The sequence below is a fragment of the Mobula birostris genome, chromosome 20, assembly GCF_030028105.1.
Source record: "Mobula birostris isolate sMobBir1 chromosome 20, sMobBir1.hap1, whole genome shotgun sequence".
Taxonomy (NCBI): Eukaryota; Metazoa; Chordata; class Chondrichthyes; order Myliobatiformes; family Myliobatidae; genus Mobula; species Mobula birostris.
The window spans coordinates 29,443,131-29,505,666 of record NC_092389.1 but is presented as its reverse complement, the minus strand read 5'-3'; the positions used below and the strand labels follow the sequence as shown (position 1 = coordinate 29,505,666).

Here is a 62,536-nt window from a genome sequence, read left to right as displayed (position 1 = left end):
GTATATATATATATCAATTTGTTGAAGTCTTGTATCATTTTATAGTTGTAGAAGATTATGTATCAATAAAATCTTAAAAATGAAATGAAAGTTAATCCTTTCATTCCCAGGATCATTCTTATAAACCTTTTCTGGACCCCCTTCAATATCAGCACATCATTTCTTCGATATGGAGCTCAAAATTGCTTATAAGAAAGACCTGTTCCTTTAACCCCACACTCAGTGTCAGCAAAAGAATTCTTGTTCAAGTTCAAATTCAATTTCAAGTTCAACCATACACATGTATACAGCTAAATGAAACAATGTTCCTCTGGGACCAAGGTGCAAAACACAGTACGTATATTGCATACAGCACATAAAATAACAGTAACACAATAATATTAACAGATCAAAAAAGTATTCTGTAGGTGTACAAGCTAAATGTCAGAAGAGTCTTGCAATCATAAGAGAGATGCACAAGACAAATAATTGTACCATTTATTGGACCAGAGTGGCTGCTGCAACTGGGTGTATCACCATCTTGTGCATCACCATATGAGAGAGAGAGAAAGAGAGAGAGATGCTGTTCCCATTAGCAGAGTGAAGGTCACAAATTTAAAACATCGAAAATGAACCAGGAGACCAGGAAGACAGAGGGAGATGGAAAGAAAAGAAAATGGGTGAATGAGAGAGAGAGAGAAAGAAAGAGGGAGCAAGAAAGAGAGGGAGAGAGAAAGAGTGCAATGGTGTGAAATACAGAAAGAAAGAAGAGAGAGATAAAGTGGGGAAGAGAGAAGAGAGAAAGAAAGTGTGTGAGAGAGAGGGGGGCAAGGGAAGTAGGGTGGGAGAAAGACAGACAAAATATGAATCAGAAAGAGATGTTTGCCATGAGATGATTGATTGACTCTGCCTGGAGAACCATTTTAGTTGCATTAGGGGGATGGGGCCATAATAGACTATAGACAATAGACAATAGGTGCAGGAGTAGGCCATTTGGCCCTTCGAGCCAGCACCGCCATTCACTGTGATCATGGCTGATCATCCACAATCAGTATCTAGTTCCTGCCTTATCCCCATAACCTTTGATTTGGCTATCTTTAAGAGCTCTATCCATCTCTTTCTTGAAAGCATCCAGAGACTTGGCCTCCACAGCCTTCTGGGGCAGAGCATTCCACATATCCACCACTCTCTGGATGAAAAGGTTTTTCCTCAACTCCGTTCTAAATAGCCTACCCCTAATTCTTAAACTGTGGCCTCTGGTTCTGGACTCACTCATCAGCGGGAACATGCTTCCTGCCTCCAGCGTGTCCAATCCCTTAATAATCTTATATGTTTCAATAAGATCCCCTCGCAGCCTTCTAAATTCCAGAGTATACAAGCCCAGTTGCTCCAATCTTTCGACATATGATAGTCCTACCATCCCGGGAATTAACCTTGTGAACCTATGCTGCACTCCCTCAATAGCAAGAATGTCCTTCCTCAAATTTGGAGACCAAAACTGCACACAGTACTCCAGGTGTGGTCTCACCAGGGCCCTGTACAGCTGCAGAAGGACCTCTTTGCTCTTATACTCAATTCCCCTTGTTATGAAGGCCAGCTTGCCATTAGCTTTCTTCACTGCCTGCTGTTCTTGCATGCTTGCTTTCAGTATTGGCGTGATCCTGGCTAGGTTTGCTTTGAAGAACAAGCCCATGTAAGTAGACAATAATGTGAACAAGTCTTTCTTCCCAATCACTTTTAGAGTAGTAGACACCTGCTGGTGTAATTATGCACTCTTCAGCAGATGCTGCTCTCTGAGTAAGACTGACCCTGTGTTCAGTAAATAGACATACTGTTAACTTGCACACAGCTTGCAATTATTTGTGCTTGTCTGGTTTGCTGGCAGCAAATGGAACAGCACTCTGATGTTTTAGAGCTGTGGCTATGGGCCCATTTCTTTTTTGTGGTAGTCTTTGTGGGAAATTAGTTCAATGTGATAGGTATCTCTGAATGGGCTGGAAACTGGCAGATTGTACACATTGATATAACTAGTGCTCTGTTAGTCAATCCCTGACAGTGCCTCGAATAGAGTCTCCTTTCTCTGCACTCTCAGCTGCTGCTGGCATGTGCATTGGGTGCAGTTGATAGTGACCTCCCCCCTTCTCCCCTTCCTCCCTTCCTATCACTCCCGCTCTCAGCTAGAACCTCAGGCAAGGGATCTGTTTGTTTTTCTTACAAAGTTCTACGTAAAAAAAAAGCAGCAGCAGATGGCAAACTAGGAGATTCTGTCTGTGAGTGATTGAGAGAGCCTCTAGTCTGAGAGGCAGAAAGCTCCTTGGGTTTTCATGACACTGGTACTGCACTGCAGTGGCTGGACGGCCTACAAAGTGAAAAGCCAGGTAAGTGGGAAAAAGATTGCATTCCTCAATATCTATTGCAATGAAGGGTCACATGAGCTCAAAAGATACTAGGCAGCCGCTGTAAGGAAGTCCCTCTGATGGTCAACCACTACTTGAATGCTGAGGGAGCAGGAGTTCTTGAGATTCAAAGTTCAAAGTAAATTTATTCTCAAAGCACATGCATGTCACCATATACAACCCTGAGCTTCATTTTCTTGCAGGCATACTCAATAAATCCATAACAGAATAATGACCACAATAGAATCAATGAAAGTCTGCTCCAACTTGGGTGTTCAACCAGTATGCAAATGACAACAAACTGCAAATACAAAAAGAAGGAAATAACAATAATAATAAGTAAGCAAGAGATATCGAGAACATGAGATGAAGAGTTCTTGAAAGTGAGTCAATAGGTTGTGGGAAGATTTCAATGATGGGGCAAATGAAGTTAAGTGAAGTTATCCACTTTGGTTCAAGAGTCTGATGGTTGAGAGGTAGAAATTGTTCCTGAATGTGATGGCAGCAGCAAGAGGAAAGCATGACCTGGGTGGTGGGGGTCCCTGATGATGGAAGCTGCTTTCCTGTGACAACGCTCCATGCAGATGTGCTCAATGGTGGGGAGGGCTTTACCCGTCATGGACTGGTCCATATCCGCTACTTTTTGTAGGATTTTCTGTTTAAGAGCATTGGTGTTTCCATACCAGGCTGTGACTCAGCCAGTCAATATACGCTCCACAACACATCTATGGAAGATTGTCAAAGTTTTAGATGTCATGCTGAATTTTCGCAAGCTCCTGAGGAAGCAGAGGCATTGCTGTGCGTTCTTTGTAATCGCATTTACGTGCTGGGCCCAGGACAGGTCCTCTGAAATAATAACACTGAGGAATTTAAAGTTACTGACCCTCTCCACCTCTGACCCTCTGATGAGGACTGACTCATGGACCTCTCTCTCTGGTTTTCTTCTCCTGATGTCAACAATCAGCTCCTTGGTCTTGCTGACATTGAGGGAGAGATTGTTGTTGTGGCACCACTCAGCCAGATTTTCAATCTCCCTCCTACATATATGCTGATTCATCACCACCATTGATTTGGCCAACAACAGTGGTATCGTCAGCAAACTTGAAAATGGCTTTGGAGCTGTGCTTAGCTGCTCAGTCATAAATGTAAAGTGAGTAGAGCAGAGGGCTAAGCACACAGCCTTGTTGTGCACCTGTGCTGATGGAGATCATGGAGGAGATGTCTTTACCAATCTGAACTGACTGGGGTCTGCAAGTGAAGAAATTGAGGATACAGTTGCACAAGGAGATATTGAGGCCAAGATTAGCTTTGAGGAGATGATGGTATTGAATCCTGAGTTGTAGTATATGAAGAGCATCCTGATGTATGCACCTTTGCTGTCCAGATGTTCCAGGGTTGAGTGAAGAGCCAAGGGGTGTCATTTTTCTGTGGACCTGTTGCTCCGGTAGGCAAACTGGAGAGGATCCAAGTTGCTTCTCAGGCAGGAGTTGATATGTTTCATCATCAAACTCTCAAAGCAGTTCATCACTGTGGATACAAATGCTACTGGATGATAGTCACTGAGGCAGGTTACTATGTTCCTCTTAGGCACTGGTATAACTGAACCATGCAAACTGAAGCAGGTCGGAACCTCTGACAGTCAAAGCGAGAGGTTAAAGATTTCAGTAAACACTCCAACCAGTTGATCAGCACAGGTTTTAGTACCTGGCCAGGTACCCCGTTTGGGCTGGATGCTTTTCGTGGGTTCATCCTCCTGAAAGATGTTCTCACATCAGCCTTAGAGGCTGTAATCACAGGGTCATTGCGGGCTGTGGAATTCTGTGATGGTTCCTCCATGTTTTAACAGGCAAAGCGAGCATAGAGATCATTGAGTTAATCTGGAAGCGAAGCCTTCTCACTTGATTTAACTTTATAAGAGGTGATAGTATTCAAGCCCTGCCTCAACATCCTTCATTGATTCAAGCTGAGTCCGGAATTGCCACTTTGCCCCTGAGATGGCTTTCCAGAGCTTACACCTGGACTTCTTGTGACTTTCTTGAAGGCCTCTGATCTGGCCCCTAGCAGATTGTGTATCTCGTGGTTTGTAAAGAGGTTCAGGTTTAAGGTGCTTGTCAATACAAGTCCCCTGTCAGTCTTATCTACCCTTCATCGTTAGGTCCCATTGGCTTCAGCATAGAGTGTTGATGACCACAGTGAGCAAGAATCTGAAAGATGTGGCATAGAAAGTCTGAAGTGGGCCTCCAGATTCCTAAGACTGAAAGCATCCAGCCCAAGCATAGGGCTCAAATTCCAAGCAGGGTTGCCAAGTGAAGTCCCAAAGAGGCAGTGGAGCATCCAAGGACTTGGTAGTGTTTCAGGAGGAGATTGCAAGTTGTTGTCCATCAAATTCCAGAAACCCCCTGAACATGGCTGGCCCTTTAAATTGTTCTTCTCTGGAGCAAGCAACATTATGAAAGGCAGGATGTTTTGCAAGTAGCTAATGGTAGGCGAGGTTTGAGAAAAAACCTGAATTTTACCTAACCACATGCATAAAAAATGTCAAGTAAGAACTCAGTCCATTCTGTTGCAAAAGCAACTGGAAATGGGTGTTGCTTTGCTCTGTTCCAGGGAAGTAGAATTTTTATTCACGTTGCTCTCAAGTAAACAGCAAAAAATAAAATTTTAGGCTGTCTTTCCATGGCTCATAATTTCTTGCTGTATTGTTTGCAATTCACTTCCGCTACAGCTTGCAGGCAATACTTAGCAGATAGTAAAACCAACGTGCTCGTTACATGTACGGATGTTGTGAGTCTATGTTGAGGCACACACAGGAAATGGTTTAACAGCAGTGGTTAGACTGTCTAACTTGTTCAACTTCCTTCTTCCTGTTTAGAATCCAGGCTTAAAGTTAGCTAAAGTTAGAGGAAACTGCCAGTGGGTGCTGTGATGCCCAGTGTGTGTTTCTCCAAACTGAGGTAACCGACTGCGATAGGAAGCCACATGTTTTCAAGCCAGCTTAAGACGGTGGGGTAAAATATAGGTAAGTGAATTATGTTGAGTGAATTACAAAGCATCAGTGAAAGGTGGAGAGGCCTGCTTTGCTCAAGCTATCACCCAATTATTAGAAGGTAGAGAAGATCCACAAGGTTAGATTATGTAAAAAACATTATCATTACTCAAAACATAGGAAGCCTTCAACTGCTTTATTGATGAGAGAAAGACAGATGCTACTTTAATCAAACTAAACAAGACAGATAGGCTTCAATCAGCATAATTGGATGAAGGTGACCTTGTCTTTGTTCAAAGATGCAGCTTTGATAATAACCTGGATGAAATGATGGCGCAGCTGCAGTAGATAGGTGCAATGGAATATCTATGATAAAGGTCTTGTAGCAAACTGAGTGAAGGTTGGAAATTAAATGTTCTGGAATACCAAACTTTTAGAATGAGAAGGCAAAATGGAGAAAGAAGAGATCTAGGCCTGAGAATAAAGGATAGGAGCTTCACACACAAAATGCTGGAGGAACTCAGCAGGTCAGGCAGCATTTTTGGAAAGGAATATACTGTAAGGAATTTCTGACTGTGTGGGTTCCCTCTGGGTGATCTGGTTTCCTCCCACATTCCAACAATGTAATGGTTAATTGGTCACTTTGATTGTGTTTGGGCGACACAGGTTTGTTGGGCCAGAAGGGCTTGTTACCAAATAAAGAATATATTACTGGCAGGGGCAGCACTTACTGCTTCTGAGAATGTGATGGTGAGCAGCTTCCTAGAACCACTGCAACACTTTTGGCGTAAGTTCTCTCACAGTGCTGTTGAGTAGAGGGCTCCAGGATGATGATATAATTTCAAATCAGAATGGTGTGCGACTTGGAGAAGAAGCTGCGTGTGGTGGTGTTCCAACCTGCCTGCTGCCCTGGTCCATGTTGGGGTAGAGAGTGTAGGCTTGGGACAGGTTATTGGAGGAGTGTGGGGGAATAACTACAGTGACTTTTTTAAGATGGTACACATTGCAGCCTTTGTTCACTAGTGGTGTAGGAATGAACATCAGCAGTGCTGGATGATATATCAATCAAGTGGACTGACAGTGTCAGTCTCCATCAAGACAAGTGGTGACAATTCTCCCGATTCTCCCAAAGGATAATGTACTCATTAATCTATTATCTATCATGCACAGGGAGATATTACCTTGCAGTAGCTTTGGCAAAAGGGATAATGGGATCATAGAAAGGCTACAGCTGAGGAAGCCCCCATGTCCCTGTTAGCTCTCTACCAGAGCAACTGTTCAGTTCCTCTCACTGTAGTCTTGCAAATATTTCTCCACCATGTAGTTAGCCATTCTCTTCTGAAGATTACACCACTCCCACATTTTCAGGCAGTGCTTTCTAGATTCCAACCACCTTCTGCAGAAAGGTTTTGTCTCATGTCACTTTTTTCTTATCCTTTAGTTTATAGCTGTGACATCTAGTGCTTGACCCCTCCACCATGGGAACATTCTTTCATTTTTCACTCTGTTCAGACCTCTCATTATTTTACACACTCTTATCAAGTCTCCCTACAATCTTCTCCTCAAGCCAAACTTATAGGATCCATTTTCATATGAATCTGCTCTGAACATGCTGCATGTCTTTGCAATCCTTCATCTAATGTGGCAATCAGAACGGAACTCAGTACTCTAGTTGAGATCAGATGAGCATTTCATAAAGCAGGGAATTTCGTAAAGTTTCTGAAACGTTATGAATTTCCCTGCTATCGTACTCTATGCCACCTCGAATTAAGTCCAATATGACCAATTACCTGCTTTTTCAACCCATCCTGTCACTTTCAATGACTGGTACAGGCCATTCCCAGATCATGAATGACTGAATTATGGATACTTCTACTTATAAAAATCTCACATAATATTAAATTCAAATGCCTGACACAAGTACATATGTCCATTCTTATGAACAGCAGAACTATCTTCTTTTTCCAGTAGCTGTTCTGCCTTGTGAGCATTTGATGCTACTCATTCCAATAATGTGGAGGTGTGGTTATCGCATTGAGTGATTTTTTTGTGTAGTTTCCGGCATGGACAGAATTGATTTATGGACATCTATAAAAATGGAACCAATTCATTACCCATGGACAGCCTCTACATCCATTCCACCAAGTCCCTCTGCTCCTGCACCCCCTTAGAATAGAATCCTTTCTATGTACTGTATATTGCAAAAGAGCAGAGGGTTGATGGGAAGAGCAGAGGGGAGTGTCACGTACCCCGTTATGGGTTAAAGAACTAGCAGAAATGGAAAACACTTTGGAGTCCAGTATTGCTATTAACTAATGGTATTTATTAGTAACTACGCAATACAGTAATATAAATGCAGATATATCAAATAGGTTAGCAATGATTATATGCATAAGTAAGTGTGGAAATATATGAAAACCAAGCTTCTTCAAATCTAGGGGTAAATAGATAGTCTTACGATGATGAATAAAGTTCAGTTCAGTTCGTGGTATTGAGTTGAGTAGGGATAGAGAGAGAGAGGGAGAGATTTGGGTCTTCAGGTGAGCTGATGCCATCGATCTTCCCGTTGTCCTCCGAAATCCTTTAGAAGTCATCGACTGTGACTACGACATAGGGGACCGTTCTTCTGTGGTGGAATTATCAACCTATGAGAGGGTTGGACACGCAAATAACTCCCCACCGGTCACACACTTTTCACACTGCGAGAGCCACTGATCGATCCGCCTGATCGATCCTCCAAAACCCACCTTTTCTGTGGGCACAACAAAGCTCATCCAGTGTCCAAAACCATGTGTCTGTAGGTCTATTATCTTACCTTCTACTTATCTCACCGTGCTGAATACCAACTGTCTCTCAAGTAGCTCCTCCCTTCTCTCTCTGTAAAAACTTACAAGCAGGCAGCGTCCTCGTAGGAAGTATAAACAAACTGTGAGCAGTCTTCGCCTCTCACTCTCTCTTCCTTTCTCTCTCTTTTTAACAAAGTGCCTGTGTTCCACAGCTCTCTCTCTCTCTTTCAAAAGCACAGTTCATAGGGGTAATTCAGCACCCCGTCACAGGAGAGAGAGAGAGAGAGAGAGGTAGAGAGTAGCATAGAGACAGTTTGATAGCAGATCAACAGGGAGAGAGGGAAGTCAGCTGGGAAAGGAGGATTGCAGCTAAGGAGGCAGATCAGCAAATGAACAAAGGAAACAGGAGAAGATTATTTGGCCCCTTGAGCCTGCTTCTCCATTCAACAAGACCCTGGCTGAGGTTATATCTCTGCATTACTTCAATTGATTTCCAGTGTATTGAGAGGTGCAATGGCTGTCTCGAAAGGACTCGATGACTGAGCCTCCATTGGCCTTGAGTGCCAAGAATTCCAAAGATTTACACTGCTCTCCCACGAATGACTGACCCCTTCTTTTAAGGCAATGGCCCCAAGTTTGAGACAGCTGAGACTGGGGAAACATCATGCCTGTACCTATTCATTCAAGCTGTTTAATAAATTTCAGAACCAAAATCAGAATTGTGTTTATTATCACTGACATAAGACATGAAATTTGTTGCTTTCTGGCAGTAGTACAGTGCGAAGGCATAACAATTTATATAAAAACACATAAATAGTGCAAATAAAACGGAATTACAAGGTAGTGTTCATGGATTCATGGACCATTCAGAAATTTGATGGCAAAGTGGAAGAAACTGTTCCTAAGTAGCTGAGTGTGGATCTTCAGGCTCCTGTACCTCCTCGCTGATGGTAGTGATGAGAAGAGGGAATGTCCCAGATGGTGAGGGTCCTTAATGATGGATGCCACCTTCTTGAGGCACTGCATCATGAAGATGCCCTTAATGGCAGGGAGAGCTGTATTTGTGATGGAGCTGGCAGAGTTGACAACCTCCAGCAGGGGGCACTACAGCAACTTGCAATCCTATGTATTGGAGGCTCCATACCAGGCTGTGATGCAACCAGTCAGAGTCCTTTCCTCTATCCATTGATAGATATTTTAAGAATCTGTCGTGACATACCAAAGCTTCTAACAAATTACAGCCTCTGGCATACATTCTTCATGATTGCATTGATGTGACAGGTCCAGCATTGATCCTCCAAGATGTTCGTGCCCAGGAACTTGAAACTGCTCACTCTTTTCACTGATGACCTCTTAATGACCTTCCAGCTTCTCCTTCCTGAAGTCCATAATCTGCTCGTTGGTCTTACGGAGATCGAGTGCCAGGTTGCTGTTGCGACACCACTCAATAACCGATCTATCTCACTTGGTTTCAGTGAGAATACCTCTTATTCTTCCAAATTCTACAGACTGTAGGCCTCCCTGTTTGATTTCTTGCTAGAGAACAAATCCCATGAATCAATCTGATGAACCTTTGTCACATTCAATCCTCTTGCAATAAGAGCTACCATGCTGTTTGCTGATTCTGCATATGGAGTTTCACTGATTTATATACAAGGACCTCTAAACAATAACATTGTTCATTAAAGTATTTCAAGGATTTTGAGTCTTCTTCCATGAACTCAGATACAAAGTATTTGTTTAATTGCTTTGCCAACTCCTTATTCCCCAATGTAATTTCTCATGCCTCAGTCTATAAGAAACTCAGATTTAACGTCATCATTTTATATCTGAAAGAAACTTCTGCAGGCCAGAAGATGTTTTTCACTAAATTACTACCTTTTTATTTACCCTTTTCTTGTTAATACCTTGATTCTCTTTTGCAGAATTTCAAAATGTTTAGCTTATTTACAGTACTGTCTAAAAGTCTAAGTGCCTCAGACTTTTGCACAGTACCGTATTTGTCAATGTGGAGCAGAGAACGAGCTTGTAAATGTGGTGGGAGCAAAGGATGTTGGGAATGGTGAGGGTGGAGTGACATGGGAGGGGTGTGGGACAGGTGGCAGAGAAGGAGTGCCAGGGCTGGGGGGTAGTGTAGGCGCAGACACACCCAGTCCTGAAACACCAGGCAAGGTCATTTGATTCCAATCAATTGGTTTATTGATCATTACAGAAATCTCTCTGGTGCTTCCCGCTCACTCCCTTCTCCCCTCCCCTTTTCCCAACCATGATTCCCCTCTCCCTGCCCCCTTCCCACTCTCAGTCCACAACAGAGACCCATATCAGAATCTGGTTTAACATCACTCACGTATGTCATGATATTTGTTTTTTTTGAAGCAGCAGTACAGTGCAATACATAAAATTACTACAGTACTGTGCAGAAGTCTTAGGCACCCTAGCTATAAAGTATATATTTGCCTAAGACTTTCGCACAGTAATGTACAGTAGTTGCTAATATCTTTTAAACAACCATATAAGCCTTTTCATTGAATTTAATATTATCTGGTTAGTCACAGCTGGACCACTTTTCCTGTTAGAAATGTGTCCTTTAAAGGGATATATTTGGTATCTGTTATAAAGTATGTACTTATTCTTTAAGCATTACTCATTGCTTGTTTGGTTCATAGTTTTTAATATAGTTTCCCAAATTAGCAAAGCAGATTCACACTTCATAATTTGCTGCCCTTAAATATGAGACCGTGGCACTGGATTGAATTAAATGCAAGAAGTGGAGCACAAGCAGCAGATAGAAAAGGACAAGCAGCTCGGGGGGAGGTGATGAGCAGCAGAAAGAGGGAAAGCTGCTGAGAGAAAGGGTTACTAGGTGGAAATCATCTTGGCATTCTGACGTGACTAATGGCACTCCAGAATCTTGAGCTGTTACTTGGTTGACTTTGCAGAAGGTGATCCGATGGAGGGCTCAACCCCTCAACTCCAGTCTTCTTGGGACAAAAGTATCTCCAGGAAGCGCAGAGCCTGGGCTCAGAGCAGAGGGCAGCGGCAGAATATGGAAGAAAACCTCAAAGGCACAGGCTGCAGTGCAGGTAAGAACATAAGTGTCAGCTAGTCCCTTGGTTGATCCTTTGATCATTACGCAGCACAGCACACTAACAAGATATCACTTGGATGACATTTTCATTTTATTATATTATGATATTGGTCAATATTGGTCTGAGGCACACACGTGTAGTTAGGATGCCTAAGATTTTTGCACAGTACTGTATTTATCAACATTGAGCAGAGAGCAAGTTTGTAAATCTGGCAGGAAAACAAGGATGTTGGGGATGATGGGGGTGGACTGCTACGGGAGGGGTGAGGGACAGGTGGCAGAGAAGGGGTGTCAGCGGCAGGGTGGGGTCGCGTGGGCGCAGACACACCCAGCCCTGAGACACCAGACAAGGTCATTTGATTCCAAACAATTAGTTTATTGATCATTACAGAATGTCTCTCTGGTGCTTCCCGCTCACTCCCCTCTCCCTTCCCATTTTCCCAACCATGATTCCCCTTCTCCCTGCCCCCTTCCCACTCTCAGTCCACAATAGAGACACATATCAGAATCAGGATTATCATATGCCATGAAATTTATTTTATTTTTGTGGCAGCAGGACAGTGCAATACGTAAAACTACTACAGTGCTGTTCAAAAGTCTTAGGCACCCTAGCTGTATACTGTATATGTGTCTAAGATTTTTGCACAGTACTATAGGTACCTTTGAGATCACTGTTGTGAGCCTCCTTAAACCACTGTGGTCCTTCTGCTAAAGGTACTCTCACGGCACTGCATACAGAAAATTCAGCAACTTTGACCTTGGTTTGATAAAGATGTCACGTGACTTACCTGTCAGGTAACCTGTAGGTGGTGCCATTTGCAATTCCATGATGTCTTTGTCCTTTCAAGTGGAAGAGATGACAGATTTGGAGATAGAAAGAACTCCGTGAATTAATTCAGTGAACTTTGTAGATAGTAACCAACAGTGCAGCTCTATAAAATCCTGGTTAGACTACACTTGGAATATTGTGTTCAATTCTGGTCAGCTCATTAGAGGAAGGATATGGAAGCTTTAGAGAGGGTGCAGAAGAGATTTAATAGGATTCTGCCTGGATTAGAAATCATGTCTTATGAGGAAAGGTTGAGCGAGCTAGGGCTTTTCTCTTTGGAGCAAAGGAGGATGAGAGGCGACTTGAGAGAGATATATCATATTATGAGAGACATAGACAGAGTCAACATCCTGAGTATTTTTCCAGGAGGCAATGGCTAGTACCAGAGGACATCCATTTAGAGTGAGTCGAGGAAGATTTAGGGGAGATGTCAAAGATAATTTTTTTTACACAGATAGTGCTAAGTGGCTGGAATACACTGTTGGGAGTGGCAGAGGCAGGTACATTAGGGACACTTAAGACCCTGTTGGAGAAGCACATGGATGAAAGAAAAATGGAGGTTTAAGGGTTAGATAAATCATAGAGTAGGTCAAAAGGCCAGGACAACATCATGGATTGAAAGGCCCCTACTGTATTATACTGTTCTATGTTCTTTGTTCAAGTCTGCAGGACACTAGTGGTAGTGAAGATGTGCAGTCACGGACTGAGTGCCAAGCAAATGCATTCTTTCCTTTGGAGAGGCGCTAAGCCACTTGGCTATTGTTGGCAACTGTGCTCATTCATCCAAACGGAATGTGTTTTCTCACCCTCCTAACTTGTATTTTGAAGATGAGAGAAAGGATTGGGGAAGCAGAGCTGTGATTCCTCTGTTTAGAATACTCAGCCTCCACCTACTCTCTGTTGATTGAACTCGGAGGTTCAAGCAGCATCTGTTGGGGCAAAGAAGTGGTCTGTGTTTTGGGTCAGGACGCTGCAACAGGACTGAGAGTGTAGAGGGAAGATAGGCGGTGTAAAGAGGTGAGAGGGAGGGATGAGACAGGTGCTGTTTGGTAATAGGTGAATCCAGGTGAGGTGGAGGAAGATGGAGCCAGATGGGAAGGGAAGAGAGGGGCTGGAAGGTGAGGTGGAACCAGACAAAAGAGGATGTGTTGGATATTCACTTTCCAGGGTCCAAGAGGCTTATTGCTAACCTCAGCTTTCGAGCAGTGTGCCATGACCTTTCCAAAGTTGATTGTGACAAAGTTAAACTTTAAACAAATATTCTTTACTCAGCTTTTTGTTGTAAACAAGAACCGGTCTTCAGTTCTTAATGTAAATTGCAAGCAATAATTAGTATGTAGTTGGAGGCAAAGTGAAGTGACCAGGAAACTTCTTGTCTGCATTGGTCAAACAAGACAAAGGGGTTATGTCACTTATCACATCAAACATGGTAACAAGTTGGGATGTCTGTGTGCTTAGAGCGTCAGCCCTCACATTAATTGTGGATGTTTGGGTTCTCTGTTACCAGAAGCTTTTAAGACCATTTGTGTGAGTAACTTTGTCCCAGAAAAGATATTTGGAAAACATCACATGCAGATGATGTCATCCAGTAGAAAACAGTATAAATATCATAAGGAATGTCAAGGAGAATGACAGAAAGACAGGGTTACTGAAAGAAAAACTTGAATTCATTTCTCAACCATCAGTTTCTGTGATGGACAACTAGTTTGTCTGCAACTCATTCATTTGTCCTTCTAGTTCGTAAGAATTGTACCTGTGTTTGGAAATCCTTTGTAGTTTGTGAATCTCTTGTAATTTGTAAATATTTTATAAATTAGAAATCCTTTAAGTGTGTTAAGAATTATTGTCTAAATTTAAATGTGTATCATTGAAAATAAACTATGTCTAAACTACTCTGTTAGCCGGAAGTATCTCCTCCTTGATAGCAAGGGGGCCCACCACTCAAACAGTGGGTATTTATAGCTAAACTCACCACATAGACGAGACAGGTCTTGAAGAATAGGTGGATACCATTTAACCTTCCTGTAGTGAGGGTACTCATAGACATCTATATCGTATAGGGCTTAACATCTTCTTTAGAGTTTAGGGCTTTGTGGACAGAGAATCAAATACCACCACAACAGATGATGGACAGATGGATTCCTCCCATATCTATTGCTGCACAGATGGTGCTGATGTCTCTAGTGAGCATCATCTCAGTCTAATGGATTCTATCAACTCCTATACCTGTCCTCCTATTTCTATCTTCAATTAGCTGTTCAATTTAATAATTTCTTCCCCCTTTTGCTGCCGCTCTATACTCCCTCCTCTCCAACTCCCTGCTACAGTAACCTTAATCTCATTAAAGATCCTTACCCACCAAGAGATCTGAACAACGGCCATTTCCAGAAAGAGAGGGCCTAACTACCAGAAGAACGTGGAAAGGGTGTACAATGAAGTTCACTGGAGTCCGGGGAGGCCCATGAGGAGCCAGGGAGAAAGTAAGGATGAGTTTAGAGAAGAGCTGCAGGGTGCCTTGGAAAAGGTGCATAGATCCCAAGGAGTAGGAAGGAATCAGGGGCTGGGGGAAGAGGAATCTTTAAAAGTGGATTGAGCTGGTTGCCAGAGGAAGTGTTCTACCTAAAAGTTTTGATAGAGTCATGGGATTTAAACCCATAAACTGACTATTTGGCCTAATTACTCCATGCCAACATTTACACTCAATCTGAGCCATCTTTCTTCATTTAAACCTATAAGTATGATGCTCTATTCCCTTCTCCCTCATATAGTCATCAGCCTCCCCATAAAATGCCTTTATATTATTTGCCTCAACTACCCCCTACTGTTGCAAATGGTCTGTGCGTAAAAATATTTCCCGGTAGGATTCCTTGATAATTTTCTTTTTTGACTGTTACTGGTTTTGTTCTTTCTCACAAAGAGAGTCCTTCTCTCTGTTTCCACTCTGTTTCTCTTCCTACAGGTGATGGAAATATGAAGTAGAAAAAGTTCAAAGTAAATTTATTATCGAAGTCCATATACGTCACCATATACTAACCTGAGATCCATTTTCTTGTGGGCATTTACAGTAGATACATAAACACAATAGAATCAATGAAAAACTACACTAAGTGCAAACGATGACAAATTGTGCAAATACAAAATGAAAAACATAATACCTGTAATAATAATAAATAATACTGTGGGCATGAGTTGTAGAATTCATTAAAGTGAGTCTATAAGTTGGCGAATCAGTTCAGTGTTAGGGTGAGTGAAGTTATCCCCTTTGGTTCAGGAGCCTGATGGTTGAGGGGTAATAACTGTTCCTGAGCCTGGTGTGTGGGACCAGAGGCTCCAGTACATCCTTCCCGATGGCATCAGACATGCACAAACATGCACAAATACACGCATACGCAGACAGACAGACTCACATACACCCACCCACTCACCCACACACACACGCATAACACGTGATCAAAGTTCAAAAGTTCAAAGTTCAACATAACTTTATATCAAAGTTATGATTCATTTTCTTGTTGGCATACTCAATAAATCTATAGAGCAATAACCATTACAGGATCAATGAAAGACTGCCAAAGTTGGGCATTCAACCAGAGTGCAGAAGACAATAAACTGTGAAAGTACAAAAATAAAGAAATAATAGTAAAAATTAAATAAATAAACAATAATATTGTGAACATGAGATGAAGAGTCCTTGGAAGTGAGTCCATGGGTTGTGGGAACATGCCAATGATAGGGCAAGTGAAATTGAGTGAAGTTGTCCCCTTTGATTCAAGAGCCTGATGGCTGATGGGTAATAACTGTTCCTGAACCTGGTGGTGTGAGTCATGAAGCTTCTGTACCTCCTTCCTGATGACAGCAGTGAGAAGAGGATGTGCCCTGGTAATGGGTGTCCTAATGATGGACACTGTTTTCCTGTGACAGCTTTTCATGTAGATGTGCTTGATGGTGGGGAGGGCTTTACCCGTGATGGACTGGGTTGTATCCACTACATTTTGTAGGATTTTTCTTTCAAGGACATTGGTGTTTCCATACCAGGCTGTGATGCAGCCAGTCAATATACTCTCCACCACACACCTATAGAAGTTTGTCAAAGTTTTAAATACACATAAATAGAGATACATGCCACATGCACAAAACAGACACAGGGATGCACACATAGAGACATACAACACAGGAATACAACACATATAACATACAACACATATAAACATAGGGACACACATGGGCACAGTGCATGATTAAGTTTTAGAGCCATAGAGTCAGAAAGTGTGTGTCTCTGTATGTATATTGTGCATGTTTGTAGGGTGTGTGTGATGGGGTGTGTGTGTGTGTGTGTGTAGATCCAGGTGTTTGGTTGTGTGTATGGAAGTGCTTTTCATTGTTATGGCTCTCACCTCTGCATATCACATCAGTTGATTTTTTTTTCCCTACCTTCCTCTTTACCCCTTGAAACCACGCCTCGACATCTGGATACCTGCCACACTAGTCCTTGATGGACTCCCAGACCCATGGTGAACAGCGTCTTTCCCTGAGCATCTATACTGTCAACCAATAGTTCAGCGTCCCTGTCTGTAAACCCTGAGCCTTTCCTCCTTCGTCTGCAGTCTCTCTTTCATGTGTGGCACCATTGGTATCTCTGACAGTATTCTAGCCGCTAAAGAGAATATTCCTTTAAGAGCTGAACCAGAGTGTGTGCTTTTAAGTGTTGTGATTAGATTGCAGAGAATTACCAACAGCTGCTTGAAATTCAGAGGAGCTATTAGGAATCTCAGAACTTTCTAAATGTGGAAGTCCTTTCATGCTTGTGGCTCCACATAGTCATCACAATCTAAGTTTATGGAGCCAAAATTGGCAGTGGCAGCATGTGAGCATGTTTTAATATTCCAGTAATGGGGCCGATAAATTTCTAGACAAAACCATCCATAGGAAAGTGAACCCAACCACACTTAAAGAAGCATGTGGAAATCCTCCAGTGGGTGCAGAGTAGTGTAGCAGTTACCACGGCACTGTTACAGGTCGGGACGTCCCAGAGGTCGAGGTTCAATTCTGACTCTGTCTCTGAGGAGTGTGCACATTCTCCCTTTGATTATGCAGGTTTTCTCCCATAGTTCAAAGGCTATTGGTTATTATAAATTGTTCTATAGTTAGGCTAGTGTCAAGTAGCTAGGTTGCGAGGCAGTGCGGCTCGTTGGACCAGAAGGGTTTGTTCTGCATTATATTAAATTTTTAAAAAGATGTGAGATATCACCTATAAGCTTGGATTGAAATTGGGGCTTTTCTTCTTGAAACAAAGATGAGATGTTAGAGGTTTTCAAGAACACGACATGGTTTGTATGACCCTATCTGTTCTGTACCTTAACCAACTGAAGCACCTTCAATAATTGTGTGCAGTTTTGGTCCCCTAATCTGAGGAAAGACATCCTTGCCATAGAGGGAGTACAAAGAAGGTTCACCAGATTGATTCCTGGGATGGCAGGACTTTCATATGAAGAAAGACTGGATGTACTGGGCTTGTACTCGTTGGAATTTAGAAGATTGAGGGGGGTTCTGATTGAAACGTATAAGATCCTAAAGGGATTGGACAGGCTAGATGCAGGAAGATTGTTCCCGATGTTGGGGAAGTCCAGAACGAGGGGTCACAGTTTGAGGATAGAGGGGAAGCCTTTTAGGACTGAGATTAGGAAAAACTTCTTCACACAGAGAGTGGTGAATGTGTGGAATTCTCTGCCACAGGAAACAGTTGAGGCCAGTTCATTGGCTATATTTAAGAGGGAGTTAGATATGGCCCTTGTGGCTACGGGGGTCAGGGGGTATGGAGGGAAGGCTGGGGCGGGGTTCTGAGTTGGATGATCAGCCATGATCATAATAAATGGCGGTGCAGGCTCGAAGGGCCGAATGGCCTACTCCTGCACCTATTTTCTATGTTTCTATGTTTTAACTCCAAAAGACTGAAGTTGGGTAAAATACTGAAAGGCTTTTATTCGCTGTACAATATGACCTCCACGGTGAGTGTCTGCCCCCAGACTGAGGGGGAGGGGCAAGGCGAAATCACCTTTATTCAAGATTCTGTGGGAGGAGCCACAGGGGCAGTCAGCAGAGGGGCGTGTCCAGACAGTTAACCCAGTTACAACATATATATGGTTTACCACACCAACGAAGTTAAAGACAATGTAATAGAAAATAAAACTGAGTATTGGAAGAATTTCAAAAAGTAGCAAGATGACTCAGTTAATTGATGCGAAGAAAGAAAATACAATATGAACTTAGCAGTGGGTATAAAAATAATTATAATAGATTCCACATGTAAGAAGGAATAGAAAAAGTTAACTTTGATTCCTTGGAAGCTAAATCAAGGAAACTAAGAAGGAGGAATAAAGAGCCACAAAAAAAGATCATAAGACCAAAAAACCATAAGACATAGGAGCAAAATTAGGCCATTCAGTAGATTAAGTCTGCTCTGCCATTCAATCATGGCTGAATTATAATCCTGCCCAAACCCATTCTTCTGGCTTCTCCCTATAACCTTCAATGTCCTTACTAACTCAAGGCAATCCTGTAACTATTTCTCAACCTCCTGCGACCACCTTTTGGTTGTCTTGATCTCTGGGGCCTTGCTCTTTAGGCTCTGTCTGAAGGCAGGTAGTTGGAGTACAGCCAAATGATCCGACTTGCCAAAATGCGGACTCGGGAAAGAACGATAGGCATTACTTATCATGTAGTTGTGGTCTAGTGTTTTGGGACCTCTGGCGCAACAGGTTACGTGCTGATGATAATTGGGCCGGGTTTTGTTCCAACAGGCCTGGTTAAAGTCACCGACTGTATTTTGAAGTGCGTTGGTATGGGCCGTTTCTTGTTTACAGACAGCATTGTGCAATTTTATGAGTGCTTGCTTATAATCAGCCACTGGTGGTATGTAAACTGTGGTCAGTATTATGGAGGAGAACTCCCAAGGCAAGTAGAATGATCTGCATTTAATTGTTGGTTGTTCTAAGTTAGGGGAACAAGAAGTAAATGTAACACCAACGCCCGTGCACCACGAGAATTGACTAAAAAGCATACGCTGCCACCCCTTTCCTTACCAGAGTTTGAGGTTCTATTCATTCTAAAAATCATAAAAAATTCTGGTTGGATAGCTGCGTCTGATGTGTTCACTGTTAACCAAGTCTCAATGCAACAGATAATTGAGATCTGCCTCATCCCCCTCTGATTCAGCAGCCTTGACCTGAGATCATCAAACTTATTGTCAAGTGACTGAGCATTCACCAACAAGATGCTGGGCAGAGGAGGCCTCATCCTCCGCGCTTCAGCCTGGTTTGAATCCTGCCTCACCTGCCATGTTTTCAGCCTTGGTCTTGGCATTGACCCTTAAGGGCGTCACGTTTAACTCTCTGCATTTAACCGTCGAACATGTGATCTGAAGATAGAACATAGACATGGAACATAGAAATCTACAGCACATTATAGGCCCTTCGACTCACAATGCTGTACTGACCACATAACCTACTCTAGAAGCTGCCTAGAATTTTCCTACCACATCGCCCTCTATTTTTCTAAGCTCCATGTACCTATCTAAGGGTCTCTTAAAAGACCCTATTGTCTCCGCCTCTACCACCGTCGCCGGCAGTGCATTCCATGCACCCACCACTCTCTGTGTGAAAAACTTACCTCTGACATCCCCCTTGTGCCTACTTCCAAGCACCTTAAAACTATGTCCCCTCGTGTTAGTCACTTCGACCTGGGAAAAAGCCTCTGGCTATCCACACGATCAATGCCTCCCATTATCTGAGATACCTCTATCAGGTCACCTCTCATCCTCCATCACTCCAAAGAGAAAAGGCCAAGTTCACAACCTATTCTCATAAGGCATGCTCCCCAATCCAGGCAGCATCCTTGTAAATCTCCTCTGCAATCTCTCTATGGTATCCACATCCTTCCTGTAATGAGGTGACCAGAGCTGAACACAGTACTCCAAGTGGGGTCTAACCAAAGTCTTATATAGCTGTAACATTACCTCATGGCTCTTGAACTCAATCCCACGGTTGATGAAGGCCAACACACCATACACCTTCTTAACAACACTGTCAACCTGTGCTGCAGCTTTGAGTGTCCTATCGACAGGGACCCCAAGATCTCTCAGGTCCTCCACACTGCCAAGAGTCTTACCATTAATATTACATTCTGTTTTCAAATTTGATCTACCAAAATGAACCACTTCACACTTATCTGGGTTGAAGTCCATTTGCTACTTCTCAGCCCAGTTCTGCATCCTATCGATGTCCTGCTGTAACCTCAGACAGCCCTCCAGACTATCCACAACACCCCCAACCTTTGTGTCATCAGCAAACTTAGTAACCTACCCTTCTACTTCCTCATCCAGGTGATTGATAAAAATCACGAAGAGTAGGGGTCCCAGAACAGATCTCTGTGGAACACCCTGGTCACTGACCTCCATGCAGAATGCAAACTATCCACAACCACCCTTTGCCTTCTGTGGGCAAGCCAATTCTGGATCCACAAAGAAATATCTCCTTGGATCCCACACCTCATTATTTTCTGAATGAACCTCGCATGGGGAACCTTACCAAATGCCTTACCGAAATCCATATACACTACATCCTCTGCTCTACCTTCATCAATATGTTTTGTTACATCAGAGGAATTATTTTTTGTGCACCACAATCCTGAGGAGATATCGGATTGCTTGGAAGGAGAGAGTGTTTAAAAGAAGCGAACAGGGGCAGTTGGCACATTTTGCACCCCAGTCCCGAGAGACACCAGATTGCTTGGAGGGAAAAGGTTTAAAAGCAGCAAGTGGGGCAATCAGCATAGCCCCAAGGAGATATTGGATTGGACATACTAGGCACTTGGCAAATCCAATGAAAGATTAGGTTTAAGCAGAACGGCCATTGTGTGAGTCAGCCAGTGTTGGAGTGGGGAGATGAGACTTTGGTTCATCGAGGCTTTAGTGAGGAGGTGATTGATGTAATTTCATAGTCCGTTGTTAAGAGGATATTTACATGCTGCAGATTGCAACAAAAGTAATTCAAAAGGAGTATATTTAAGAGGAAAACTGGTACAATTTCCTGCAGCCCACAGAGATTTGCCAATGTACACCAGCGCCATCTTGCAGAAATTCTTTTTTTTTAAAGAGCAGTCTCATTTTGCGAAATGTTTTCAAAATTAGAACTCTTTTTAAAACACACTAAATCTAATGGAGGTCAGGGTAAGCTACCTGAACACTGCGGCAAAGTGAGAGAATTATTCTGCTTCCTTAGTCACCTGCTCTAAGCTATTAGACTTCTGTGGTGAGACAGACAAACAGCCATATCTGGTACAGGTTCCTGGAAGTTTTGGAGCAGATGGAGATTCTTGAACAGGTGGGTCCACCTCGGGTAAGTGGTCCTCGTCTTGAGGATCAGGCCACTCTATACCCTTCTCTACTTTTTGTGGACTTTGAAGGTGCACAAGCGCACGGCTTTTCTGCCTGATTTCACCTGGTGATGTTCTGATCACAAACGATTGTGGTGCATGCTGTTGGACTATTGTTCCTTTGGTAAGTTGGTTTGAAACCCAAACAGCTTCACCACTCTTGAGCAGCGACAACGATTTTGCTCTGTGTCTGAGATCATGCACGCTCTTTATTTTCCCACACGCTGTGTTGTCTCAAAATTTCTCACTTTGTCTAAGTCTGGCAAGTGAGGTTGGAGAAGGGAAGGAAGAACGGGCAGGCTTGTTCTCAGTCTCTGGCCCATTGACAGCTCTGATGGACTGTAGCTATTTGCAAGAGATGTGGAGCAGTAAGCTAGAAGTGTTTTGGCGGAGTCTTTTGCCTTCAGAGGGAGACTCTTAACAGTTTGCACTGCTCTTTCCGCTTCTCCATTTGCCTGTGGGTCCTGTGGACTGCTTGTCTGGTGTTTGAACGCATAGTTGTTAACAAGGGCTTTGAATACTGAGCAGCTGAATTGTGGACCATTGTCTGACACAAGTGCCTCTGATATTCCACGGCGAGCGAATACAGCTTTCAGGAGCTCTATAACTGCTGCTGAGGATGTAGGGGACAGCTTGGACACCTTAACATTACATGAGCAGTAATCCACAGAGAGAAGATATTTGTCTCTTTTCAGCTTAAATGTCTGTGTCTGCAATTTGCCATGGAAAGTCTGGGAATTCTGTGGGATGGAAGGGTTCAGTATAACTTTTTGCATGCTTCACATAATCTCCCAGCTGTGTGCTCAGACCAGGCTGCCACACAGATTGCCTTGCTCTTAGATGACATTCTTCCATGCCTTAAAGTCCTTGGTGGATTTGACTGATAATTTTTGCATGCATAGAAGCAGGAAAGACAAGTTTGGAGCCCTTTACCATCAAACCATCAGGAATGGTGAGTGTGTCTCTTTCAAGCCAGTAAGGTCTGAGTTTGTGAGCTCCTTTTGGAACAGCTGGCCATCCATGCTCACGGTATTGCATGACCTTGCTGCAGATTCGGTCCTTTTTCAACTCAGTGTGAGTTTCATCCAGTTTACTCTGTGATGCAGGAAAGCTTTCATGTACCTGAGCTAAGTAGCTGTCGGTATCTTCCATGAGGGTGGAGTCAGCTTCCTTGCACTCACTTTTGCATGGCAACCCCAACAGAGTGCCTGGTGTTGTGAAAGATTTGCTGGGGATACCTTCAATGTCATAACAGTATTACATAAGCCTCATTCTGAATTTTTGCAGATGTGGAGGCAAGTCATTCAAGTGTTTCGAGCTGAGGAGGCTGACAAGTAGCTTGTAGGCTGTTTCAAGTAGGAATTTAGTGCCTATCAAGTAGCAGCCGAAGCTTTCACAAGCCCACACGAGAGCTAGCGTCTCCTTTTCGATTTGGGCATAATACTGTTCAGTAAGACTCAGTGCTCTTGATGCATATGCCACCAGGTTCCATACACCACCGGGGCATTGCATGAGCATTCCCCCTAGGCCAAAAGAAGGCCAAACTTTCCCAGCTGGTTTACCATACCAAATCTCTGATACATTCGTAGGTCTTTCCTTGTTCTGAGCTCCTGCAACTTTGTTTTAATCTGGTTGCACTCCCTCTGAGACTTTGAAAATTCACATTTCTTTTTGTTCAGGGTGATTCGAGCCCATTTCAGTTTCTCCAAGGCAGCTTCCACTCTTCAGTCATGTTCCTTGCTTAAGCCTCTGAAGATGAGTATGTCATCCATGTGGCAGACTACTCCTTCCAGTCCCTCCAAAATTCATCCTCATCTGAAAGAGTTCAGGGGCTGAGGAGATACCAAAAGGGTGTCTCTTGAAGGCATAGAGTCCATATGGGTTTGATAAAGGTTGTGAGCTTCTGTGACTCAGGAGCTAAATGGATCTGCCAGAACTCTGAGTTTGCATCTGGTTTGGTGAAGAACTTTGTTCCTCCCAGCATACCCAATGTCTACTCAACAGAGGGCAAAATAAACTTCTCCCGGCTCACTGCATTATTCAATTTTGTTTGATCAACAGAGATCTTCACTGTGCCATCTGTCTTGGGAACAGGAACAAAGCCCACTCACTAGTCAGTAGGTCCATTCACTCTAGTTATGATGTCAAGCCCCTCTGTTTTCTCAGGTTCAACTTTGAAAACAAATCTTCTCCCAAGTCACAGTTCTCTTGCAGACTGCATCAGGTTTTCCTCCAGGATTTTACTGCATTCATTTTACCCTCTACCTTCACAAGCCTTCTAGGGCCTGCTGCAGTGAAGCATCCCCACAGCATGATGCAGCCATCACTATGTTTCACGATAAGGATGGTGTGTTTTTGATGATGTGTGGTGTTTGGCTTTTGCCAAACATAGCATTTAGTCTGATGGCCAGAAAGCTCAATTTTGGTTTCATCAGACCATAGAACCCTCTTCCAGCTGACTTTAGAGTCTCACACATACCTTCTGGCAAAATCTAGCCGAGATTTCGTGTATGTTTTTTCCAACAGTGGCTTTCTCTTTGCTATTCTCTCACAAAGCTATGACTGGTGAAGCACCTGTGCAACAGTTGTTATATGCACGGTATCTCCCATCTCGGCCACTGAAGCTTGTAACTCCTCCAGCACTGTTATAGGTCTCTTAGTGGCCTCCCTCACTATTCACCCTTCTTGCACAGTCACTCAGTTTTTGAGGACGGCCTACTCCAAGGGATATTCAGTGACTTTGAAATTTTCTTACATCCATCTCCTGACTTGTGTTTTTCAATAACCTTTTCACAGAGTTGCTTGGAGTGTTCTTTTGTCTTCATGGTGTTGTTTTTGCCAGGATACTGACTCACCAGCAGTTGGACCTTCTAGATACAGGTCTATTTTTAGTACAATCAATTGAAGCACCTTGTCTGCACACAGGTCTCAAAAAACAATCTCCATTTAACTAATTTTGTGACTTCTGAAATCAATTGGCTGCACCAGTGATGATTTGATGTGTCATATTAAAGGGGGTGAATACTTATGCAATCAATTATTTTGTGTTTTATATTTGTAATTAATTTAGATCACTTTGTAAAGATCTGTTTTCACTTCCACATGAAAGTCTTTTTCTGTTGATCAGTGTCAAAAAAAGCCAAATTAAATCCACTGTGATTCAATGTTGTAAAATAATAAAACATGAAAACTTCTGAGGGGTGAATATTTTTATAAGCACTATATGTCTTCTTAGTTCTTAAATAACTGCCACTTACTTACTTACTGCCTGTTACGTTGCTGCCATTTAGGGCAGCAATGAAGGTCCTCCATCTTTGTCTGTCCTTGGCTATCTTCTCTATTGTGCCCCAGGTGTGGTTCAGGGTCCTCATTTCTACCTCTACTGTATGGCGCCAAGTTGTCTTTGGTCTCCTGCATTTGCTCCGCCCTTCAGGAGTCCAATGAATGCTGTCTTGATGATGGAGTTGGCCTCTTCTCATCACGTGCCCAATCCATCTCCAACGATTGTGGCCATGTCCTTTTGATGACACTGAAGGAGTAGGGCCTGTGCCAGCTTTCTGACCCCTACAAGAGTGTGGATAAACCACTGGCAATGGACATGGTCTTGAATGACTCCAGCATCTCTTCTTTATTTCAAGGAGAACTTACCCAATTTCTCTATTCTAAACTTATGGCTGAAATCCCTCATTTTTTTCTGCACTCTTAGGGGGACCTCTGCATGTTGTGTTCTGTTCAGAGTTTATACTTTATACTTTACTGTCGCCAAACAATTGATACTAGATCGTACAATTATCACAGCGATATTTGATTCTGCGCTTCCCGCTCCCTGAATTACAAATCAATAATAAATATTAAAAATTTAAATTATAAATCACAAATAGAAAATAGAAAAATGGAAAGTAAGGTATTGCAAAAAAAAACGAGAGGCAGGTCTGGATATTTGAAGGGTACAGCCCAGATCCAGGTCAGGATCCATTCAGCAGTCTTATCACAGTTGGAAAGAAGCTGTTCCCAAATCTGGCCGTACGAGTCTTCAAGCTCCTGAGCCTTCTCCTGGAGGGAAGAGGGACAAAAAGTGTGTTGGCTGGGTGGGTCGTGTCCTTGATTATCCTGGCAGCACTGCTCCGACAGTGTGCAGTATAAAGTGAGTTCAAGGACGGAAGATTGGATTGTGTGATGTGCTGCGCCGTGTTCACAATCTTCCGCAGCTTCTTCCGGTCTTGGACAGGACAACTTCCATACCAGGTTGTGATGCACCCTAGAAGAATGCTTTCTACGGTGCATCTATAAAAATTAGTGAGGGTTTTAGGGGACAGGCCAAATTTCTTTAGTTTTCTCAGGAAGTAAAGGCGCTGGTGGGCCTTCTTGGCAGTGAGCTCTGCTTGGTTGGACCAAGTCAGGTCATTTGTGATATTGACCCTGAGGAACTTAAAGCTTTTGACCTGTTCCACTTGTGCACCACCAAGGTAAATTGGGTTGTGTGGTACGCTACTCCTTCTAAAGTCAACAACCAATTCCTTCGTCTTGCTGACGTTGAGGGATAGGTTATTGTCTTCGCACCATGCCGCCAGGTTCTTAATTTCCTCTCTGTACTCAAACACATCATTACCTGAGATACGGCCTACAATTGTTATGTCATCAGCAAACTTATATATTGAGTTTGATGGAAACTTGGCTACACAATCACGGAGTTTTATACAATTTTGACCTAAATAAGCACTAAATCAAAAATTAGAATCAGGTTCAATATTATTGGCATATATCGGGAAATTCATTGTTTTGTGAAAAGTCATCATCAGAAGACATTGCAGATGGAACACAATAAATTACAATAAGATATATAATATTGTGGTAGTGAATAGTGAAATAGTGAGGTAGAAAATGCTGGAAATACTTGATACTAGGTCAGGCAGCATCTGCAGAGCAAAAAAGAGTTAATGTTGCTGACAATTCATTCATGTTGCAGTGAAACTGGGAGTGGGACTGAGGGTGAAGCTGGTTGGTGTGGAGAAAGGGGAACAGAGATAGAACAGCAAAGGTCTGTGCTGGGATGAAGATCAGGAGAGGTTGTCAACATGATTGGATCACAGGTGGTTACTGCTGGAGAATGCATAGTATCTCTGTTGTAACCATCTCCTGTTTTTGCTGCAGATGCCAGCTCGAGTGCTGTGAACAGAGCTGAAGATAACCTGAGCACTGGAGCCAAGGGTAAGTTTCCATTTTCTGCTTTGCTGCAGCAACCATACAATAGCACCAGAGATGGGAAAATTGCTGCAGGAGTCATTTCATGCCTTTATTATTTCTTGGGAAATTCAATTCCATTTTATACACTTTCTTCTTTTTCCACAGTGCTTTATGTTCTCTCACTTCTAGTATTTATCCAATTCCTTTTGAAAAACCCAGAATTGCATGTATTTATAAAACCAATAATACATTTTATTTCTGACTGGATCAACTTACTGCATGCAAACTACTTTTGCTCATTTTTTTTTTACCAGTCACCTTAAACCTGTATTCTATGAATCTGAACTTCCTTCCACCACAAGATGTTGCTCCATAGAAATGCTTTCCAATCTGTTGAGATATGGCCCACAACAGTGGCGTCATCAGCAAACTTGAATATGGTGTTGGAACTGTATTTATTAAATGCTGAGCTGTAATTGATAAAGAGATATCTTTGCTGTCCAGATGTTCCAGGGTTGTGTAAAGAGCCAATGAGGTGGCATCTGGTGTAGACCTGTTGCTTCAGTAGGCAAACTGGAGCGGACCCAAGTCGCCACTCAGACAGAAGCTGATATGCTTCATTACCAGCCTCTCAAAACACTTCATCACTGTGGATGTAAGTGCAACTGGGCAATAGTCATCGAGGCATTCTTGAGCACTGGTATGATTGAAGCCTACATGACGCAGGTGGCTACAACACAATGCTAAAGCGAGAGGTTGAAGATATCCATGAACGCACCAGCCAATTCACCAGCACGGTCTTTAGTACCTCAGCCTGGTACCCGGTCTGGACTGGCTGCTTTCCTTGAAGGCAGCCCCCATGTCATCTTCAGGTACTGAAACCAAAGGATCATCAGGAGATGTGCAGGCTTGTGATGGTTCCTCCATATTCTGACGGTCAAAGCAAGCATAGAAGGTGTTGAGCTCATCTGGAAGCGAAGCCCTGCTGTCTCCTGTGTCGCTTGATTTCACTTTGTGCGGACACACTCATCTACAGCTGTTTTAATAAAGTCTGTTACAACCCTGGTGTAGTCGTTCAGATCTATAGATAAGTGGTTGAATACGGCCCAGTCCACTGACTCAAAGTAATCCTGTAACCGTTCCTCTGCCTCCTGCGACCACCTCTTAGTTGTCTTAATCTCTGGAGCCTTGCTTTTTAGGTTCTGTCTGTATGCAGGTAGTAGGAGGACACCCAAGTGGTCCATTTTTCCAAAATGCAGCCTAGGCAAGGAATGATAGGCATTCCTTATCGTAGTGTAGCAGTGGTCTAGTATGTTGGGACCTCTGGTGCTACAGGTTATATGCTGGTGATAATTGGCCAGTAATAATTCATATGCCTGTATAAATGCCTCTTAGACATTGCTATCATATCTGTTGTCACCACTTCCACAGGCAGTGCATTCCAGGCACCTACCATTCTCTGTGTGTAAAACTTGCCTCGTAAATATTCTTTAAATCCACCCCCCCCCCCCACCTTAAAGCTATGTCCTCTAGCATTTGACATTTTCACCCAAGGAAAATGTCTCTATCTTACCCATATATTCCTCTCATAATTAGTGGAAACTAATTTTCATCTCTCTTCCATGTGTTTTGCCAACGATTTTAAATCCTTGTCCTCTCACTATTGACACATCTAACAAGCTTCCAGACTACCAGCAACCTCTGGGTGAAAAATGTATTTTATGTTATGTTGGAATTCTTTGAGGAAAAAAATGCCAGGATAGATAAAAAAGGAGTCAGTGGGTGTTGTTTGTCTGGATTCTCAGAAGGCCTTTGACAAAATACCACACATGAATCTGATAAACAAAGTAAAAGCCCATGGTATTACGGGAAAGATACTAGTATGGGTCAAAGGTTGGCTGACTGGCAAGTGGCAAAGAGTGGGAATAAAAGGGGCTTTTTCTGCTTGGCTGCCAATGACTAGTGGTGTTCTGCAGGGGTCAGTGTTGGGACTACTTATTTTTACAATATACATCAATGATTTTGATGACAGAATTGATGGCTTTGTGGCCAAGTTTGTGGACAATACAAAGATAGGTGGAGGGCCAGTTAGTGCTGAGGAAGCAAGGAATCTGCAGCAGAACTGAGACAGATTTGGAGAATGGACAAAGAAGTGGCAGCTATATATTGTAGCAAAGTGTTTTTGTCATGCATTTTGGTAGAAGTAGTAAAGCTGCAGACTATTTTCTAAATGGGGAGAGAATTCAAAAATCCGAGGTGCAAAGGAACTTGGGAGTCCTTGTGCAGAATTCCCTAAAGGTTAAATTTCAGGTTGAGTTGGTGGTAAGGGAATGGGCCCTTTATCTAAGAAAGGATATGCTGGCATTGGAGAGGTCCAGAGGAGTTTCTTGAGAATGATTCCAAGAAGGTAAGGGTTAATGTAGGAGGAGAGTTTTATGGCTCTGAGCCTGTACTCACAGGAGTTTAGAAGAATAATGGGGATCTCATTGAAACCTATAGAATATTGAAAGGCCAAGATAAGGTGGATGTGGAGAAGATATTTCTTATGGTGGGGGAGCCTAGGACCAGAGGACACAGCCTCAGAATAGAGGGACATCCCTTTAGAATAGAGATGAGGAGGAGCTTCTTTTGCCAGAGGGTGGTGAATAAGTGGAGTCCATTGCCACATATGGCTGTTGAGGTCAACTCATTAGGTATATTTAAAGATGAGATTGATAGGTTCCTGATGAATTAGGGTGTCAAGGTTATGGGGAGAAGGCAAGAGAATGGGGTTGAGACCAAAAATAAATCAGCCATGACAGAATGCTGGAGCACACTCAATGGGCCAAAGGGCCTAATTCTTTTCCTATGTCTGATGGTCTGAAGGTCTTCCCTATAATCCTTAGATCAATTATTTTAAATCAATGGTTTTTGATTCCTCTGTCATGCCAAAAAAAAACCCTTCCTGTTTACTCTAAATAGGTCCTTAGTGATTTTATACATGCCAAATGTCTTCTGTCAGCTTTCTATATTCCAAAGAAAATGATCCATCAAAAAATAACCTATCCATTCTTTCTTCCTAACTACATTTTCCAATTCCAGCACATCTCATACATCTCCAGTCCAGAGCAATCATATCTATATGATGTAATGTGGCAGTGAGAATTCTAACTATGGTCTAACCAGTCATTGCTACCACAGGGCAGGAAGCTGTTGGAAAGGTGCCTATAGGTGCCCTCTGTGAATACTTGCACTTTGGGGAAGCTCACGGGGTTAATCCACATTCCAGGTGTGAAAGCAAAAGTCATATAGATCAAAAATCAAAACTTCCCCACTTTGCCCTTTGAGCTTCTTTATTAACTTCTGCATTGCAGTAGAGGCCAGAAGGAAGATGTGTTGGCAGCAAGGATCTCAGAATGAGAGTGACCCTGAGTCTAACTGGTGTTTGTACGATCAGACGTGGGAGATGTTGCTGAGAAGTGCATCATGAGACGGCATGCTGCACTGACATCACTTCTGTGGGAAATGTTGCTTTGAAGGTATCTTGCTGAGGAACGCAGGTGCAGAAAGTTTTGGTCCCATCAGTTTGATCTCTGGAGTTTTAATCTGACGAATGGCAAGAAGAATCAAATGGAGATTGTTGGGCAAGTGAAGGAGAGAATAAATTGCATTGGCACAATAGAATAAGCAATGGGACTAGTGGAATTACACTCCTTGGAGATAGTCTGGACCTGATGGGCCAAGTATCCTTATTCTGTGTCATTATAAGTATGAAAGATTTTTCCTGTACTGCTTTAAATGTATTAAAATTCTTCCTTTAGTAAGACCAGCCCTCTATATAATTTTCTAGATGTGGTCTCATTGGTGTACTGTATATCTGAAACACAGCCTCCTTGCTATATTGTGTTCAGTCCCCTGGCAAATAGCTGATGTTCAGTCACCTTTATGTTCAGCACTACGTGCTGTACATCCACTCTACCCTTTTGCAAATCATCCCTAGGTAACCCAGATCCCTCCACATCGCTGAAATACCCTTGTGGTTAGAATTGTGATTCTAACCTAGTTGTTTCTCTCTTTCCTAATTTAAATGAAGGGTCCTTAATCTGAAAGGTTAACTGTGTATCTTAATAATTAATGACTCTAAATTAGACAATGATCTGACTCTGAATACTGATACGGTATGGTATGGAAACACCAATACCCATGAACGGAAAAGCCTGCAAGGACCCTACAAGTTATGTTCTCAATATTATTTATTACTATTTGGTCATTATTATCAGTTTCATTGTATTTCCATAATTTGTCTTCTTTTGCACATTAGTTGTTTGTCCATCTTTGTATGTGTAGCTTTTCATTGTGTTTCTTTGTATCTGCTGTGAATGCCTGCAAGAAAATGAATCTCAGGGTAGTATATGGTGACACTTACGTACTTTGATAATAAATTTACATTGAACTTTGATACCATTCCTCAAAATATGGCTCACGCCAGAGATTTGCAGTTGAGCCTTTCTGTAAACAAGGGAAGCAAGAGGAGCAAAGGTTTCATGGAGTTGCAGATTTGAGAGGAACTGCTGTACTGCTTCAATGACGTGAAACCTCCTTAGTTCCCCAAAGGCGGGCAAACCAGGAAATGTCGAATCCAAGCAGGAATCTAATGTCAACTGAATATTTTTCTAACTTTCTCCCTCAGGCACTATGTCACAGAAACCGAGTCAGCCAACATTATCATGGTAAGTGGAGTCTGAGATCAGTCTGTAGCCTGCAGGCAACAGACATTGTGCTGTTTGTATGCTTGGAAGGGTTATTAAGTGGCACCATTTTCATTGAATTGCAGGGAACCCACAGATAAGTGGCTCACTTATTAGGACCAGTGATGAGGTTTAATGCTGACATCTAGCCCTGTCTATATAGTCTGCATGTTTTCCCTGTGAGCATGTGGGTTTCCTCCAGATACCTTGATTGCCTCCGACATCCCAAAAGATGCATGGACAGGTATGGAAATTGATCGCTGTCCCGAGTGTGTAGTAATGTATCTGGAGAACATAAATATTAACTCTCAGCAGCTTATCACTTACCTGCTTTCTAGAACTTCATTGCCTGGTTTCTTCTGTTAATTTTGATCATGTCCATTGCCCCTTAGCCCCTAGGTCTCTGGTTGCTGCTCCTTACCGTCCCACTGTTGGCCTCCTCTCAACTGTTCCCACTTAGGTCTGCTGCTGCTCTGATTTTGGGGGATTACTTCACCAGAAAATTATGGTATTTACAGAGTACAGTTCTCTAAGACGAATGTGGTGTTGTCATAAATTTCACAACAAAGTTGTTGAGACTGGTAGTTGATAGTTCCTTCGAAGGGCAGGGTGCCGGCATTCACAGAACATTGATTCTAAGATATCAGGGCCTTATATTTAGCTTAAGCATCTCCATTGAGAACAGGGGTTTGAAGTTACAGCCAATGGTCCCCTGGAGAATTGGTTATGGGCATCTCTGTTTCACAGGAAGAACAGGTTATGAGAGTCACAATGCTTCTGGATATTAAGTATAGATCTTCATCATGGTATATATCTTGGCAAGTCTGGTAGTGTTTGTAGTCCAGGGTCTGTGTCTGCTGGAGGCTGGAAGCCTGTCCTGGGGTTAAAGGACTGCGTATGTGTGTGGGTGGGAGGGAGGAATGGGTTTTGTTTTTGCTGTTATTTCATTGCTTGTTCTGTGGTTCTGTGCCAAACAATGTGGGCATGCTATATTAGTGCCGGAATGTATGGCGACTCTTGTGGGCTTCTCCCAGCACACTCTCGGGTGTGTTGATTGTTAACACAAACACTGCATTCCTCTGTATGTTTCGATGTACATATGAGAAATAAAGTTGAAATTTGAAGATCTTGAACTCTTGATATTCACGGTATGATTATTATTTTTTGTAGTATCTCTCAAATACTGGAATTTTACAAAGAGGATCCTGAAGATATACTGTATAATCTTGGCTTTGGAATGGAAGAGCCGAATATTACAGCAAAAATCCCATCCCGCTTCTTCAGTTATACCTCTCATGCCAATGGAATTAACTTCAGGGTCTTTTTAGAAGCTCAGGTGAAGAGACTGGGGGAAGAAAATCCCAGCTACACACTGGCAAGTGAGTTGCAAACTCATTTCAGAGATAAAAGTGCATCAAAACTTATCTGTCCTCTTACATAGGCTAGAGTGCTCTAACCATATTGATTCAATGATGAAGAGGCAGTCACGAATTTCACTGTAGAGCAGAGCATGAGGGCATCAAAGGTCGAGTTAAAGCACTAGGGAAGCTCCACTATTAAAGTTCTAGTGTTTAAAGTTCAAAGTACATTTATTATCAAAGTATGCATGCAGTACACAACTCTGAGATTCATCTTCTCCAAATAGCCACGAAACAAAGAAAACCATGGAAGCCGTTCAAAGAAAAATATCAGGTCCCCCCCCGACCCCACATGCAAAAAAACAATTCGCGCAAACTGCAACAAGAACATCAACCCCCACACGCGCAAAAAAACAAATTGCGCAAAAGGCAACAAGAACATCAATCCCCACATGCGCAAAAAAACAAACAGGTCGCACAAACAGTAACAAAAAAGAACTAGCAAGAGCACAAAATATAAAAACATAATATTGAAAGAGTCCAATCGAACTACAGTCCAATCCATAAACCACTGACCCAGAACTTTGGCACCATCCTACAACAGCATCGAGGGAGAGAGAGATCATCCGAACGCAGGGGCCTTACCTCGGGAGCAGTGAGCAAGAGGGAGAGAGAGAGAGAGAGAGAGAGAGACCGTCACACGCAGACACCTTCCTCTGGCAGCAGTGAGCGAGAAGCCGAGAGACAGCACTGAACATTGCTGACTGAAGTTCTTGCACTCTTAACTGCTCGAATGAAGTACTAATGCACAACCTGTACAATTAATACTCGAGTGTTTATTTCGAATGTTCTTGCCACGGTAGTCTAGTACATGCTCAAGTGCTCTGCCTCCATCACCACACCACCAGTGCATTAAATAAACCATCAGTTCTTTAATGCTCTAATTCCATCATTGACATGGTGCTTTTCCTCTGCATTTGGCTGTCTGCTGCCATAATTTATATGCTAATTTTCTGCTTGACCTTTCTAACTCCCTTCTCACACTTTCACTCTATCATTGACTCTTGGGGTGTCCAACCCCACTGCTGATGTTTTAGTGCCTTGAATCCACCTTTCACTTGCAAGTGCACAAATTTATTCATTCATGCCCTCCGGCTCCATGTTTACTTCCTCTGCAGCTCAAATGCTTCGTATCCATCTTCCCCCGACGAAGCACCTTGGCCCTAAACGTGGACTGTTTATTTCCCACTGTAGATGCTGGCTGAACTGCTGAGTTCCTCCAGCATTTTGCAACTGTTGCTCAAGGTCGCTAGCATCTGCATTTTCTCTTGTGTCAATCATCGGCCCTTTCACCGCTCTAATTTCCCAGGTGTTTCATCTCCACCATCTGGTGATCTGTCCAAGCCATTTAAACTCTAGTGCACCATCTCCATTGAAAGTCCAGTGTTTTATAGACACTTGAAGGTTCTAACACCAACAGTGACTTGTGATGCTTTCTCTCCACGATTGTTTCCTTGGCGTTCTGATATTCTAACAGAAATGGTGGTGCTCCAGCACTCCAACACTGCCATTGTTTCTCTAGTATGTTCAGTTTTCTGTCACCAACTCAATGCACCATGCTATCAATGCTCAGTGCCTTCTTCCCATCGCTTGTGATCTGAGTTGTCTATTAATGCACAGAAGCTCTGACTCCATCAACAAAGCTGCAGTAGCCTAACTCCTACTTGTTTGTGCTTGTCTTCCAGGTCGCTTCAGGCAAATTGAGGTTCTCACAACCATGGCGAATGCCTTAACCTCCCTGTACTCCCGTGTTTCCAAAACACCCGTGACGAAGATTGGACCTGTCCACGAGTTTTCCTTCAGTCCTGATAAATTCAACAGAAGTCCAGAAGGGAAGCTCCCAGGTGGCAAAGCAGTTCAGAAACTGAGGAAAACAATTACTAAGTTGTGCTTGTATGGACCACCCAAGATGTCGGAATATCCAAAACAAAAGGAAGAATCTGCAAGCAAAACGAGCTCAGGACTGGAACAGTCTCAAGAGTGCACTATGAAGGCAGACTGGGTGAGGACTGAGCCTAACGGCTCAGGAGGAGTTTGCGAGAAGGCCATCAGTTCAAGGGACAGTGAAAGGTCAGAGTCTTCTTGCCCGAAGGAGGAAGAAAATCAGCAAGCTAGCAGCGCCATGACCAAGGATGTGTGGAATGTGGACATCGGGAGGTCTAAGGTTTACACCATCAGCGCAAGGAGTACTCCACTACTGGAGTCTCCTAATGAACAGTTGGAGTGTACTGATCCTGTGCCATCACTGCTGGGAAGAGAGGTTGTTTCCAACTCTGGTGGGTCAGACGACCAGCACATTGATGCACAGGAGCAACCACAGCAGCTCAAAACATCACCTGAAAGTCCAGAATATTTTGCAAATTGATGTTTTGTAGGAACATTAAACAAGGTATGAAAGTTGATCTGTAATCTTTTGACCAGTCAGCAATGAGCTTCATGTGACAAGAAACTAACGTACTTCCCACCAACAGGGAGTCAGATACAATGCTGCATCCCATTCCTTGTCATTCTGGACAAAGAAAACTTTCCTTCCAGTACAAATGATAATGCGTTTATATAAAAAGGAGACAGAACCCTGCATGAGATTTAGGTTTAGTCCTGAAGCAGGCGAATGGCCTGAGACAATGACAATTCTTTTCCTCGCACAGATGCTGCTCGAGCTGTTGAGTTCCTCCAGCAGATTGCCTATTGCTCCATATTCCAGCGTCTGCCGTCTCTTGAATCTTGATTGTTAATAAACTAGTTTCCAGGCAGCAAAGGAGGGGGAATTGACCGGAATTGGTTTATTATTGGTTTATTTCTTGTCATATATAGTGAGGTAAGGTAAAAATCTTGTCCTCCACACTGTACATGCAGATCAATTCATTACATATTGCACAGAGACTGCAAAAGATGACAATAATAACAAAATGCAGAATAAAATGCAACAGCGACAGTGAAAATGCAATGCAGGTAAACAATAAAGTGCAAGGTCAAAATCAGGTAGATTGTGAGGTCGAGAGTCAATACTATTGTACTAAGGAACCATTCAATAGTCTTATAATAGGAGGTTGAAGCTGTCCTGGAGCCTGGTGATATATGCTTTCATGCTTTTTTTATCTTTTACCTGGTAGAGAGAATGTTTGGGGTGGGTGGGGACTTTGACTACGTAGGCTGTTCCACTGAGGCAGTGAGAAGTACAGACAGTCCATGGAGAGGGTGCTGCTGTCCGTGATGTGCTGAGCTGTGCCTACAACTCTCTCTAGTTTCTTGAGGTCACTGGCAGAACAGTGGCCATGTGTGAAAATTCAACATTTTTCATATGAGCAGCACTAAAAGATTTATAAAACCATGGGTTTTTACGCTTCAGTAAATTGTTGACAGGTTTTGGAATTTTTCTTTTGATTTGACATGATCTACAAAGTTTTTTGCAGATTAGCTCAAAAAATCCAACTTCAATATATTTTAAATTTAGAACATGAAACAGTAAGATGTGAAAATAGTTCTGGGAGCTGAATACTTTTCAAAGCACTGTATGTTTACTGCTATCTTATATGTGCCTTCTGCTGTGTATGACTGTTGGTACTGTGTTTTGCACTTTGGCTCCGGAGAAATGCTGTTTCGTTTGCCTATATTCATGTATGGTTGAATGATAATTAAACTTGAACATGATAGCAATTCTGTGCCAGATACTTCCCACATCCCTGCTCTTCCCCAATATTCTTGTGAATTTTCATTATTTTGAAGTGCTGAATCTATATCCAAAATCAGATCACATCACATATCCTAACACACTTTGCAAAAATGACTTTTTTTTATCCTCACATTTCCTCTGGTTCTCATTGTTCTAGTTCTCTGGATCAGCATGGTAAGGTAGTGGTTAACGTTACGCTTTACAGCGCCGGAAACCCTGGTTAATTTCTGCCGCTGTCTATGTGGAGTTTTCATGTTCTCCCCATGACCATGTTGGGTTTCCTCCCACACTTCATACACGTATGGGTTAGTAAGGGTAAGTAAGTTGTGGGCATGCTCTGTTGGCACTGGAGCATGGCAACACTTGTGGGCTACCCATAGGACATCCTTGGGTGATGTTGGTCATTGACGCAAACAATGCATTTGACTGTACACTCAGTGGTCACTTTATTAGATACCTCCTGTACCTAATAAAGTGGATACTAAGTGTATGTTCATGGTCTTCTGCTGCTGTAGCCCATCTACTTCAAGATTCGACATGTTGTGCATTCAGAGATGCTCTTCTGCACACCACTGTTGTAACACGTGGTTATTTGAGTTACTGTCGCCTTCCTGTCAGCTTGAACCAGTCTGGCCATTCTCCTCTGACCTCTCTCATTAACAAGGCATTTTTGCTCACAGATCTGTCACTCATTGGATGTTTTTTTTTGTTTTTTTACACCATTCTCTGTAAACCCTAGAGCCTGTTGTGTGTGAAGATCCCAGGAGATCAGCAGTTTCTGAGATACTCAAACCACCCACCAACCAACAATCATTTCACAGTCAAAGCTACTGAGATCACATTTCTTCCCTATTCTGATGCTTGGTCTGAACAACATCTGAACCTCTTGACCATGTCTGCATGCTTTTATGCATTGAGCTGCTGTCACGTGATTGGCTGATTAGATATTTACATTAATGAGCATGGTGTACCTAATAATGTACCTGCTGAGTGTATATTTTAATGCTTCGATAAAGTGTACACGTGACAAATAAAGCTAATATTTATCTTTATTAACACCTTGCCAGAGGATAAAAGTAAAGTTTCTGCTGCACTCTCTCTGGTCATCACCTCTTTCAATAATCTCTGCTGTTTTGTCATTTACAGCAGCAAACACACAGTAGTTAATTGGTGCAGCTCAGAGCTGCTGCCTCATAACTCCAGGAAGCCAACTTTAATCCTGATCTCTAGTACTGTCTATGAGGAGTTCGCACTTTCACACTTGGGTTTCATCCTAGGGCACCCCTTTCATAAAAAATAGCATGGTACAGAATCTTTGGCCCATAATGTTGTGCCAACCTTTTAAACTACTCCACGATCAATCTATTCCATCCTTCCTACACAGCCCATAGCCCTCTATTTTTCTGTCATCCACATGCCTACATATGAGTTTCTTAAATGTCCCTCAAAGTATCAGCCTCTACCACCTGCCCGGGCAGTGTATTCCAGGTACCCACCACTCTTTGTGTAAAAAGAAAAGTTTACTCTGACATTTCCCCTAAATGTTCTTCCACTCTCTTTAAATATTATGTCCTCTTGTATTAGTTATCGCCACCCTGGGAAAAGGTGCTGTCTGTCCCCTCTCTCTGCCTTACATAACCCAATGACATACGGATTGAATCAGAATCAGGTTTAATATCACTGGCATTTGTTGCGAAATCTGTTGTTTTTTGCCAGCAGTACATTGCAATACATAATAACAAAAACTACAAGTTACAATAAGTATATATCAAAAAAGAAAATTAAATTAAATAAGTAGACCATAAGAACATAAGACGTAGAAACAGAATTAGGCCATTGAGCCCATCATGGCTCACCCTGGATCCCACTCAACCCCACACACCTGCCTTCTCGCCATATCCTTTGATGCCCCAACCGATCATGAAACTATCAACTTCCGCCTTAAATATACCCACGGACTTGGCCTCCACCGCAGTCTGTGGCAGAGCATTCCACAGATTTACTACCCTCTGGCTAAAAAAAATATTCTCCTTACGTTTGTTCTAAAAGGTCTCCCCTTAATTTTGAGGCTGCACCTTCTAGCTCTGGAAAAATTTTTCCACCAAAGGAAAAATCCTCTCCACCTCCACCCTATCTAGTCCTTTCAACATTTGGTAGGTTTCAACGAGGTTCCCCCGAATTCTTCTAAGTTCCAGTGAGTACAGGCCCAAAGCTGCCAAATGCTCCTTGTTCCTGGAATCATCCTCGTAAACCTCCTCTGGACTCTCTCCAATATAACACATCCTTTCTGAGACACAGGACCCAAAACTGTTGACAATATTTCAAGTGCGCCTGACTAGTGTCTTATAAAGTTTCAGCATTATCTCCTTGCTTTTATATTCTATTCCCCTTGAAATAAATGCCAACATTGCATTTGCCTTCTTTACCATAGACTCAAACTGTAAATTAACCTTCTAGGAGTCTTGCACGTGAATTCCTAAGTCCCTCTAAGCCTCTGACATTTGAACCTTCACCCCATTTAGATAATAATTTGCGCTACTTCTCTTTTCACTAAAATGCATTATCATACATTTCCTAACACTGTATTCCATCCTCAGCACTACCTACCCCTCCACCTATCTTTGTATCATCTGTAAACTCTGCCACAAAGCCACCAATTCCATTATCCAAACTATTGACAAACAATGTGAAAAGTAGTGGTCAAATACTGATCCCTGAGGAAAACCACCAGTCACTGACAGCCAATGAGAGAAGGCCCCCTTTATTCCCACTCTCTGCCTCCTGCCTGTCAGCCATTCCTCTTTCCATGCCAGTATTTTTCCTGTAACGCCATAGGATTTTATCTTGTTAAGCCCCCTCATGTGTGGCACATTATCAAATGCCTTCTGAAAATCCAAGTAAATGACATCCACCGTCTCTCCTTTGTCTACCCTGCTTGTTACTCCCTCGAAGAACTCTAACAGATTTGTCAGGCATGATTTCCCTTTACAGAAACCATACTGACTTTGCCTTATTTTATTACTAGTCTCCAAGTACCCCGAAACCTAATCCTTAATAATAGACTCTAACATTTATTCAACCACTGAGGTTTGGCTAACTGGCCTACAATTTCCTTTCTTTTGCCTTCCTCCCTTCTTAAAGAGTGGAGTGACATTTGCAATCTTCCAGTTCTCTGGGACCATGCCAGAATCAAGTGATTCTTGAAAGATCATAACCAGTGCATCCATTATCTCTTCAGCAACCTCTCTCAGGACTCTGGGATGTAGTCCATCTGGTCCAACTGACTTATCGATCTTAAGACCTTTGAGTTTGCTGAGCACTTTTTCCTTTGTAATAGCGATGGCACTTACTCCTGCTCCCTGACACTCACGGACCTCTGGACATTGCTAGTTTCTTCCATAGTGAAGACTGATGCAAAGTACCCATTAAGTTCATCTGCCATTTCTTTGTCCCCCATTACTACCTTACCAGCATCATTTCCCAGTGGTCCAGTATCAACTCCCACCTTCCTTTTAGTCTTCATATAACAACAAAAAAACTTTTAGTATCCTGCTTTATATTATTGGCTAGTTTGCCATCATATTTCATCTTTTCCCGTCTTATAGCTTTTTTAGTTGCCTTTTGTTGGATTTTAAAAGCTTCTCAATCACCCAACTTCCCACTCACGTTTGCTACCTTAAATGCCCTTTCCTTGGCTTTTATGCAGTCCTTAACTTTCCTTGTCAGCCACAGTTGCCTACTCCTGTCATTTGAGAACAACTTCTTCTGTGGGACATATCTATCCCATGCCTTGTGAACTATTCTCACAAACTTCAGCCATCTCTGATCTGTCATCATACCCACCAGTATTCTCTTCCAATCCACCTTGGCAAGCTCCTCTGTCATGCCTCTGTAATTCCCTGTATTCCATTTCGATACTGATACGTGTGACTTATGCTTCTCCCTCTCAAACTGCAGTGTGAATTCACTGCCTCCTAACATAAGAACATAAGAAATAGGAGCAGGGGTCTGTCATCTGGCCCATCGAGCCTGCTCTGCCATTCAATAAGATCGTGGCTGACCTGGCCATGGACTCACTTCTACCAACCTGCCTTTTCTCCATAACCTTTAATTCCCCTACTATGCAAAAACTTATCCAACCTTGTCTTAAATATATTTACTGAGGTAGCCTCCACTGCTTCATTGGGCTAAGGGTGCCTTTACATTAAGCTCCCTCATAAGATCTGGGTTAGTACACAACACCCAATCTAAGATAACCTTACCCCAAGTAGGCTCAAGCACAAGCTGCTCTAAAAAGTCATTTCATAGGCATTCAACAAACCCTTGTGATCGGACACCAACCTAATTTTCCCAATCCCCTTACATATTGAAGTCCCCCATTACAATTGTGCCATTACCCTTATTACATGGCTTTTCCAGCTCCCTTTGCAATCTCAACCCCACACCTTGGCCGCTATTTGGAGGCCTGTCTGTTTTTTCCATAATGGTTTTTTTTTAATTCTTGGAGTTTCTTAACTCCACCAACAATGATTCAACATTCTTTGACCCTCTGTCACCTCTTTCTAAAGAGGTAATTCCATCTCTTACCAACAGAGCCTCACCAACACCCATGCCTTCATGCCTGTCCTTTTGATACAAAGTACATCCTTTGATGTTAAGCTCCCAACTATGGCCTTCTTTCAGCCACGACTCAGTGATGCCCACAATGTCATACCAATCAAACTGTAATTGATCTACGAGTTTGTCCGCCTTCTTTTGAATGCTACGCACATTTAAATACAGCACCTTCAGTCTTACATTCTTCACCCTGTTGAATTTTGCCTCTGCGGTACAATTTAACTCTTTGCTTTGTCTGCATTTGTACCCAATCATTGGCTTGTTCTTCCTTACATTCATGTTACACCCATCATCTACTTGTAAACCTGCTACCTCATCCTCAGCTCTATCATTCTCGTTCCCATCCCCCTGCCATATTAGTTTAAACCACTCCCAATAGCTCTAGTAAACCTGCCCACAAGAATATTTGTCCCCCTTGGATTCGAGTGAAACCCATCCCTTTTGTACAGATCACACCTGCCCCAGAACAGGTCCCAACTATCCAGAAATCCCTGCCCCCTACTCCAATTCTTCAGCCACCTCATTCTATTATTCTATTCCTATCCTCACTGTCACATGGCACAGGCAGAAATCCTGAGATTACTACCCTTGAGGTCCTGCTTTTCAGTTTTGTTCTCAACTCCCTGTATACTTTTTTCAGGACCTCGACCCTTTTTCTACCTATGTTGCTGGAACCATATGTACCATGACCTTTGGCTTGTCACCCTCCCTTTTCAGGATATTGTGGATGCATTCAGAAACATCGCAGACCCTGGCTCCTGGGAGACAAACTAGCATCTGTGTTTGCTCTTCAGGTCCACAGAATCACCTATCTGTCCTCCTGACTATACTGTCACCATCCACTTCAGTTCCCTACCCTTCTGAGCCACAGGCCCAGACTCAGTGTCAGAGGGATAGCCAATGTCGCTTCCTCAGGTGGGTCCCAATCCCCCAACAGTACTGAAAATGGAGTACTTATTGTTGAGGGGGACAGCCACAGGGGTACTCTCCACTATCTGACGTTCTCCCTTCCCTCTCCTGACAATCACACATTTACCTGTCTCCTGCAGCTTTGGGGTGACTACCTCCCTGTAACTCCTGTCTATCACTTTTTCACTTTCCCTAACAAGCTGAAGGTCATCGAGCTGCAGCTCCAGATCCCTAACACGGTCTCTCAGGAGCTGCATCTCGATGCACCTGGTGCAGATGTGGCCAGCGGGAAGGCCGGGAGTCTCCTGGAAATCCCACATCTGATACCCAGAACAGAACACTGTCTCTGCAGACATATCCCCTATTCCCTCAAGAGTTAATTCAGAAAAAAGAATTAAGAAATAAAGAATTAACTTACCTTCTTACCTTGCCTCCTCCTGTTCCCGCTGAAGCCCTGTTAATCCAAAGCCTTACTACTCTGCCTCAGGCTACTCTGATGATGGCCACTCCCATGGTGACCGCTCTGCTAGACAGTACCTCTCTTTTATAGAGACTGGGTTTTTAAGGTTCTACAGTGGACCTGCACAGTACTCCAATCAACGACTCCTGTCAAAAAACTTCCTGCTTTTTAAAGCTCTTTGCCGTACCTAAGTGGGAATGCTTCTGTTGCAGCTGTGCAGTATTCTAATCAGGTAGTGCAAAAAGAGAGGAAAAAAATACCGAGGTAACACTGATGGACAAGAAAATGAGGTGCAAAACACAACAAACTGTGCAAATGCAAAAAACAAAGAAAACAAGCTAAATAATAATAATGAATAAACATGAGAACATGAGATGAAGAGTCCATGACAGTGAGTCCATAGGTTGCGGGAACAGCTCAGTGTTGGGGTGTGTGAAGTTGAGTGAAGTTATCACTGCTGGTTCAAGAGCCTGATGGTTGACGGGTAATAACTGCTCCCGAACCTGGTGGTGTGAGTCCTGAGGCTCCTGTACCTCCTTCCTGATGGCAGCAGCGAGAAGGGAGCATAGCCTGGATGGTGGGCATCCTTCATGATGATGGATACTCTTTCCTGCAACAAAGAACCTTGTAGGTGCACAATGGTGGGGAGCACTTTTCTTGTGATGGACTGGGCTGTATCCACTGCTTATTGTAGGCTTTCCATTCAAGGGCATTGGTGTTTCCATATCAGGCCATGATGCAACCAGTCAGTATACTCTTCACCACACATCTATAGAAGTTTTAGATGACATGCTGAATCTTTGCAAACTTTAAAAAAAGTAGAAACTGTTAAAAGAATCACCTTTTGTCATAATGATCAGTGAGGCTTAGAGAATCTGTATTTATCAACTAGTATCTTTTATTGTCTCAACTAGAAAGTAAGTACCTGTGTACACCGTACCAGAATCCCCGACCCTCCATGAACAGTCAATGACGAGAAAAGATATTACCCGAGAAAGGAGTCTACACTGGCCAGGCATTCCTCGTGGTCCCGATCTCTACGTGTACGTGGGGTCCTCCTTACCCACAATGGTTGGTCTCTGGTTGCTGGAGAGTTATTGCCTCTACATATTTGGAGCTCCTGACTCTTATAGTGTCCCTTATTAGTTGTACTGGTGGATCTCCATCCCATTGGCTCAAGGTCACCTGACCTGCCTGGGTCACCTTCTTACTGGTCACTGTACAGGGCTACAACCAACATTGTTTCATGGTTCTGCCCATCCCAGCCTTGTGTATTTGTGTCTTTCAAATCTGACTGGCCCAAACCAGTTGAATGAGGCAATTCAGACAGAGTCTAATGAGATTACAGATTGCTTCTTTCGTAGGTCTGGCATTTTACATAATAAGTAGCTACTCATCTGAGAATGGTCTCAAGTTTAACAGGTCATTACCTGAAGCTCCTTGTGTCCACATTCAATTGCTCTGAGTAAATTATCCCAGAGCAAGAATCAGTTCAGAGTCCACAAAATGGTGGCGGGGGGTGGGGGGGCAAAGACAATTGGCTTGTCTGCTTCTCCTGTCTTTGATTCACCAAATTCACTCATTGTAGACTGTAGTTTCTTCTGGCAAACAAAGCGCACTTTCTTTTTAATGGCACTTATGTGCTGGATCCAGGACAGATCTTCTGAAATAAATGATAACTCTGAGGACTTTAATGTTGTTGATCCTCCTCACCTCTGATTCTCTGATGAGCACTGGTTCGTGGACCTCTGTGGTCAATAATCAGCTTTTGGGTTTTGCTGACATTGAGTGAGAGGTCGCTGTTGTGGCACCACTCAGCCAGATTTTTAATCTCCCTCCTTTATGCTAATTCATCACCACCTTTGATTCCGCCAACAACAGTGAGACATCAGCAAACTTAAATATTGCAGTGGAGTTATACTGAGCCTCATAGCATTAACTACAATACAAGTAGAGAAGAGGGCCAAGCACACAGCCTTGTGGTGCAGCTGTACTGATGCAGATTGTGGAGGAGATGTTTTTGCCAATACAAACTGACTGGGGTCTACAAGTGAGAAACTCGAGGATCCAGTTGCACAAGGAGGTATTGAAGCCTTGGTCCTGGAGCTTTTTGATTAGTTTTGAGAGATGATAGTGTTGAATGCTGAACTGTAGTCAATGAAGAGCATCCTGATGCATGCTTCTTTACTGTCCAGATGTTCCAGGATTGAATGAACAGCCAATGAAATGGCATCTGCTCTGGACCTGTTGCTCCGGTAGGCCAACTGGAGTGGATCCAAGTTGCTTCTCAGGCAGGAGTTGATATGTTTCATCACCAACCTCTCAAAGCACTTCACCGTGGATCATGGATCCAACCTGGGACCAAGCTATTTTAGTTCCAGACATCTGTAATGAGACAAGATTAATTAATTAATGATCTCATCAAAAAGACACCTTTGGGACAGCAAAGTCAACATTTCATATTTGGTTTGAAATTGAGAAATTTAGGCTCACTGTTTTGGCCTTAAACTTAAAGTTAATTACACAGGTATGAAGAGAGGGTTGACTAGCATGAGTTGAGAAATTAGATTAAAATAAATGATTTTAGATTTACAACTGACATGACATTGAGCCTATGCGCTGAAGGGTCTATACACGTCTGACTAAAGAGGTTAGTGATGATATTAGATTTAAAGAAAAAGTGTATGTTGCAAAAATAGTAGGAGAATTTTAGATTACAACAAAAGAAGCAAAAGAATTGATAAAGTAAAATGAGAATAAACTAGTAAGAAAAAGATTCAAATTATAACAGACCCACAGACTCTGTATCGGGTCAGTACGTAACGGAGTGATCGTCACAGAGCCTGGAACAGCGACAACTTGCTGCTGGAGAGTTATCGCCCCTGTGTATTTGGATCTCCTGACTCTTATACTGTTCCTCATCATTTGAACCATTGGATCTCCATCCCATTGGCTCAAGGTCACCTGACCTACCTGGGTCACCTTCTTACTGGTCATTGTACAGGGCTACAAACCAACATTCTTTTATGGCCCTGCCCACCCCAGCCTTGTGTATTTCTGCCTCTGCACTCTGACTGGTCCAAACTAGTTAAATGAGGCAACCCAGACAGAGTCTAACAAAATTACAGATTGCTTCTTTGGAAGGTCTGGCATTTTACTTAACGAGTAGCTACTCCTCTGAGACTGGTCTCAGGTTTAGCAGATAATTACCTGAAGCTTCCTGTGTCTACATTCATTTGCTTCGATTAGATTATCCAAGCGCAAGAATCAGTTCAGAGTCCACAAAATTGGGGGAAACAAAGACAAATAGTTTGTCTGCTTCCGCTGTCCTTGATTAGACTGTAGTTTCCTCTGGCCAACAGGCCTATGACAGTGGTGTCATCAACAAACTTAAATATGGCATTGGAGCTGTGCTTAGCCTCAGTCAGAAGTACAAAGCGAGTTCATCAGGGAGCTGGGCACTCAGCCTTGTGGTGCACCTGTGCTGAAGGACATCGTGGAGGAGATGTTGTTGCCATCTGGGGTCTGCAAGTGAGGACAGTGAGGATCCAATTGCACTAGCGGGTTTTGAGGCCCAAGACTTAAAGCTTATTGATTCATTTGAGGGGATGATAGTGTTGGATGCAGAGCTGTAGTCAAAGAAGAACATCCTGATATATGCATCTTCACTGTCCAGGGTTGAGTGAAGAGCCAATGAAATGGCATCTGCTTTTGACCTGTTGTGACAGTAGGCATATTGGAATGGATACGAGTCTCTTCTCAGGCAGGAGTTGATATGTTTCATCACTAACCTCTCAAAACACTTCATCACAGTGGATTTCAGTGGCACTCAACAATTATTACTGAGGCAGGTTATCACAGTCTTCTTGAGCACCGGTATAATTGTAGCCTGCTTGAAGCAGGTGAGTACCTCTGATTGTTGAAGCGAGGGATTAAAGATATCGGTGATTACACCAGCCCATGGATTAGCATAGGTCCTTAGCACTTGGCCAGGGACTCCATCTGGGCCAGATGCTTTTTGTGGGCTCACCCTCCTGGAAGGTGCTCTCACCTCAGCATCAGGGACTGAAATCACGGGGTCATCAGGGGCTGTGGGAGTTTGTGATGAATCCTCCATGTTCCATCAATCTTATGATATCATAATTTCTCATTCCCACACAGTCTCCCACAAACATATAGTACAGAGGCAACATGATACAATTTGTGTGACCTCCCAAGGTAACTATGATTCCTGATGGAGGTTTTATGTGCAGTGTGAATGCCAATGTTGATTTTAAGTTTACATATTCATAAACAGACACATTCTGTCCATTCTGTCATTCCAATGGAGCCTCTGCAAGTACAGGCCAACTGTCTGTAAAGTCTTTTAAGTGTACACTAATTCAGTGCCTGAGTGTGCGGACATTCTGAAGGCAACAACCTAACTGTCTTTCTTTACAGATACTACATAACACAGAACCACTGTAGTCCATACACTCAGTGCAACTTTGCAACAGACTCCCTGGTTCAGTAATCAAAGAGCCATACTGTGACGCCACTGCAATTTGACTGCCACTGAAGCAGGTCCACAGTGGACTCTACTTCCCTGGCCCTACACTCATCTCTGAAGCATCTGTCATGCCTCATGAGCCTGAATGAATTCTTTGAGCATGTCACAAAGCACATTGATGAAGGTAGAGCAGTAGATGTGGTGTAATAGGATTTTAGTATGATGTTTGCTAAGGTTCCCAATGGTAGGCTCATTCAGAAAGTCAGGAGACATGGGATCCAGAGAAATCTGCTGTGACCAGTGGTGATCTGCAGAGATCTGTTCTGGGACCCCTGCTTTTTGTGATTTTTACAAATGGCTTGGATGCAGAAGTGGAAAGGTGGGTTAGTAAGTTTGCAGATGATACGAAAGTTGGTGGATTGTGGATAGCATGGAGGGTTATTGTAGGCCGCAATGGACATTGACTGGATACAGAACTGGGATGAGAAGAGATAGATGGAGCTCAGTCTGGAAAAATGTGAAGTGAATTTGAAGGCAGAATACAGGGTCAATGTCAGGATTCTTAGCGGTGTGGAAGGACAAAGGGTCCTTGTCCATAGATCTTTCAAAGCTGCTGCGCAAATTGATAGAGTTGTTAAGAAGATGTATGGTGTGTTGGCCTTCATTAATCGGGGGATTGAGTTCGAGAGGTGTGAGGTAATGTTTCAACTCTATAAAACCCTGGTTAGACCACACTTGGAATATCGTGTTCAGTTCTAGTTGCATCATCATAGGAAAGAGGTGGAAGCTTTAGAGAGGGTGCAGAGGAGATTTACCATGTTACCTAGACATGAAGGCATGTTTTATGAAGATAGGTTGAAAAAACTAGGGCTGTTCTCTTTGGAGCGAAGAGGTATGAGAGGTGACTAGATAGAGGTGTACAAGATGATAAGAAGCATAGATAGAGTGGGCAGCCAAAGAATTCCCAGAGTGGAAATGACAAATACAAAGGGGCATAATCATACCATGATTGGAGAAAAGTATAGGGGGTATGTCAGAGGTAAGTTCTTCATACAGAGAGTGGTGGGTGCGTGGATCCTTCCAAAGGTGGTGGTACAGGCAGATACATTGGAAGCATGTAAGAAACTCTTAGATAAGCACATGGATGATAGAAACATGGAGACCTATGTAGGAGGGAAGGGTTAGATTGATATTAGAGGTTTAAAGGTCGGCACAAAATTGTGAGCTGAAGGATCTGCACTCTGTTGTAATGTTCTCTGTATAATAATGATACTAAGTCAGATTCCTGTTTATTGACTACAGCTCCTCCTTCAGTACCATAGCTACAAATACTTTCATCTTGAAACTCCCAGACCTCCCTCTCCAACTGGATCTTTGATTTTCTGAATAACAGCCCTCAATCAATAAGGTTAGAAAGCAACACCCCTACTACAATTATCCTCAATACAGGTGCTCCACAAGGCAGTGTCATAGCCCCCTACTTTACTCATGAATGTGAAGCTGCATTTTGCTCTATCTCTATCTATAATTTTGCAGGTGACACCATCATAATGGGCCAGATTTCAAATAATGATAAGGCAGAGGACAGGAAGAAAATATAGAGCCTAGTCACATGGTGCCATAACAACAACCTTTCCCTCAATGTCAAGAAAACCAAAGAGCTGGTCATTGACTTCAGGAAGTAGGGTGGTGTACATACCCCTGACTATATCGATGGTCCTAAGTTGAAGAGGGTTGAGATGAGTTCCTCGGTGCAAACATCACCAGTAGCTTGTCTTGGTCCAACCGCATAAATACCATGGCCAAGAAAGTACACCAGGGTCTATTCTGCTTCAGAACGCTGAGGAAATTTGTCATGACACCACTGACCTTCACCAATTTCAATAGATGGAACGTAGCAAGAACCTTATCTGGATGCATCACAGATTGGTATGGCAACTGCTCTGCCCAAAGCTGCAAGGAATTGCAGAGAGTTGTAGACACAGCTCAATCCATCATGAAAACCAGTCTGCTCTCCATGGACAGTCTACACTTCTTGCTGTCGCGGTAAATCAGCCAGCATGATCAAAGACCCCTCCTACAGCTCTCTCTCTCCTCCCCCTCCCATCAGGCAGAAGATATAAAAGCTTGAAAACACGTACCAACCAGGCTCAAGGACAGCTTCTATCCTGCTGTTATAAGATTATGAATGAACCTCTTGTACAGTAAAGATGAATGTGACCTCATAATCTATGTCTTTATGGCCCTTGCATCTTATTGTCTACCTGCACTGCACTTTTTCTGTAGTTATAAATGTAACAATATACTTTGCATTTGGTTACTGCTTTTCTATTGTACTACCTGGCTAGGATTTGGGATGAGTTTGGCATATTCTTTATGGACAATTAGCATTCTGTGTTCATTAGATCACCCACCCAATCAGTTCCAAGTTGAATTACATTCATCGGGAAATGGGCCCAGGTGTGATTCACCTGAGGATGTCTGGTGTTTTGCCTGGCAGTGATTATGTATCAAATGACATTATCTAATTACCAACAAATATTGTCTGTTACAAATATGACCAACAATTTGCATTTTCCTTCAAAATAATGTGCAGGCCCATAGCCAATTGGCAAAGAAATCTGAATTTGGTACTTGGACATAGCCTCTACCAGAAGCAATGTGCTTCACTTTTGCCCATAACATCCTGGATAGGCTAAAGATTTACAACAAAGCTATACTAGATAGACTAGTATATCCACAAAGTGGAGAAGCCACCTGGTTCAGATGGAATATATCCTAGGTTACCAAGGAAACAAGGGAAAGAAGTTCTGGTTGTGATTTTCATAACATTAGGTTCCTGAGAATTGGAAAATACAAATGTTATACCTTTTCACAAATGGCATTTCAGGGATGAACCCAGCAACTAAAGATCTCTTCAATTCAATGCTGGGGGATTTTTTGATATAAATGAAAATAATGGGTTGGGTTAAGAGTCTGTAAGGGAAGCCAGTGTGAATTCATTAAGGTATTCCAGGGTTCCGATATTTCAGATGTGATCGAGGCAGAAGGATGAAAGGTGGGGGAGTGGCATTGCTTGTTAGGGAAAATATTACAGCAGTGCTCAGGCAGGACAGATTAGAGGGCTTGTCTACTGAGTCCTTGTGGGTGGAGCTGAGAAACAGGAAAGGTATGGCCACATTAGTGGGATTGTATTACAGACCACCCAATAGTCAAAGAGAATTGGAAGTGCAAATCTGCAGAGAGATAGCAGGCAACTGCAGGAAACATAAAGTTGTGGTGGTAGGGGATTTTAATTTTCCATATATTGATTGGGTCTCCCATACTGTTAGGGGTCTAGATGGCTTAGAGTTTGTAAAATGTGTTCAGGAAAGTTTTCTAAACCAATATATAGAGGGACCAACTAGAGGGGATGCAATATTGGATCTCCTGTTAGGAAACGAGTTAGGACAAGTGACAGAAGTCTGTGTACGGGAGCACTTTGGTTCCAGTGATCATAACACCATTAGTTTCAACTTGATCATGGACAAGGATAGATCTGGTCCTCGGGTTGAGGTTCTTAACGGGAAGAAGGCCAAATTTGAAGAAATGACAAAGGATCTAAAAAGCGTGGATTGGGACAGGTTGTTCTCTGGCATGGATGTGATCGGTAGGTGGAAAGCCTTCAAAGCAGAAATTTTGAGAGTGCAGAATTTGTATGTTCCTGTCAGGATTAAAGGCAAGGTGAATAGGAATAAGGAACCTTGGTTCTCAAGGGATATTGCAACTCTGATAAAGAAGAAGAGGGAGTTGTATGACGTGTATAGGAAGCAGGGAGTAAATAAGGTGCTTGAGGAGTATAAGAAGTGCAAGAAAATACTTAAGAAAGAAATCAGGAGGGCTAATAGAAGACATGAGGTTGCCTTGGCAGTCAAAGTGAAGGATAATCCAAAGAGCTTTTACAGGTATATTAAGAACAAAAGGATTGTAAGGGATAAAATTGGTCCTCTTGAAGATCAGAGTGGTCGGCTATTTGCTGAACCAAAGGAAATGGGGGAGATCTTAAATAGGTTTTTTGCGTCTGTGTTTACTAAGGAAACTGGCATGAAGTCTATGGAATTAAGGGAAACAAGTAGTGAAATCATGGAAACTGTACAGATCGAAAAGGAGGAGGTCCTTGCTGTCTTGAGGAAAATTAAAGTGGATAAATCCCTGGGACCTGACAGGATGTTCCCTCGGACCTTGAAGGAGACTAGTGTTGAAATTGCAGGGGCCCTGGCTGAAATATTTAAAATGTCGCTGACTACAGGTGAGGTGCTGGAGGATTGGAAAGTGGCTCATGTTGTTCCGTTGTTTAAAAAAGGATCGAAAAGTAATCCGGGAAATTATAGGCCGGTAAGTTTAACGTCAGTAGTAGGTAAGTTATTGGAGGGAGTACTAAGAGACAGAATCTACAAGCATTTGGATAGACTGGGACTTATTAGGGAGAGTCAACATGGCTTTGTGCGTGGTAGGTCATGTTTGACCAACCTATTAGAGTTTTTCGAGGAGGTTACCAGGAAAGTGGATGAAGGGAAGGCAGTGGATATTGTCTACATGGACTTCAGTAAGGCCTTTGACAAGGTCCCGTGTGGGAGGTTAGTTAGGAAAATTCAGTCGCTAGGTATACATGGAGAGGTGGAAAATTGGATTAGACATTGGCTTGATGGAAGAAGCCAGAGAGTGGTGGTAGAGAATTGCCTCTCTGAGTGGAGGCCTGTGACTAGTGGCGTGCCACAGGGATCAGTGCTGGGTCCACTGTTATTTGTCATCTATATCAATGATCTGGATGATAATGTGGTAAATTGGATCAGCAAGTTTGCTGATGATACAAAGATTGGAGTGTAGTAGACAGTGAGGAAGGTTTTCAGACCCTGCAGAGGGACTTGGACCAGCTGAAAAAATGGGTTAAAAAATGGCAGATGGAGTTTAATACTGACAAGTGTGAGGTATTGCATGTTGGAAGGACAAACCAACGTAGAACATATAGGGTTAATGGTAAGGCACTCAGGAGTGCAGTGGAACAGAGGGATCTGGGAATATAGATACAAAATTCCCTAAAAGTGTCGTCACAGGTAGATAGGGTCGTAAAGAGAGCTTTTGGTACACTGGCCTTTATTAATCAAAGTATTGAGTATAAGAGCTGGAATGTTATGATGAGGTTGTATAAGGCATTGGTGAGGCCGAATCTGGAGTATTATGTTCAGTTTTGGTCACCAAATTAAAGGAAGGATATAAATAAGGTTGAAAGAGTGCAGAGAAGGTTTACAAGGATGTTGCCGGGACTTGAGAAACTCAGTTACAGAGAAAGGTTGAATAGGTTGGGACTTTATTCCCTGGAGCGTAGAAGAATGAGGGGAGATTTGATAGAGGTATATAAAATTATGATGGGTATAGATAGAGTGAATGCAAGCAGGCTTTTTCCACTGAGGCAAGGGGAGAAAAAAACCAGAGGACATGGGTTAAGGGTGAGGGGGGAAAAGTTTAAAGGGAACATTAGGGGGGGCTTCTTCACACAGAGAGTGGTGGGAGTGTGGAATGAGCTGCCAGACGAGGTGGTAAATGCGGGTTCTTTTTTAACATTTAAAAATAAATTGGACAGATACATGGATGGGAGGTGTATGGAGGGATATGGTCCGTGTGCAGGTCAGTGGGACTAGGCAGAAAGTGGTTCGGCACAGCCAAGAAGGGCCAAAAGGCCTGATTCTTTGCTGTAGTTTCTATGGTTTCTATGATAAACCATGTCCAACTAACTAAATAGAGTTCTCAGGTAAGGAAAGGGGTAAATATAATGCAGATGGACTTCTGATGAAGGATTCAAAGTACATTTATTCTCAAAGTATGTATACAGTATACAACCTTGAGATTCCTCTTCCTACAGACAGCCATGAAACAAAAAACCATGGAACCTGTTCAAAGAAAAACCAACAACCACCCCCACCCCCGCCGGCCACGTGCAAAAGAACAAATTACACAAACTGTAACAAGAACATCACCCTCCCACTGCGCCCCCCCCCCCCACACACACACACACACACACACACACACAAATGGCAACAAGAAAAAATGTGCGAAAACACAATATAAAACACAAAGTCAAAGAGTCCATATTCTCTGCAGGCCTCCTCAATTCAAAGTCACCCAAAAATAGCATCAGAGAAAGGAGCGACCATAAACCAGAGATAAATCACATCATAATGTGAACTACAGTCCGATACACAAACCGCATTGAATAAACCTTGCTCCGGCACCATCCTCCAACAGCATCGAGGAGAGAGAGGATCATTCGAATGCAGGGGCCTTCCCTCGGGAACAGCAAGTGAGTGGAGAGAGAGAGAGAGAGAGAGAGAGAGAGCGTCACATGCAGGCATCTTTCTCTGGCAGCAGCAACTGAGAGGCTGGTAGACAGCACTGAACACCTGCTTGCCTTTAGCACTCGCCTCGATCTTTTCAGTCTCCCTTGATGCTTTATTCGGCAGGATCGGTGAGAAATGGAATCGATAATGGGCTCGTGCCCTGTCTCTAAGTTTCGTGGCCTCAAGGCCGCTCACCTCCCGGAACCTTCTCAGAAACAACAAAGCATCCGATCGCTCAGTCAACCTGAAAACACTCCATCAAACTGTAGCTCACAGGCTCCAACAGTACCAGAACCCCATTTAAAAGAAAAAGATGACATGCAAGAAGCAAAAGAAACAGTGTTGTGGATCATCGGGAGAATGTCATCTGTTGTACCTTTGTTCGCTGGCGCCATCTTCTTCTGGATGTAATGTGTAATTGGCTTATCATTAAGATAGATTCCCTTGGAATAAAAAAAAGGATGGTAGCAACATGGATAGATAACCAGTTAAGTGACTGGAAACAGAAGGATGTTTATGAATAAGCTCTTCTCGAGCTTCCAGCCGGGTACACGTATCAATTGTAACCGATATTTTAATGACAAACTGTCATCTCCTTCAGGGATGCAAACAACAGGAATTCTGCAGATGCTGGAAATTCAAGCAACACACATCAAAGTTGCTGGTGAACGCAGCAGGCCAGGCAGCATCTCTAGGAAGAGGTACAGTCATTCAGGAATGATGCCTGGGCATGTCTAGACCCGTGGTATTTAGACCCCTGTAGTTCATCCCTCCTGATTGGCTAGTCCTCATCCAGTCAGGTTTCCACTCTCTCACCTTGTTCACAATTGAAGGTTGTTTCTTCAGACTGCAGGGAAGTTTGAAGTGATGATCCCTAGGAATCAATACTAGGTCCACTGTTTTTCTACCTATGTGACATAAGTTTATAAGGTCAACTTCTAAATTTGCAGATGATTTGCTGTAAACTGTGAAGAGGACTGTGATAGACTACAAGAAGACAGGTTAGTGGAATGGGTAGATGGATGACAGATGAATGCAGTTTATTCGCTTTTTCACATTGGTTGTTTGTCTGTCCTGTAGGGTGTTGCCTTTCATTGATTCTGTTGTGTTTCTTGTATTTACTGTGAGTGCCCACAAGAAAATGAACCTCAGGGTTGTATACGGTGACATATATATACCTTGATAATAAATTTACTCTGAACTTCAAACTTCATTAGGTATACATGTACACCTGCTCATTGATGCAAATATCTAACCAGCCAATCATGTGACAGCAACTCAATGCATAAAAGCATGCAGACACGGTCAAGAGGTTCAGCTGATGTTTGGACCAAACATCAGAATAGGGAAGAAATGTGTTCTAAGTGACTTTGACCATGGAATGATTGTTGGTGCCAATGGGGTGGTTTGAGTATCTCAGAAACTGCTGATCTCCTGGGATTTTCACACACAACAGTCTCCAATGTTTACAGAGAATGGTGTGAAAAACAAAAAAAAAATCCAGTGAGTCACAGTTCTGTGGACAAAAACCCCTTGCTAATGACAGAATTCAAAGGAGAATGGCCAGACAGGTTCAAACTGACAGGAAGGTGACAGTAACTCAAATAGCCACGTGTTACAACAGTGGTGTGCAGAAGAGCATCTCTGAATGCACAATACATCTGTTATGTTTTGTAACTTAAAAATATTAAACTAATTCAAAGGACGACACAGGAGTCCGTAATTGCGGGTCTAACTTCGGGTTTACTGTTAAGTGTATCATATGGTATTTATGCATATAACCCGTAATGAATGATTTAAATGAACAAGAATATTTAAGCAAACAATGTAAATACAAGATTACTGAAATATTAAATGCACAACCCTCTTCCCTCCTTTGCTATTAACTGAAACTCAATAGCGAATGCATCTCAACTATATACACAGTTGAGGTGCATTACAACAATTATATAGGCATCCACATAGTAAATTTTAAATTGTCCCATTAATGTCTACAGATTTATTCGCCATGGAGGATTTCTTACTCTTGTGGGATAATGTCTTTCCTGACAAGGGGGATCACTCTGCTTGACAGGCGAAACTTGTGGCTGTAAAACCTTCTCAGGTTCTGGGACCATCTTCCATGGCAGTTCTAGGATTTGACTCTGAGACTGCAGGAAATGGGTCTGGTGGGTCTGACTTCAATCCCTTTCTTTTTCTTTCTCACATTCCTTTTCTCTTTCACTCCTTTCTATTTCTCATTCACATGCCTTCTCTCCATCTCTTCCCTTTTCTTCTTCTAGTTTGTGCATCTTGATCTTGGGAAGGTGCATTTGGTTCACTGGAGTATTCTCTTATTAATCCTTCTATCGCTCCCTTTACAATCTGACCTCTCTGCTTGGTTTCCTCATCCACAAAATTATCTGATGAATCCTCTGTTTTTGTATCTCCATTGACTCCTTTCTTTTTGGTCTTCCATTCCTCCAGCTGGTATTCGGTCTTTGCATCTACTTTTACAAGCAGCTTTTTGTCTCCCACTTGAAATTCATGCAATAACTTTAATGTACACAGAGTAGATTCTAGTTCTTTATACTCACAAAAAACTAATGCTTGTAACTTTCCTGAAGCTCCATGACCTCTCTTCCAGATTAAATCCAAGCCACATTTCACAAGTAACTGCCTGATTAACATATCAGAAGTTCTCTCATATATGTTGCCTATAAAAACTGCTGTAATCAGGCCACTCCCCTGCTTTTGTCATTTTCACGATTCCTCTGAGCAGCCTAGACCTTCCCTGGTCCAATATGTTTTCCAACAGAGGTACAGAGGTTGGCACAACAGCCTGTTTGTCCTCTGTTGGGCAACAGTTTATGGTGTTTGGCATGGAGACAATTGTGGCATCATCCAGTATCTTTCTTAATTGGCTTTTATTTGACATTATTGCAGGGAAAGTAACATGCAAATTGTGGATGACTTTCCAATCAAATTGTAGTTGTCTCAGCCAATCACACCCCCAAATGCTGATTGTTCTGTGTTTACCACATGCAAGCTCAAACTGGTTTGTTGGTTGTTGTATTTACTGTTATGAATGTCATTCCCAAGGGAGTTAACTTTGCTCAGTTGGATATCTGCAGGCTTCAGTTTAGTGTCTTTGAAATACGCTTCAAATTTATTTTGTGGAATGACTGAAACAGCCGAGCCAGTGTCAAATTTCATTTTAATTTATTTGCCAGCAAAGCTTATTTCAGCAGGCTTGGTTGGAGCATTCAAATGTCGAAGCAAACTACATGCTTTTAAACCTAGTGCACTAAGCAAAATTGGTACTCACTTCTAACTGGCTATTTCATTTGCTTCAAAATACTGTTCTATCTGTTCAGTGTATAAAATCCAGTTATCTGTTGTGTAATCGAACTTTCTAATCTTTCCAGTGTAGCCAGCCAGTTCTGCTCTTTTTTAATGATTATTATCTCCGGGTACTCTCTCTGTATGAACCCATGACTTCTTTCATTTTCTGACTTTTCATTTTCAGCTACTTTTACATATAACCCGTAATGAATTATTTAAACAAACAAGAATGTTTAATCAAACAATATATATGCAAGATTACTCAAATATTAAATACACAACGATGTTGAACTTGAAGTGGATGGGCTACAGTAGCAGAGGACTACAGACATGCATTCAGTGGTACTTTATTAGGTACAGGAGGTACCTAATAAAGTGGCCACCAAGTGTATGATACAATTGTAACTGACTACATTATGAGGTTGCAGTTGGCTCTTCTCAATCCTTTATTTCTTGAATACTTTCTCCCCTCTGTAATATAGTGTTGCGGATATTATTCTGGGAGAGGGGAGGATGACAATTTATTTGTTCATCTAAAAGATTTAGTAGATTTTGTGGAGACACATCAGTGGTAATCTTTGTTGGAGGCAGGGATTGTCAGGAACAGACAGCCTGCACAGCAGATTGGTGAACGTCTGCTTCTCAAGAGATCAGGTTGATGCTTTTGAGGGAAAGTTTACAGGGTGTACTGGCTGCTAAAACAGGTCAGTTCCAGTCTCTAGGTGAAGTAGGATGTGTCCAAGGTATATCCAGAAATGGAGAGAGTGAGCAATTTCAAGTTCCTGGATATCAATATCTCTGAGGATCTAACCTGGTCCCAACATATTGATGCAGCTATAAAGAAGGCAAGACAGCGGCTATATTTCATTAGGAGTTCGAGGAAATTTGGTTTGTCACCTAAAACACTCAAAAACTTCTTCAGATGTGGAGAGTATTCTGACAGGCTGCATCACCGTCTGGTATGGGGGTGGGGTGCTGCTGCACAGGACTGAAAGCAGCTACAGAAGGTTGTAAAATTAGTCAGCTCCATCTTGGGTACTAGCCTCCATAGTATCCAACACACCTTCAAGGAGTGGTGCCTCAGAAAGGCGGTGTCTGTTATTAAGGGCCTCCATCACCCAGGACATACCCTCTTCTCAATGTTACCATCAAGAACAAGGTACAGAAGCCTGAAGGCACACACTCAGTGATTCAGGAACAGCTTCTTCCCCTCTGCCATCTGATTCCTAAATGGACATTGAACCCATGAACACCACCTCACTTTTTTTTAATTTCTGTTTTTGCACTGTTTTTAATTTCACTATTTAACACACACACACACACACACACACACATATATATATATATATATATACTTACTGTAATTGATTTATTTATTTTTTATATTATCATTTGTATTGCATTCTACTGCTGCTGTTGACAAATTTCATGACATATGCTGGTGATATTAAATCTGATTCTGATTCTGATCTTCACTACATTCACTGAGAGTGCTTGAAAATTCTCTCTATTTGTAATGGATGCACTCCCTGTGTTGATAAGTGAGATTGTGGTAAAGTGCAAAAAAATAGTACACTGCTAATTCTTGGACACATCCTACTTCATCAAGAGACTGGAACTGATCTGCCTTAGCAGCTAGTACACCCTGTAAACTTTCCCTGAAAAGCACCAAGCTGATCTCCTGAGAAGAGGACATTCATCAATCTGCTGGGTGGGCTGCCTGTTCCTGACAATCTCTTCCTCCAACAAATAGGTAATTTTGTGGACCTCTTGTATGGCAAGATAGACACTTGACCTCACAATCTACATGACTATGCTCTTTATTGTTTACCTGCACTGCACCTTCTCTGTAGCTTTTACATTTTATTCTGGATTGTTATTGTTTAACCTTGTTCTACCTCAATGCCCAGTGTAATGATTTGATCTGCATGAACAGTATGTGAGACAAGCTTTTCACTATATCTTGATACATGTGACAATAATAATGGTAGTTGTTCATCACGTCTGATGATGACAGAGTTTATAAAGTATAAAAGCCGTTGCATTGTGGCAGTTCCACTCTCTCGACCTCAGAAGTCCGGATCCAGTGGTATGAACAAGCATCACAAACTGGGGTCTTCCTTGGTTGCAGTGGATGACCATGATGTCTTCTGTGCCTTGCCATGACCTTTGCTCTCTGCAGAGCGTTGCAGTACCACCTTCCTGGCCATTGGATCTCACTGTAGATCTCATCTGCCCAGTCCACCGCACAAGCTAGGACAGGCATGTCCCTATCTCACTGAGGTGTGAGGCCCACCTGGTTTAGCCTGCCTGTTGAAGCAGTGTATTGGGGTGTTGCATTTAAACAGCTACCTGGAGCCACAGGTGAGAGCTGAATGTCCAGTGGGGACCAAAGGTGAGTGAGCTGTCCTAGAAAGGACATGCCAAGCCCCTTCACCAGAGGTGCTACCCCTCCCTGGACACCCCATGACAAGTAATAAACCTATATTATTACCACTATCAATACCAATTCACTTGCCTTTCAAAAGCAAGGATGCCTGCTACAGCTTTAGTAAATTGGTGGCCAGCAGGCATTTAAAATATTGCGAGCAATTTTGGGCCCTGTGTCTAAGAAAGGATATGCTGGCCCCTGGCCCTAGAGAGGGCTTAGATGAGTTTAAAAATTTCCCAGAGGAACATAAAACATGAGGAGCGTTTTGACGTTGCTGGGCTTGTATTTGAAGGAGTTCAGACAAATAAGTCAGGACCTAATTGAAATCTACTGGTAGAGAAGCCAGGAAAGAGTGGATGTGGAGAGGATGTTTCTATCAGGGAGAGTTCAGAATCCAAGGGACATTGCTTTAAAACTGAGAAGGGGAGGAATTTTTTTTCAGCTAGTGGGAGGTGAATCTGTGCAATTCCTTGCCACAGACGGCTTTGGAGGTGAAGCCCTGGGTGTATGTAAAGAAGGGATTGATAGATTATTTGTTTGTCAGGGAGTTAAGAGTTATGGGGAGAAGACAGGGGAACAGGGATAAAAATATCAAGCAGGGAACAATTGATGGGCCGAATGACCCAAATCTGCTCCTAAATCTTATAGTCATAATTGTGTCGGGAGGTTGAGCAATGTGGAATTGATGACTTCTTGGATGGATTGGTAATGGCGGGGACAAAGTCTGCTGCTGAGTATGTGGGTGAGAGAGTGTGTTGCAGTAGTGGTGAAATTATTGTCAATGTCTCTGCTTGAAGCTGTGTGATAGGAGTCAGCGTAGGGGGTGGGAAAAATGTGTTATTGTGAGCGAGAGAGTAACTGTGCCACTGAGGACACTGTGGAAACTTCACTTCTGTAACACACATCAAAGTTGCTGGTGAACGCAGCAGGCCAGGCAGCATCTCTAGGAAGAGGTACAGTTGAAGTTTCAGGCCGAGACCCTTCGTCAGGACTAACTGAAGGAAGAGTGAGTAAGAGATTTGAAAGTGGGAGGGGGAGGGAGAGGGGGAGATCCAAAATGATAGGAGAAGACAGGAGGGGGAGGGATGGAGCCAAGAGCTGGACAGGTGATTGGCAAAAGGGATATGAGAGGATCATGGGACAGGAGGTCTGGGAAGAAAGACAAGGAGGTCGGGGGGGGGGGGGGAACCAGAGGATGGGCAAGGGGTATATTCAGAGGGACAGAGGGAGAAAAAGGAGAGTGAGAGAAAGAATGTATGTATAAAAATAAATAATGGATGGGGTACGAGGGGGAGGTGGGGCATTAGCGGAAGTTAGAGAAGTCAGTGGTCATGCCATCAGGTTGGAGGCTACCCAGACGGAATATAAGGTGTTGTTCCTCCAACCTGAGTGTGGCTTCATCTTTACAGTAGAGGAGGCCGTGGATAGACATGTCAGAATGGGAATGGGATGTGGAATTAAAATGTGTGGGCACTGGGAGATCCTGCTTTCTCTGGTGGACAGAGCGTAGGTGTTCAGCAAAGCGGTCTCCCAGTCTACGCCGGGTCTCGCCAATATATAGAAGGCCACATCAGGACCACCGGACGCGTATATCACCCCAGCCGACTCACAGGTGAAGTGTCGCCTCACCTGGAAGGACTGTCTGGGGCCCTGAATGGTGGTGAGGGAGGAAGTGTAAGGGCATGTGTAGCACTTGTTCCGCTTACAAGGATAAGTGCCAGGAGGGAGATCAGTGGGGAGGGATGGGGGGGACGAATGGACAAGGGAGTTGCGTAGGAAGCGATCCCTGCGGAAAGCAGAGGAGGGGGGAGGGAAAGATGTGCTTAGTGGTTGGATCCCGTTGGAGGTGGCGGAAGTTATGGAGAATAATATGTTGGGTCCGGAGGCTGGTGGGGTGGTAGGTGAGGACAGGGGAACCCTATTCCTAGTGGGGTGGTGGGAGGATGGAGTGAGAGCAGATGTGTGTGAAATGGGGGAGATACGTGTGAGAGCAGAGTTGATGGTGGAGGAAGGGAAGCCCCTTTCTTTAAAAAAGGAAGACATCTCCCTCGTCCTGGAATGAAAAGCCTCATCCTGAGAGCAGATGTGGCGGAGACGGAGGAATTCACTTCTGTAGTTCAGCTCAGCTTTTGTGAGAATTGGTCTTCCTCCTGAACTCTTCACAACCCAGTTCCAGCTGAGCCCTGGACGATCAGCCACTGATTCCCACTGGCACCCTCCATCCATCCTCGCCACTGCAACTCCAGGTGCTCAACCCCCTGTTTGTGAGACCTCACGACTACCCCCATCACTTATAGATAGATAGATAGACATACTTTATTGATCCTGAGGGAAAATGGGTTTCGTTACAGTTGCATCAACCAAGAATAGAGTATAAATATAGCAATATAAAACCATAAATAATTAAATAATAATATGTCAATTATGCCAGATGGAAATAAGTCCAGAACCAGCCTGTTGGCTCAGGGTGTCTGACCCCCCAAGGGAGGAGTTGTAAAGTTTGATGGCCACAGGCAGGAATGACTTCCTATGACGCTCTGTGTTGCATCTCGGTGGAATGAGTCTCTGGCTGAATGTACTCCTGTGCCCAACCAGTACATTATGTAGTGGATGGGAGACATTGTCTAAGATGGCATGCAACTTGGACAGCATCCTCTTTTCAGACACCACCGTCAGAGAGTCCAGTTCCATCCCCACAACATCACTGGCCTTACGAATGAGTTTGTTGATTCTGTTGGTGTCTGCTATCCACTTGTCGGGTGTATCGGTGCTGTGGGTGGGGGGATATGGGTTCTGAAGTCTCACAGTGAGTACCAGCTCCAAGAACTGGCAGGGAAACATGGAGAGGGAGGGGATCGATAAGGAGAGGACGGACAAGAGGGAAAGAATAGCAACTACAGAGCAGCAGGAAAAGGGAGGGATAGATACAAGCAAATGAAGAATGTTAGAGTATTTTTTGGATTTAGCACATTTACATTTAGCAAATGGCTTCAGTCACCAATCTTCAAATCTGAATATAAATTGTAAATTTAATTTAAAATGCAGCTCTGAACAATAGAATCCTAAAAGCCTTGAATCACAGACCAGACAATGCTGATTAAAATCCACTTAGATGTCTGTGGTGTAGGTGCGAATTGAGAGGTGCGAAGGTTGTGTGTAGTTTCAAAGAAAGCATTGTGGATGTATTGTAAATATGGAATTGTCCTTTGATATTTAGCACATAAAATATTGAGCCACATGTTGGACCAGCCAGACCGTTCGACTGAAAGGGTCTTAATGTGATGCCTATTGTATCTTGTTATATTGAATAAAGAAGTTTTCTCATATCTACTATTATTTTTCCCTGGTGACTTCATTCTCACAACAACAGAGAGCAGTGGGGAGGAGAGTGAGGAGAAGGATAGCGGGGAGAAGGAGAGTAGGAGAGGGAGAGTGGG

At 42.9% G+C, this 62,536-nt stretch overlaps 1 protein-coding gene across 1 annotated transcript; it reads left to right on the top strand.

Moving 5' to 3' along the window:
• The first annotated feature begins 5,252 nt into the window (after window positions 1-5,252).
• Window positions 5,253-37,540, top strand: LOC140185117 (uncharacterized). Its single transcript, XM_072238405.1, has 6 exons — window positions 5,253-5,394; window positions 11,087-11,230; window positions 26,645-26,701; window positions 31,347-31,386; window positions 32,575-32,783; window positions 34,508-37,540. The coding sequence occupies exons 2-6, from the start codon at window positions 11,098-11,100 to the stop codon at window positions 35,185-35,187; spliced, it is 1,119 nt and encodes a 372-aa protein (XP_072094506.1). The 5' UTR covers window positions 5,253-5,394; window positions 11,087-11,097; the 3' UTR covers window positions 35,188-37,540.
• The last annotated feature ends 24,996 nt before the right edge of the window (window positions 37,541-62,536 follow it).

Bases quoted from the DNA above. Each gene is read 5' to 3' on its own strand.
- LOC140185117 (XM_072238405.1), top strand. From the start codon at position 11,098: ATGGAGGGCTCAACCCCTCAACTCCAGTCTTCTTGGGACAAAAGTATC. The intron at 26,702-31,346 runs GTAAGTTTCCAT...TTTCTCCCTCAG, and splicing joins CCTGAGCACTGGAGCCAAGG to GCACTATGTCACAGAAACCG. The intron at 32,784-34,507 runs GTGAGTTGCAAA...CTTGTCTTCCAG, and splicing joins TCCCAGCTACACACTGGCAA to GTCGCTTCAGGCAAATTGAG.